This window comes from Benincasa hispida, chromosome 12 (assembly GCF_009727055.1).
Source record: "Benincasa hispida cultivar B227 chromosome 12, ASM972705v1, whole genome shotgun sequence".
In the NCBI taxonomy this organism is placed as follows: domain Eukaryota; kingdom Viridiplantae; phylum Streptophyta; class Magnoliopsida; order Cucurbitales; family Cucurbitaceae; genus Benincasa; species Benincasa hispida.
The window spans coordinates 47,752,586-47,824,674 of NC_052360.1; the positions used below are offsets into that span (position 1 = coordinate 47,752,586).

General features: G+C 33.2%; 2 protein-coding genes and 1 long non-coding RNA gene across 4 annotated transcripts; 2 read left to right on the plus strand and 1 right to left on the minus strand.

The window, feature by feature from the left end:
* The first annotated feature begins 17,256 nt into the window (after positions 1 to 17,256).
* On the plus strand, positions 17,257 to 19,191 carry LOC120092753. The gene is made up of 3 exons (XR_005486143.1): positions 17,257 to 17,607; positions 17,731 to 17,892; positions 19,002 to 19,191. It is a non-coding gene; the product is annotated as an uncharacterized LOC120092753 (long non-coding RNA).
* Positions 19,192 to 38,152: 18,961 nt separating this feature from the next.
* On the plus strand, positions 38,153 to 44,263 carry LOC120067837 (protein ECERIFERUM 26-like). The gene is given in 4 exon segments (XM_039019430.1): positions 38,153 to 38,656; positions 42,990 to 43,036; positions 43,038 to 43,104; positions 43,107 to 44,263. Coding segments are annotated over 4 exon segments (1,362 nt in total). The 5' UTR covers positions 38,153 to 38,218; the 3' UTR covers positions 43,917 to 44,263.
* Positions 44,264 to 45,150: 887 nt separating this feature from the next.
* On the minus strand, positions 45,151 to 54,638 carry LOC120067835 (myb-like protein X). Of its 2 annotated transcripts, none has more exons than XM_039019429.1 (4): positions 54,233 to 54,638; positions 53,002 to 53,953; positions 46,450 to 47,446; positions 45,151 to 46,325 (listed from the first exon to the last, which is right to left on the minus strand). In XM_039019429.1, exons 2-4 carry the CDS (start codon positions 53,077 to 53,079, stop codon positions 45,844 to 45,846), a joined length of 1,557 nt encoding a protein of 518 aa, XP_038875357.1. In that variant the 5' UTR covers positions 53,080 to 53,953; positions 54,233 to 54,638; the 3' UTR covers positions 45,151 to 45,843. The 2 variants fall into 2 exon arrangements, with proteins under 2 accessions (XP_038875357.1, XP_038875356.1); XM_039019428.1 differs by having other exon boundaries at positions 54,102 to 54,638.
* Between the last annotated feature and the right edge of the window lie 17,451 nt (positions 54,639 to 72,089).

Below are 72,089 nucleotides of genomic sequence, written 5' to 3' on the forward strand. Positions count from 1 at the left end.
TCCAGTGATAGTAGAAGTAGGAGCAGGATCTCAAATGTTAGAGTGAATTAAGTTAAAAGGCTGATCACACATAGAACTGAACTGGGAAAAGGATAATGCAGGCTGTTTAGCAAACTTGCAATTCACACAATCAAAAGGAATAAACTTGAAAACATTATTCAAATTTTTAATAGAAATCAAATGATGGAGTTTGTCAAAAGAAGCATGACCAAGATGAAAATATCAAGAGCAGAAAGAGAACAAGCAGGTAGCTAAAGTAATGTGAGCTCAAACAATCTTCCCACTTTGCGACCCGCACCAACTGTCTGTCCCATCTATGGATCCTAAACCTAACACCAGTAAAAGAGAGAGAAACAGTTGTGCCTAGATCACACATGTCCGACTGAGGCAAGATTAAGGGTCAGGTTTGGAACACAATAAGTATTGGAAAGTTGTAGCATGAGAGTGTCAATGGAGCCAACACGGGATATAGTCATACAATTACCATAAAAAACATAAATAAGAGGAAAAGATTTGGCAGGAGTGAGTGTAGTTAGAAGAGAAAAATAAGAAATCACATGGTTACAACAAGCGAAATCAAGGAGCCACCGATTATTTGAGGAAACTGTAAGAGCAAAAGAATTGGATGAAATCACTTGCTTAAGAAAATCTTGTAAGTCACTCATTTTAAAGGTAGACAGAAAAGGTATGGGCTCAATAGAGAAGGCAACAGCCATAAGGGAAGCAACGCCAAGTTTAACATATCTCGACTTTGAAAAATGTCCCAGAGGTCGAGGTGGTTGGATGGGACAATTTTTCAGGATATGGCCACACTTGTGACAGTATTTGCACTCAACTCTCGGGTAGTCAGCAAATTTATACCGTGAGCTTATAGATTTTGCAGAATAGACTCCAGAAATACAAGGTAAATAAGTGTTGGCGAGGAAAACCTCAGGTTGCTTGTAAGAAGCGATGCCAATGCGTTTTTCTTGAAACAAGATTTCTTGTATCATTGAGTCCAGTGACGAAAGGGGACTACAGTGTAGCAAAGTAGCATAGATAGACTCGTATTCTGGATGAAGCCCCATAAGTATCTTAATAAGATATAGATGATCAACATTGATTTTAGCTTGATCCAATTGTGCCCAAATTAACTAGAGTGTGGCCAAATAGTCATAACGGATTGACCAGTCTCCCAAGTAAGACTAACAAGAGTGTTGTGTAGTTGATAATAATGAACTAAACCAACAGACTGGAAATGTGTAGATGGGAAATCTCACAAACTATTGGCATCATCAAATGCATCAAATTGAACATGGATGACAGGTATAGAAGTATTCCCTAGGCAAGTAATGATATGATAATTTTTCTATCCTAATCCTCAAATATTTCAACAAATTTATTATCGTCCTCGGTGGATAACCTAATCGATTGAGAACTATCACCGGTGATAATACGCCATAGCTTACGCCCAATTAGAAAACTCTTCATTTGATGGGCCCAAGTAAGATAATTCATCTCATCAAGAATAATATTAATAATGTGCAATACATGATCTTTCTCCATGCGGCTTGGTGGCAAGGTGAGCTTGGCTCAATTGGGGAGAGAAAGAAAAAAAGGGGCCCGACTCGACTCGGCTCAATGGGATCATCTCGGCTCGATGTGGATGCTTGGCTCAGTCGGCATGGCTTGACATGGCATGAATCAACTCAGGGGTATCAACTCAAATCTGTACGTTTTTTTATCTTCATTGTTCGTCTGTGATCGTCGTTAAGATGGGCCCTCATGTAGTGGAAATCGTCAACAGAGACACGGTGGATCGTGCCGAAGCTAGGCGAGCGAGATGACGAACATGGAACAAGCGAGACAACGAAGCCGTGCTTGGCTCTTCGTGACAGCGGAGCTAGGCGACCTAGACGGACAATGGATGGCGAGGCTGGGAGCACACACGACGGATCAACTGGTCGATAGTGACAGAGAATAGATCGATGGTGGTAGATCAGGATTCGTTGGTCGATGGTAGATGAAAGAAAGAATTGACACTAGTGGCCGGTGGTAGATAGTGATAGAGTGACGATGGCAGATCGACGGAGCTGGGTGGGCTTTGCATGAACGAACTTCCCTATTGGACTCTGATACCATGTGAATATGTATTTCCACAAGATATATTTTATAGAAAAGTATCGGGGTATAAATACAGTATCAAGGGACTAAAAATAGACCCTAGAAAGACTCAACCAACCTAAAAACTCTCTAACTACTTAGACTAAGTATGCCAATCTAAAAACTCTCTAATTACATAGACTAAGTATGTGTATACATTGACATATATATTACGAGGAATACCGATAACAACAAGAGAGTTGAAAGTCACTCCAATCTGCAAAAACGAAATACAAAATAGATATTGAAAAAAAATATAAGGATATCCTCTTCTCTTTCAATTCCAACTAAAATAATTCGATTTCAATTTCCTAATCATAAAACCTTAATTAATACCTTTGTTTTCTTGAAAATCGCAGATTAAAATGAAAACTGAACCAAGGGATTAATGGCTGGTGACAAACGACGATTGGTCAAAACATCTAGAGAGCTGTGAGATCGTAGGAGAGAGAAACGAAGGAGAAAGAATACGAGTGATTTACTCACAGAGCAATCTGGACGACGATTGGTTGAGACGAATGACATTGTGGTTGAGTGAAGGGTTGGTGGCACGACGTTCAACAACAACTAGAGAAGAAGGGTGGTGGCGACTAGGTCATGCGTGAAATTGAAAATTTTGGAGGGGGGGGGTGCAATTGAAGATTGAAAAAGATATGAAATCTTTAAACCATATCTTATTTTTTTTTTTAAAAAAAAAAAAATTACAATGGTAATGATTTTGATTAAAAAAAAAAGTATAGAAGATAATATATTTATTTTTTAAAGTTTGTTTTTTTAAAAAAATTACAATGGTAATGGTTTTGATAAAAAAAAAAAAGTATAGAAGATAATATATTTATTTTTTTTTAAAAAAAAATGGTGTCCATTCATAGAATATATATTTGATAACTTCAATAAATATATATATATATATTTTTTCAAATACCTTTAATAAAGGATAACATATTTTTTTAAAAGGTTTTTAACATTTTTAATAAATATATTATATTTTTCAAAAAAATTTAATAATCTTTGATAAAAATAGATATGTTCCCAATGTTAATTAATTAACTTTGATAAAGGATAACATATATTTTAAAGGTTTTTAATTCCTCTAATAAATATAATCTTTTCCGAAGGTTTTCAATAAGTTTCGATAAAAGTATATATTTTCATAGGTATTTTAAACTCCTTCGATAAGATAATATATTTTTAAAAAATTTGTAATGTCCTTTGATAAATATAATATCTTTTCCAAAGGTTTTCAATAACCTTTAATAAAGAGTAATAGTTTTCATAGGTTTGAAAAAAAAAAGGTATTTTTCAAAGGTTTTTTTTAAAGACCTTCGATAAAGGATAATATATTTTTCATAGATTTTTAATGTATTGGATAAATATAACATATTTTTCAAAGGTTTTCAATAACCTTCGATAAATAATAGATAATTTTCGAAGGTTTTTTAATATCTTTTGATAAATATAATATCTTTTTCAAAGGTTTTCAATGACCTTTGTTAATGAGTAGATAATTTTCAAAGATTTTTTTAATGTCCTTTTATAAATATAATATTTTTTTCAAAGGGTTTTCAATAACATTCGATAAAGAGTAAATATTTTTTTCAATTAATTTAACATCTTTCAAAGGTTTTTATAACCTTTGATAAAAGATGGTTGAAATAGGCCAACTTTTTTTTTTCTTGTAGTTATGGTGCCTCGGTTGGAGTATTGTTCATGAGCTAGATTCATTCGCCCATACTTTCCAGAAATCTGTTAGATTCATTCCAGATGTGTTCTGTTCGTCCCTATCGCGGAGGACATTTCTCTTCGTCACCAATGTGTGCTTTATCAAGAGAGCTCATTAATAGTAAATTTGTTTGTAAGTTTATTATGTTTATTGCAACCAATTTCATCAACTCTGGGAATTCTGTTAAGTAGTTGTTTTACTGTTTATTCTCTTTTCATAATGAGTCTTCTATATAAACTCATTATGTTGATCACTTCATCATTCAATAATAGATGCATTTTGTGATCATTCCTTGTTATTGATATCTGAATTTTAAGTCCAAACTCTATTATGGTATCAGAGCCCTAAGTCTAAACGATTGGTTTTTTTTTCTTTCCCTCTCTTCTTCTTCGGCAAGTCTTCTCGGACATGGATACTCCGATTAGAGATAAAGTTTCTTCTGAAACAATCTTGTCTTCCCTGCCCCTCAAAGTAATCAACCCTGGCAGCAAATTTACTACCTTGATACTGAATGAAAGTAATTTTCTACCGTGGAAGCTTCAGATTACAACGACACTGTGAAAGTATGGGCTTGAACGATTTATTGATCCACGATCTCTTGCTCCACCAAGATTTCTATCGACTGATTCCCCATTTTTTTCTTCAAGGATTCTTAATCTAGAATATGATTATTGGGTACAGCAAGACAATTTTATTGTTTCTTGTCTTCTTGGCGCAATGTTAAAAGAAATTTTGTCCAAAATGCTGGATTGCTCTACATCTCAAGAGGTATGGAGTGTTCTTCTTACACGTTTCGCTTCACATAATATGGCTCGAGTACTTGATTTAAAAGGCAAATTGGAGACAATGAAGAAAGGCAATCTGAAGTTGGAGGAGTATTTTTAGAAGATTAAAAACTTGGTTGATTCATTAAAGGGCGTCGGTCGATCTATCTCTCGTGAAGATCATGTTATGCATATTCTAGCCGGTTTGGGACCTGAGTATGACTCTACTATTTCTGTCATCACAGACAAGGATGAATACCCTTCTTTATAGAGGGTTTATTCTCAGTTGCGTGCTCAAGAAAATCGTGTTGAGAGACAACCTAGTGAATACTATGGTTCTACCCCTTCAATCAATCTCACCACACAAACTCCATCCAAACAACCTTGTTCTTCTCCTTTTCAACCCACTAATAATAATATCGAGGGTAACAGAAGAAGTAAGAATTCGAATGGCAAGTAAAATAGAAGATTTTGGAATAATAATGGTAAACCCCAATGCTAAGTTTGTGGCAAGTTTGGACACACTACTCTTAAGTGTTATCTTCTTATTGAGAAATGGTTTCATGGACCAAACTCAAGTAATAATACACAACATACTTCTTCCAATCATCAAGGACAACATATAGGAAATTCTTGTGTGAATACTCTGTCCATACAAAATGATCTCAACAAGGAAAACCAGTGGTCTCCAGACTCCGAAGCCACTAATCACGTCACAAATGATGCATTTAATCACTTTTAGTACTAAATATCTTGGTGACAGCAAGGTTGTTGTAGGCAATGGTACAGGTTTGAATGTTTCTTGTATTGAGATTTCTTTTATACAATCTTCCTTTCCTAATGTCTTTTCAAACACTGTCTTTCAGCTCAAACATCTTCTTCATGTTCCCAAAATAACCAAAAATCTTATCAGTGTTAGTCAATTTGCTAAAGACAACCATGTTTACTTTGAATTTCACTCTAATGTTTGCTTTGTGAAGGATCTCAATGGACGAACTCTTCTCAGAGGCAATCTTGTTGATGGACTCTATTGTTTTGCAATGGAAAAGGCTAAGTCCCAAAAGTTTTTCTCCAAGCACAAGTTAGTACCTAAAGCTACTCATCAAGTTCTTCACACAACAGTCACCAAGTATAATAAACATCAATCCTTTGCTATTTCTTTACTAGAGATATGGCATAACAGATTATGACATCCAAGCTGACCTACTGTGAATCATGTTCTTCAATCTTGTAATATTTCATATTCCAATAAAAATACATTCTCTCTTTATCATGATTGTGCAATAGTTAAAACTCATAATCTTCCTTTTCACAACTTTCAAACCACTTATTCAAGACCTCTACAATTAGTTGTAACAAACATATGGGGACAATTCTATCAAACTTCTAAGAATGGATTCAAATATTATATTAGTTTTGTTGATGCCTTTTTAAGATTTACATGGATTTACTTTCTTAGAACTAAAAATGAGGCCTTTAATGCTTTTTTATCTTTCAAACAAACTATAGAAAAACTTTTAGGACACCCTATACTTAATCTTCAAACTGATGGAGGAGGTGAATTTCATTCCTTCACTCCTTATCTAAAATCTCAAGGTATTCAACATAGATTGACTTGTCCTCATACTTCCCAACAAAATGGTCTAGTAGAAAGAAAACATGGACACATTGTAGAAACTGGTTTGGCTTTGCTATCACATTCCTCTTTATCTCTTGAGTTTTAGGATGATGCCTTTTCTACTACAGTATATTTGATCAATAGACTTCCTACAATAGTCCATCAACAAGTATCTCCTTTAGAGAAGATTTTTGGCCTTAAACCTAACTATTCCTTTCTCAAAACATTTGGTTGCTTATGTTATCCATCCTTCAGACCTTATAACCAACATAAACTTGATCCTCGATCTACTCCATGTCTTTTCTTAGGGCACAACTCTCTTCACAAGGGTTATAAATGCTTGTCTCAATCAGAAAGGGTGTACATTTCAAGACATGTTCTTTTTTATGAGTCAAAGTTTCCTACTTCCTTTTTTGTTCACAATCGTACACAAAAGTCCTCTCCAATAGCCTTTGTTTCAAAACCTCCTATTATACATCAACATTAGCCATAAAATAACCAGCCGAATTCGTCAGTCCATTGTCCTATCATCATGCTTTACCCAACAGTCCTGCGGTAGCACCTGATTGCCCAAAGACTAATGTCCAGCCTCTTGTCTCATGTTCTGATCCTTTCTCTAATAGTCCTTCGACTGCACCTTCAGATTCTCTCATTTCTTCTCCTCCTCCAAATGACCCCTCTTTACCCGAGGTGTCTTCTATACCCTCTATTCTAAACTCATCTCCACAGTCTGAGCATCCTACCTTAAATGTTCCACATGAACAAGAACAATCATTCACTCCTGCACCTTTGTCGAATTCTTCCTTGGTTGTTAATCAACATACCATGGTTACTCGAAGCAAAAATGGTATTTTTAAACCCAAAGTACTTGTTGTAAAGTATGTAGAAGAGGAGCCTCCAAATGTTAAAGCAGCCTTACGATGTCCTCATTGGGTTCAAGCCATGACAGAAGAGTATAAGGTTCTGATTGCTAATGATACATGGTCCTTGGAGTCTCAACCTTCTGACAAAAAGGTCATTGGATGCAAATGGGTCTTCAAAATGAAAAGGAACTCAGATGGCTCTATTGCTCGATATAAAGCACGGTTAGTTGCTCAAGGATATAATCAAGTTGCTGATCTTGATTATACAGAAACTTTTAGTCCGGTTATAAAACCTATTACTATTTATGTGTTGTTTACTCTTGCATTATGTTATGGATGGAATCTGAGACAAGTTGATATTAACAATGCTTTTCTTCATGGTATATTAGAAGATGAAGTATACATCACTCAACCACTAGGAATGATTGATAAGTCAGCTCCTATGAAGGTTTGCAAATTAAAGAAAGCCCTTTATGGTTTAAAGCAAGTGCCTCATGCTTGGTTTGAGCGCTTAACATCTTTTCTTCATCAGCAAGGATTTAAAAAATCTAAGGCCGATTCTTCTCTGCTGATTTACAATAAAAATGGGGTATTTTTCTATATTTTCATATATGTTGATGATATTGTTATCACTGGAAGTTCTTCCTCTATGATTGATAAGCTGATTTCTGCATTGCACAATAAATTTTCTCTTAAAGATTTGGGTTTGTTGAATTATTTTTTGGGTGTTAAGGTCTCTTACCCTGAGTCTAGTGGCTTATTTCTATCCCAAAAGAAATATATAGTTGATTTGTTACATAAAGCACAAATGTAAGCTACCAATGCTATTGCTACTCCAATGGTTAGTAGGCCCGTTTTATCGGCTTTTCATGGTGAAAGGTTTGCTGATGTAAGGTTGTATAGGAGTATAGTTGGAGCATTATAGTATGTCACCTTAACAAGACCAGAAATCTCATATAGTGTGAATAAAGTTTGTCAATTCATGCATTCTCCAAATTGTTTTCATTAGCAAGTTGTCAAACGTATTCTAAGGTACTTAACAGGAACACCTAAGCAAGGATTATTGTTCTGAAAGCCAAAATATTTGACTATTCAAGGTTTTGCTGATGCCGGCTGGGCCTCGGATCCGGATGATCGAAAATCAACTTTTGGTGTTTGTGTATATTTTAGAGGTAACTTGATCCAATGGGCTTCAAAGAAACAAACGATCATCTCTCGGTCAAGCACTGAAGCTGAATACAGAAGTTTAGCCCTTGCTGCATTAGAATTGGTATGGCTACATTCCTTGTTTACTGACTTGCATATTACCCTTGCATAGCCTCTAACCTTATGGTGTGATAATTTGAGTATTGTCCACTTAAGTTCAAATCCAATTCTTCATTCTCGTACAAAACACATTGATATAGGCATTTATTTTGTTCGAGATCTTGTGCAACAAAGGAAGATCATAGTTCAACATCTTCTAACTAGTGCTCAGATTGCAGATGTTTTCACCAAGCCATTATCTCCTACGTCCTTTCTTCCATTAAGGGACAAGCTTAATGTGTGTTCTTCTCAACACATAGGCTTGAGGGGGTATCAAGAAAGCTCATTAATAGTAAATTTATTTGTTGTAACCAATTTCATCAACTCTAGAAATTCTGTTAAGTAGTTGTTGTACTGTTTATTCTGTTTTCATAATGAGTTTTCTATATAAACTCATTATGTTGATCACTTCATCATTAAAGAATAGATACATTTTGTGATCATTCCCTATTATTGGTAATTTGTAATTTAAATTTTAAGTTTAAACTCTATATGCTTTTCCTCTCCACTAATGTGTGAACACTACCGTCAAACGTTGTTGGTGGCCATTGATCGCTTGTCGTAGAGGATGTGTGGGAGAGGAGAAGATACCAATGTTGTGGTTTTGGCTATCAGCTTCAGTTCGGCTTGTCGAAGAAGATGAGTAATAGAGAGAAAGAAGGGATTGTCGAGAAACATGGAAAAAAGTGGGGTTGTGATAGAGAGAAGGAAAAAGATATATATATTTTTTTGTAGGGTTTTCTCTTTATGACGTCTGGATGAGAGAAGAAAAGGTGCTTTCCTTTCCTGATATTTCTTATGTTTAAAAAAAAACATGGAAGCATGCTTATTAGTAAATGAACCGTACTATTAATGTAAAATACAAACCAATTAGGTCCTTTTGAAGAAATTTTAAGGCATTTATGAAATTTAAATTTACCCTTGAAAAAGAAACAATAAATTATACAACTAAAAATTTTTTCTAATAATTTTTTAAAAAAATTATAACAAAAAAATGGAAATCGAGACTTGTAAAATAGTGTGAGTTTAGAATGATTTTGCTCAATACTTTTAAAAAATGTCTACACAAATCAAATCAAACATTAAATTAGTTTGAAAAGCATTCTCCACAAAATAAAAGAAAAAGAAACTATATCAAACATTTTTTTCTCCTTAATCATAAATTTTGACAAAGTTAAGTAATGGTTAATCTTTGGTTGTGAATTAATTAATTAAGTTTAATTTCAAGTAAAGGTTGATTTTCACTTGTTTTGTTACACTAAATAAATGGTAAAAGTAGTAAAATTTTATTTCATTTTTCCTACCACTAAAACTGAGAGAAAAAAAAGGTTCTAGAATTCAAAACGGTGTGCTCCAACTCACGGGTTTACGATAAAGTAAGCAAGCAAAAGAAAGGCGTTCATGTGGTTTAGAGTAACTACAAAAATGGGGCATTCTTTAAAATGCTAAATTATAGAAAACATAATTTTTGTTGAGGAATATCCTAAGGTGAGGCAGCCGAAGTTTTAATCTTGAGGTTGATAGTATAAATTTTATGCTAGTTGAGCTATAGTCATTTTGATTATGAAAAATATAATGATGTATGTATCTTGTTTGTATGTACTTTTAAAAATTGTATTAATATTTAATTTTGAAAAGTATCTTAGTATTTGGACGGGAAAGATTTTTGTTTTTCTTTCCTCTCTCTTTCAACAAATTATACCTCCAAGAAGAAGAAAAACATTTTTGATTCAACTAATAGTAAAGATGTTTTTGAAGTTGTCCTTGCTTGACTTAGGGAGTTCTTCAACGTCACCACTTGTTAACATTAATTCTAGATTAATAGTACTCTTTATATAATGTACCTTATGATTAAACAATTTCACACCTTACTCCAAACGTTAAATACCTTCTAAAAGGTCAAGAGAATTAGTGAAACCTCTCAAATTTTATTATTGAAACGAGCTGCAAAATTCAAAATTGCATAGTCAGATTATATTCAATTTTATTCATTATTGCATTAGTTCTAAAGTGCAGGAAACTCCTCGGCAAAGATTCCATGATGAAACTAACTTGACTTTTCTTGTCTATGACAACCCTGTTTGCCTCCACTATATTGAAGTGGACCATCATATCCAAGACATTTTCTCGAACAGAGGTTCCTTCCTTCATACAAGAGTTGTAAACATATTTTGAGAGCATCATGCCTAATTGATGTGGACGGTTGTCCGAACATTGCTTGCAGTGAGTCCATGATCGCCTTAGCAGTGACCATGCTCTCATGCTTTTTAGTCAAGACATCAGATATGCTTGATAAGACATAGGCTCAGACCTTTTCGTTTGCCCTTACCCACTTATCATATGCATCTCGAACATTTCGGTTTGCGGTCGAGCTAGGAACTGGAGGATATTCCTCAGTTAAAATGAACCTTAAATAATCAATCACAAGTATTGTATTTATATCTGATTTTCACGTTGAGTAGTTATCATCGCTAAATTTATCGGAAGCAAGTAGTTGTATAATAAAGTTCGACATGCTAAAAATACAAGAAAATTCTATTAGTGAAAAGCTACTAAATCCAATCATTTTAACAAAAGTAATAATGTACCCATATTCATTATTAATTGCAATGATATTTCAATGAGTCAGAATAACCGTTACCGAGGGGTAGTCAATTACTCATTAACTAATCCAAGAAATTTTTTACTAAATACTAATACCATAACAACTATTATTCCTATAGTATTTAGTTATCACTTTTTCGTCAAGAACTTACTAACACTTAGTAATTCTTATAATTGTAACCCTCCATTTTAAGATCTCAGAGAACAGTATAAACAAGCTACCAAGGGGCAGACAATGCTGAAGACGGAACTAAGAGACACTATCCATTACTGGAGTTTGCGGTGTTCCAATCCCCAAGTGACAACCCTCCGAATGGGTGGACGCCTAAAACTGACACGCAGGTGAAATATGAGAATCTCACTATGCAACTTAATGGAGGAGACTAATGGATGTGTTAACACGTTTTCTTCTCTCACTTACTATGAATAACTTTCCTTATTCACCTTGTTATTGACCCATGCAAATACTTTCCGAATGGAGTGGTTGCCTAAAAATGACATGAAGCCAAGCATGAATCTCATGGTGTGAACTCTTAGGGACGTGAGAGCTAAAAATAATATATCATACATATCATTAATATCTACTGAAGTGTTTTAGACGGCTTGGGTATACTTTTATTTAGGTATATTCCGATTAATTAAAACAACCTAAGTCTTGGTGTTTATCCGAGTATAACTTTTATACTGGATTTAACCTACAATGTCTAAGGGATAAACTATTTATTACCTCACATCACTCACGGATGCTTACAAAATGGGGTTAACAAGACTCAAAAACCGATTCGATCCCCAAGTAGCAAGTGTTCCATAAACCGTCAACTTAAATACCTCCAGCCTTAGACAGAATCTTGTCGAGTGAGTTTGTAATTGAAGTTTTACAAGATAACGATCCATTTTAACTATTAAAACAAGTTGTTATTTGTCAACCTAGGTGAGCATGCATTTATCTTTGTTATAGATTTTAAATGTCTAATTCATTTTATAACAAATAAAACTTGGACAAATCTATAACATACATAGAGTTCTATAATTTAATATAACATTTTATACTAAATCGCATGAAACCTAGACATGCAAAATATACAAACCTTTATAACATATTTCAATGCATGTAACATGCTTTCCTATGGTGAGATTTTAAATTTACATGACATACTACATTCACAATGCATAACTAATTAAACACATGGACTAACTTTGGCATCCTAACCAAGCACCTAAATTATTACAATAATAATTCATAAACTGCTCTGAACCATTCCTGAACCATTCGAACTGGCCCAAACCAACTGAAAAAAGCTTGAACTGGACCTTCAGGGCTGCAAATAGGACAAATCGGACCACCAAGGCTTAAAATCAGCTGAACTGGATCGAAAGTGGCTAAACCGGTTCAGCTGGACCAAATCCTTGTGCGCGGCGCTTCTAGGTTGGATGAAGAACAGTGCCGCGACACCTCTTGACAGAAGCAAAACCAGCTTCTCCTTTCTGTTGCGAAGTTCCAAATCTTCTCCAGTTACAACCTAATTTCAACTCTAATGACTCTAGCAAATTTACAGACCTTTCTTCATACATTAAGACTCATAAACAAAGAGCCAATTACAACAATTGCAACTCAATTGAAGGTAAATCTACAATCCAAAACTATAATATGCCCATTTTAGACCATTGCATTCATCTCATGAAAAACACCCACCATGCTAAAACTAATGAAAGTTGATGCTTAAAACATGCTCTAATATCAACTGTTGGTGTTAACATTTAACATGCAGAAGCAATTTGGATCTTAAACACTCTAACTACATCCATTTTAGATTACAAACATGCATGTTCATAAACATAGAAATTAGGGTTTTAGAGCACAACCTTTGGAGAACTATAAAATCTAGCAATCTTACCTTGAATTCTGATCACAAATGGTTCGTGAACCACCGCTAGAGTCTTTCCCACTATTCTCTAGCAAGAACGGATTGTGGGATCCAAATTATGTGGGAATTGAAGAAAATTTACGAGAATTTAAGGGTTTTGGTGTATATAGGTTGAAGAACGAAAACTTCTTCAAAATTAGCCAATTCTATGAAGTTTTTCTAAATCAATTTTTCTCTTATTTAAAGAGAATTGCATGCATTCTAAATGCACATAAATTTGATACCAAAACAAGAATTAAAAAGTGGAATTATTAGGAGTAAAATCAAAGTGGAAAATGTTGTACATCCATTTTTTTTAATATTGGTTTTAAAAAAAACTACAATTTAAAATGAATTAATTTAAAATTGAATTTCATAGATTAAATTTTAAATAAAATTAATTCAAATAACTAATTTAAAATAAAATTAATTTTAAATAATTAATTAAACAATTTAATTAATTTAATATAAAATATTAAATTAAACACACCTATTCCAAACATGAATCCCTATTCATATAATTAATATTTAAATCAATTTTAAATATTTACGACTCTCCAATTTGTTTAGTTCAATAATTAAACATCTTTAATTATATCGTATATAATTAAAACTTTTATTCCCTAATCCGAATTTGAACATTTCAAATTCTCTCAACATATTATTCCAAGTTTTAGTCTGATATGAGCTAGTAGGGAGCATAATGGACCTACAGATCATGAGCTCCAACGATCCGAAATTAATCTCATTAACCCAATTAACCAACATTTGTTAATTACCAAGACACTCCACTAAAGCCTAGTAACTGTACTCTCTCACTATATATATATTTCTGTCTAGTTGATTTAACCATGATCAGTATGTCGATCCTTCACAGATTGTTTGTAATCACAATTGGTTCAAAATTACTGTTTTACCCCTGTAATTACATCTTGCTCCTTAAGTCTCACCGATCATCTAATGAATAATTGATTTGTGGTTCAACCAACAAGCCGAGTCCCTCTCAAGCCTTAGAGAAGGCGAGACCTCTAGCTCAAGACCTGGATTCAGTACTTAAGAGAACAACCAATCTACTAACCTAGAAGCGGGTAGAAGTGAATTTCGTCTTGTAGGACTATGTCCTCAGCTACCTACCTGGTCTTACCCCTCGGAGGCTTATTGAGTCACTCTTACCTATGCAGATTAAAGGATAATCCCGAATAAACAGGAGTTCATAGTTACCTAAGGATTAAGATCGAGTTACCTAGGTCATCGAATTGCAGTCTTAACAGTAAACGACGTTATAAAGTAAAAGTGACTATTTTGTGATTTGGTCTTATGCAAACTTAGTGCATAGAATACCCTCACTCACATATCTCCACATGTACGATTCAGGATCATATCGATTGTAACACTTTACAACTATTATAACAATTACAAAGTGGGCCGCATCCATAGTGTCTCCAAGATAAGGTACCCAACTTTATCCTTATACTATAGCCCGTTTTAGCTACTACTCAAACTTGATCCATTTTTATGTCTCTACATAAAGTCCAAGTATTCATGCTATAACCATGGGTTCTTAGTTTATTGGATTTTAGGTTTAAAAGGGTGTGATTCACATATTCAACAACAACTTTACTTAATAAATCTCAATAACATTTTTATTGTAAAATAAAATATGTTTAATGTTTACAAACCACAAGTTTCAGGACATACAACCCAACACATCCTTCATCTACAATCCATATCCACTACAGAATAATCAACTGATATCTTCATTGAAGTTCTATCCTCTACTCGTGTCACTCAACTACTTCAAAAAATCAAGGTTGTTTTTACTCTACCATCTTGAGTTTGAGGGAGAGTGTTACCGTAATTTATGTAATTTAGGTGATTTTTAGGCTAATTAGATTCTTGGATGAATTAGGGTATAATTTCCTTTTTAGTTATTTATCTGTATATTTATCCCACGTATTAGCACTACAAAATATACAATATACAAAAATACAATAAAGATTAATATAACACTCTCTCCATTCATCTAGTGAGTTCTCACTCTCAATTCTAATCTCACCATTCACCTCCAGTTCGACAATGATTCCAATAATCAGACGCAACTTGTCCCTCTAATTAACAACTTATAAGTTCCTAAAGCTATGTCGTTATTTATGTAATTGAAAACCTTTTTACAATAATTATTGTTATACTTTTAATATTCAAGTTTAAGACTTAATTTCTTACTTTTAAACCTTGAATGTTGTACTATTTAAGTTAGAAAAACTATAATTTTGTAATATTTAAAATTTAACTTTTAGAAATTATGAAAATTTAGCAGTTTAATTATATATCTTTGCAAATTACACTTAGAATATTGTTGATTTTATTTGGAATTTTTAATAATGTTTTATTTAAAAAATAATTATATTGGAAATGTTTCATTTAAAAATTAAAAAATAATGAATTGTTTAAAAAATTATTTGATTGAAATTAGATGAAAATTTAGTAATAAAAAAAATAGAGATGGAGAATTTTCAATCCCATGGAAAATTTCACATGGATGGAGAATGGAATAAGGGATAGAGTATGCTTCCTTGTCTTCACCCATCATGTTGATATCTCTAATTATAGAGCAACAGTAAGGTTCATCATGAATTCTCTGCACTCATCTTTATACAATCCAATCTAAAGTCCAAACACAGAAAAATATTTTTTTCAAACAAAAAATTTCACGTAACAAACTATAGTCGTTATAGAATGAGCTGCATAAATATAGTTGGTTTTCTTGTTATAATGTATGTCTTTGCCATCCTAGTGTCCTATGAGTCTATCACATCTCTTCTATTACAAGCATCATAACAATATGAAATTTTAGCTCATAACTTGTATGTAATAATGTAATAAAATTTACTTGTTTATGTCCATTTGGAAATTTTTTCGTTTATAGAGAGATTTGAACCATATATCTTTTGATCGTTAATATATAATGTAAATCAATTATATTCGTTTATTCTATAAATTTAGAGACGTATATTATTCAAACATAAAATAGTACAAAATGATAATAAAATTTGCATTAAATTGTCTTTCTACATTCTCTCTTCTTAATTGTGTCCAATTGATTATTTTATTTCCATATCTCACATGTCAACATAAGCATTCTATAAGTCAAAATGAGTATTACAACTCAACAAGCAAAGTACTGGTAATATGTCACATTTGAATCTACCATTTTTTTTTTTGCAAGGTATATCTATCATAAATTAATTGAACCCTATTGATGATACATTTGTTAAATTTTGAAAGGGATTTAAGGTGAAAAAACTATTTATTGAGATTGTTTAATAAATTTAAGTAATTATAACCATCATGTTAATTAGTTATTTAATGAATTTCTTATGTTGTGGAAAGTGTCTTTAACCATGTGCAATATTAAACTAATTCAAATTAAGCATTAAGGTTTACCAATCAATTTAAATTAGGCATAGAATTAAATTGAAAATGTTATTAGCTGTGACAATATTTGTTTCCCCTTCTTGTCCCTTATTGTTCATAAGAGGTTGATAAGTTTGGAACTCATTCCGAAGAGTAGTTAGATTATATTCAATTTTAATCATCGTTGCATTAGTTCTAAATGGTAGGAAACTCTTCGAAAAAGATTCCATAATGAAACTAACTTTTCTCGTCTATGACGACCCCATTTATCTCTGTCGGGATTAGTGTTCTAATTCTCTTGGAGTCTTGTTGTTTGTAATGATACACATTGTTTGATGAATAAAATAAATGTTATTTCATTATAGCATTTACTCATATCTAATAAACAAAGCTCTGAACTTAAGCATGTATATATAATATACAAGTGGATCATGCCTTAAGTGATAATCTAAATAGGTCGGATTAAGGTTGGATACTGATCCTTGCAACACTACGGATATGACCCGCTTTGTAGAGGTTTGCAAGTGTTGTAATGTAACACCCCAAAGTTTTTTTTTTTCAAATTTTGTATTTTCGTAAAATTTGAGGGCAATTTTGCTCACTTCGACATTCAAATTTTCTTAGAGGAAAAGTTTGGATTTATGTCGCATCAATTTAATTTAAAGTTAATCTTTAGTTAATGCCGAGATTTTTTTTTTTTATTTTAAAATTTTAGAAGATTGATTTGATTTTGGTTTTGGAATTTAAAGAGAAAAGAAAAGGGTTTTGAAAATATATATTTATTTGTGTATGGAAGGAAAGGATAAAATGAAATGTTAATTTATTTTATTTCTTTCATTAAAATAATCATTTTCTTTATTTATTATTATTATTATTTAAAAAGTTTCTTCTTCCCCTTCTTCACCCACGTGACCGCCCCCCAGTCGAACCGCCTCATCGCCCAGCTCCCTCGCGCCGACCAATCGTTCGCCTCCAGCCGAGCCTTCACACCGCGCGCCGCCGTCTCCTTTAGCCAAGTCCTCGACAGCAGATCGCGTCGTCCCTCTCCTGCGCGTCTGCGAGTCGCCGCCAATAGACTGGGCATTTTGTTCGTGGGTCGCCGCGCTGTTCGCGAGTTTTCAGCCGCTCGTCCGCCCAGATCTGAAGCCCGACCGTTTGCGAGCCCGTCCGACGCCGTCCAAAGCCACCACGTCAGTTTCTTCTTCACGTCCTCTGTTCAGTCACCGCATAAGCGCCGTCCACTTTTGCCATCATTGGATTATCGATTTGGGTAAGATTTCTGCAGTTTGGGGATTTTTGACTGCACATTTACTTTTGACATCAATCGGTTGATGACCATTATGTTTCAGCTTTGGATTAAAGTTTTTTTTTTTTTTTTTTTTTATGCATTGAGATGTTGATCACCAAAGTTGGAGTTTGTTTCATCGAATTTTGTGAATTTCGTGTCTGAAGCTCAAGTGTAGTTCGACTTGAGCAAACACTTCAGGATTTGATTCAAGATTCGTATTAGGCAAGGAAGAGGATAAATTTGTTTAGATTGAGCCCAAATTTTGAGGTAAGTAATCTTGCGATAAATTTATGATCTATTTTGAGAATTTTAAGACTAGTTACAAGAATAATTCTAACTGTTCTGAGATTTAATGGTAGAAAAGATATATGAATGTGATAATATGTCTGAAGCATGTTAATGTATGGACATGATTTAGAATTTTATAAGACATATTAAAAGTACGATTGAGCATGACCCTAAATTATGAGTTAAGTGACACTACTACTGGAATGTCTTAAAGTTAGGTGAAAGTTGAGGCATTTGTTGATGTACATATTTATGTGATTTATTATGAAAGTGGGTAAGCTATATGATGTATTATGAAATTTCAAATGTTTGAATGTTTACATGAGTTAGTGCATGAAAGTGATGTACTAGAGTGGATCCATTAATACTAGATTAATTACGTATGTTGAGGTTAATTAACATGATCAAGACCTTGATCAGGAGATTTTAGAGAATTCATGATTATGTGAATGTTATATGCAATATGAAGTTAGATGCAATATCTTTTCCTTTCTAGACTATGTGACTGCATGAAAGTGATGCACGTCCAAGGGCGTTAGTACATGAAAGAGATGTACTAAAGCTGGTGTGTATGAAAGTGATACATACCTAGGAGAGGATCTGGAGTGTACGAAAGATGTACATACTCAGTGGGTTATGTGTATACGAAAGAGGTGTATACTTAATCAGGTGTACGAAAGAGGTGTATACTTAACCAGGTGTACGAAAGAGGTACATATTCAGTGGGTTATGTGTATACGAAAGAGGTGTATACTTAACCATGTGTACGAAAGAGGTACACATTCAGTGGGTTATGTGTATACGAAAGAGGTGTATGCATAACCATGCGTATGTAAGAGATTGTGTTTTCTTCGGGATTTCCCAAAGGTTGTGGGTCTTACAGGACTTACTAGAGGTAGTGGACATACTTAACTACAGTAGGATAGAAATAAGTTTTCATGGATGTATGTGTCCCATGAGGACTAGAGCAGTTTATATGTTCCACTAGAGGTAGGCATCTAGAGGACATAGATGCCTAGCCTGATCCTAGTAGTGGGGTTACTTATTAAGTATTTTATACTCACCATTTTCTCATGTTTATGTTTCAGATAAGAGTAGGGATGCGTCGACGAATGACAAGCGGAGTTCGTGATCAAGCCACTAGGACTAGATTTATGCTTCCACTTATGAGATTTAAACTTCTTTTCATGTTTTTCTTAGCTTTCAGTGTTGATGTTTAAAACTTACTATTAAGAATCGCTTACAGATTTATTTATTATCATTTATGATTTATGGGTATCCTATCGTTATTTTTAATATTTGAAATTAAATGCAAAGTCTTTTAAATTTACCTTATTTAATTAGCATTTATTTCATCATAACAGAGTGTTGTTTTAAGTCCCATGCATGCATGTGTTTAATAACGACCTAACTTAAGTCCTAGGGGGTCCGGTCATTACATTTAAGCTACTACAAATGGTAGATCCTGACCATTCATGTGGAGACGTGCGAGCGGGGATGTCCTATACAAAGAGTTTGTATAAGACCGGATTACGAGATGATTAGACTCTATATATAACATCGATGATACTAGAGATTTACATCTCACTTGAACGATCATAGGTGACACGATCTCAATCTTGAGTGTTTTGGGAACTCTTATCTTTGAGGGCGGTCCTTTGATTAGTATGGTGAGAGTGGCCAGATTGCGAACTTAACATGCCTACCTTCTTGGGGACTTGTCTGATCTGGGAGCTGGGAACTCAATTCACAAAATGGAATTCACTCCTTTCTCGAAGTAGGGATAAGTAGAGATATTGCTCCCTTAAGGGCTGATTTTGGGGCTTGAACATAGTGGCCATAGCTTCTCTTTGGAAGAGAAGACTCAGTCATAATCGGATTATGACTTATGTTCATTAGAGGGATTAGTGGTACTTAAAGGGTTAGATGTAACTATAGGGACATAACGGTTATTGGTCAAGTTATACTTACAAGCGATCTGTAAAGGGTTGTCGCACTGCTGATTGGTTAAGATGGACACATAATATATCTGTGGTAAGGAGACTTCAATTGTCGGTTTTTAGTGGAGTGTCTGACAGTTAACGGATGGTGGATCCCGTGACTAAAGAGTTTAGTTAGTTATTCACGTATCGTTGAAGCTTCGAGCTACAGGTCCATAAGGTCCTCTTGGTAGCTTAATGGATTCAGCTGAGGATTAGTTCTTGGTGTTGATTTGAAATGTTCAAATTGACAAGAGGTAAGCCGATTATATATGATATGATCGGTATGATGTATGAGATACATTTAGTGGATGATTATTAAGTACCATGGAATAGAAAAAGAGTTGTGATTTATATGTTTCATGAGATGAAATATTAAAACTACAGGTTATAAGTATAGTAGGATAAGTTGGTTATCATTTATATTTATAATAATATTAATTATTGGATAATTAATTCTATTTCTCTAATAACTAATTGAGTGTGACGTTATTGGTGGTTTCATTGTAGCCGTGAGATAAAACAAAAATTGTTTTCCTAATTTTAGTAATGTTAATGTTAAGTTTTGTAAGCTTGAGATTTTCTCTCTCGAAAAATAATCTCACGGAAGTTGTCAAGTAAATATGATTTACTAAGTGACAACTTAGAACGAGCTAAACGATCGTGTAGTGTTTGTAGGCGACAGACACGCAGCTAAGCGATGAGCTAAACGATCGCTTAGCTTTTGTTAAATGATTGGACATCGACTTATACGATAAGTTTAGCCTTCTCCTACTTGTTCAATCGTTTACACGATTGTTGTTTCCTCCGTCTTCTGCCTCAAACCAAGTCCACACAAAGTCCACCCTCTAGATTCTCACACCAAGAATACCAAGGTAGCCTTCTTGGTGGTGTCATACTCAACTCGACACCGTCGAGGTTGTGTGGAAGACGTTCGTGTTGTTAGGGTGTTCGTGACCAAGGAAATCGCTGAGTTCGAGTGTGTGGTGTTCGTGCAGTGTAGCAGTCGTGTTGGACGAACGTTCGAGGTTGCTGTGTTTGAGCGTTGATCAAGGACCTTGGCGATGAGTACAAATGTATGTAGCATTTCTCTTTGATTATTTGTAATATCATGCTGCAATTTCTGCAATGATTGCATAACTGTATGTTTCTGTTTATGACTGTAATTGTAAAGTTCATATATGATTGTAGTTTGGAATGATCTTTCTGCTACTCATGGAAATCCTCGTGCACGATTTCCTTCAGTCTCTACTATATTGAAGTAGACTATCATATCCAAGATATGTTCTCTAACATAGGTCCCTTTCTTTGTACGGGAGTTGTAAGTATTTGAGAGCATCATGCCTAATTGATGTGGACGGTTGTCCAAACATTACTTGTAGTGAATCTATGGCACCTTGGCTGTGATCATGCTCTCATGCTTCTTAGTCAAGACATCATATATGCTTGCTAAGATATAGGCTCAGGCCTTTTTATTTGCTCTTACCCACTTGTCATATGCATCCTAAACATTTCAGTTTGTGGTCAAACTAGGAACTGGAGGACATTCCTCCATTAAAACGAACCTTAAATCATCACTCACTAGTATTGTGTTTATATTCGATTTCCACGTTGAGTATTTATCACAGTTAAATTTATCGGAAGCAAGTAGTTGTATAATAGAGTTCGACATGCTGAAAATATAAGAAAATTCTATTAGTGAAAAGCTACTAAATCCAATCATTTTAGAAAAAGTAATAATATACCCATATTCATTATTAAGTGAAACAATATTTTAATGAGTCAGAATAACCACTACCAAGGGGCAATTAGTTACTTATTCACTGAACCAAGATATTTCTTACTAAATACTAATACCAGAATAACTCTTATTCCTATAGCATTTAGTTATCGCTTTTTTGTCAAGAACTTACTAACACTTAGTAATTCTTATAATTGTACCCTCCATTTTCAGATCTCAGAGCATGATATCAACAAGCTACCAAGGGGCAAACAATGCTGAAAACGGAACTAAGAGACACTATCCATGACAGGAGTTTGCGGTGTTTCGATCCCCAAGTCACAACCCTTTGAATGGGTGGTCGCCTAAAAATAACTCTCAGGTGAAACGTGAGAATCTCACAGTGCAACCTAATGGAAGAGACCGCAGGATGTGTTAATACACTTCCTTCTCTCACTTATTATGAACAACTTCTCTAATTTATCTTGCTATTGACCCATATAAACACTTTTCGAATGGAGTTGTCACAGAAAAATGACACGAAGCCGAGCATGAATCTCACGGTGTAAACTCTTGTGGACGTGAGGGCTAAAAATAATATATCATACATATCATTAATCTCCCACTGAAGTGTTCTAGACGTTTTAGGTATACTTTTACTTAGGTATATTCCAGCTAATTAAAACAACCTAAGTCTAGGTGTTTACCCGAGTATAACTTTTATACTGAATTTAACTTACAATGTCTAACTGATAAACCATTTATTACCTCACATCACTCACGCATGCTTATAAAACTGGGTTAACAAGACTCAAGAATCGGTTTGATCCTCAGGTAGCAGGTGTTTCATAAACCGTCAAATTAAGTAACTCTAGCCTTAGACAAAATCTTGCCAGATGAGTTTGTAATTGAAGTTTTACAAGATAACGATCTATTTTAACTATTAAAACAAATTATTTGTCAACCCTAGGTGAGCATGCTTTTATCTTTGTAATAGATTTTAAATATCTAATTCATTTTATAACAAATAAAACTTGGACAAATCTATAACATATATTGTTGGGATTGGTGTCCTAATTCTCTTAGAGTCTCGTTGTTTTGTAAAGATACACATTGTTTAATGAATAAAATAAGTGTTATTTAATTATGACATTTACTCATATCCAATAAACAAAGCTCTTTGGTTATCTTATGTGAACTTAAGCATGTATATTAAATATACAAGTGGATCTTGCCTTAAGTGATAACCTAAATAGGTCTGTGATATAAGGATTAAGGTGGGATACTTGATTCTGGTGACACTACGGATACGACCTGCTTTGTAGAGGTTTGCAAGTATTGTAAACTACTACAGATGATAGATCCTGACCATTCATGTGGAGACGTGCGAACAGGGGTTTGTATAAGACTTGGACCACGAGATGATTAGACTCTATATATAACTTCGTTGATACTAGAGACTTACATCTCATCTAAACGACCATAGGTGACACGACCTCAATCCTGAGTGTTTTGGGAACTCCTGCCTTTGAGGGCGGTCTTTGATTAAAATGGATGAGAGTGACCAGATTGCCAACTCAACGTGCCTACCTTTTGGGGACTTGTCTGATCTCGGAGCGTGGAACTCAATCACACAAGATGGAATTTACTCCTTTCTCAAAGCAAGGATAAATAGAAAGATTGCTCCCTTAAGGGCTGATTTTGGGGCTTGAACATAGTGGTCATAGCTTCTTTTTGGAAGAGAAGACTCAGTCATACTAGGACTATGACTTATGTTCATTAGAGGGATCAGTGGTACTTAAGGAGTTAGATGTAACTACTGGGGTATAACGGTTATGGGCCAAGCTATACTTACAAGCGATCTGTGAAGGGTTGTCGCACTGCTGATTGGTTAAGATGGACACATAATATATCTGTGGTAAGGAGACTTCAACTATCGGTCTTTAGTGGAGTGTCTGACAGTTAACGGATGATGGATCCCGTGACTAAAGAGTTTAGTCAGTTATTCACGTATCGTTGGAGTTTCGAGCTATAGGTCCATTTCAGTTGAGGATTAGTTCTTGGTGTTGATTTGAAATGTTCAAATTGACAAGAGGTAAGTCGATTATATATGATATGATCGGTATGATGTATGAGATACATCTAGTGGAGGATTAATGTAAATGAGATTTACATTAAGTACCATGGAATAGAAAAAGAGCTATAGTTTATATGTTTCATGAGATGAAATATTAAAAGTATAGGTTATAAATATAGTATGATAAGTTGGTTATCATTTATATTTATAATAATATTAATTATTGGATAATTAATTATTTTTCTCTAATAACCAATTGAGTGAGAGGTTATTGGTGATTCATGGTAATCGTGAGATAAAAGGAAAATTGTTTTCATAATTTTAGTAAGTTTTTACAAAAGGTTGAAAAATTATATATTTTTTTAGTTCTCTCTCTCGCAAAAAGAAACTCATGGAGCTAATACCGATTTACTAAGCGACAACTTGAGCGAAGTAAACGATCGTGTAATGTTTTGTAGGCGACAGACACTGAGCTAAACGATAGCTTAGCTTTTGCTAGACGATCACTTAGCTTTAGCTAAATAATTGGGCATCGACCTATGCGATAGGTTTTATCTTCTCCCACTTGGCCAATCGTGTACACGAGTGTTCGTTCCTCCTTCGTCTGGATTCTCACACCGAGAATACCAAGGTAACCTTCTTGGTGGTATCATACTCAACTCGACACCATCGAGGTTCTGTGGAGGCCGTTCGTGTTGCTGGGAAGTTCGTGATCGAGGTGATCGCTGAGGACGAGTGCGAAATGTTCTTGTAGTGTTGCGGTCGTGTAGTTCAAGCGTTTGAGGTTGTTTTGTTCGAGCGTTCATGAGCAAAGAGCGTGTAGACAAGTCGACAAACGTTCGTAGCATTCTCCTTGTTTATTTGATTGTTCATGTTGTAATTTTTGTATTGATTGCATAACTATTTGTTTTGTTTACTACTGTAATTGTAATGTTCATTCATGATTGTAATTTGGAATGATCTATTTTTCGCTGCCCATGGAAATCTCTGATTAGATTTCCTTCATTATCATTCCATAATTTAATATAATATTTTATACTAAATCTCAAACCCTAAACATGCATACTATACATTATAACCTTTATACCATATTTCAACGCATGTAACATGCTTTCCTATGGTAGGATTTTAGATCTACATGGCATACTACATTCACAATGCATAATTAATTAAACACATACTGAAACATACCAGTTTTGGCATCCTAACCAAGCACTTAAATTATTACAATAATAATTCACAAACTTCTTTGAATCGTTCTCGAACCATTTAAACTAGCCCAAACCAGTTGAAAAAAGCTTAAATCGGACCTTCAGGGTGCAAATAGGACGAATCAGACCACCAGGACTTAAAACCGATTGAAGTGGATTGAAAAAGCCTAAATCGGTTCAGCTGGACCAGATCCTCATTCTCGGCTCTTCTGGGTTGGACGAAGAACAGCGCCGACGCCTCTTGGCAGAAGCAAAACCAGCTTCTCCTTTTTGTTGCGAAGTTTCAAATCTTCTCCAGTTATAGCCTAATTTCAACTCTAATGAATCTAAATATTTACAGACCATTCTTCACACATTAAGATCCATAAACAATGAGCCAATTATAAAAATTGCAACTCAATTGAAGGAAATCTACATGCCAAAACCGTAATATATCCATTTTAGCAACAATTGCATTCATCTCATGAAAAACATCCACCAAGCTAAAATTAACAAAAGTTGGGTGCTTAAAACATGCTCTGATACCAACTGTTGTTAACATTTAACATGCAGAAGCAATTTGGATCTTAAATACCCTAACTACATCAATTTTAGATTACATGCATGCATGTTCATAAACATAGAAATTAGGGTTTTAAAGCACAACCTTTGGAGAACTCTAAAATCCAGCAATCTCTCCTTGAATTCTGATCACGAACGGTTCATGGACTACCGCTAGAGTCTTTCCCACTATTCTCTAGCCTTAGAACAGATTGTGGATCCAAATTATGTGAGAATTTAAGAAAATTTAAGAGAATTTGAGGGTTTTGGTGTATATAGGTTAAATAACGAAAACATCTTCAAAATTGACCAAATTGCATGAAGTTTTTCCAAATCAATTTTTCTCTTATTTAAAGAGAATTGCATGCATTCTAAGTGCACATAAATTTGACACCAAAACAAGGATAAAAAAGGGGAATTATTAGGTGTAAAATCAAAGTGGAGAATGTGGGATTTCCCACTAATTCTCCATAAATCCAATTTTCTTTTTAATATTGATTTTAAAAAAATAGAATTTAAAAATGAATTTAGATTTTAAAATTGAATTTCATAAAATTCATTTTTAAATTTTAAATAAATTTAATTCAAATAATTACTCAAACAATTAAATTAATTTAATATCAAATATTAAATTAAAAACACTTATTCCAAACACGAATCCCTATTCATATAATTAATATTTAAACCAAATTAAAATATTATGACTCTCCAATTTTTTTTAATTCAATAATTAAACATTTTTAATTATATTGTATATAATTAAAACTTTTATTCCCTAATCCGAATTTAAACATTTCAAATTCTCTCATTAGTCTGATATGAGTTAGTAGGGACCTAATGGACCTATAAATCAGGAGCTCCAACAATCCAAGATTAATCGACTAATCTCATTAACTAAATTAACCAATATTCGTTAAATATCGAGACACTCCACTAAAGCCTAGTAGTTGCACTCTCTCATTGTAGATATATTTTTGTCCACTTGATTTGACCATGATCAGTATGTCGATCATTCACATGTTGTTCGTAATCACAACTGGGTCAAAATTACCGTTTTACCCCTGTAATTACATCTTGCTCCTTAAGTCCTAATGATCCTCTAATGAACAATTGATTTGTGGTCAAACCAACCATCTGAGTCCCTCTCAAGCCTTAGAGAATGCGAGACCCCTTGTTCAAGACCTGAGTACTTAAGAGAACAACATATCTACTAATCCTAGCAGTGGGTAGGAGTGAATTCCGTCTTGTAGGACCATATCCCCAGCTACCTATCTGGTCTTACCCCTAAAATGGGAGGCTTAGAGTCGGCGATGTTGATCCACTCTCACCTATGTAGATTAAATGATAATCTCGAATACATAGGAGTTCATAGTTACCTCAGGGTTAAGATCGAGTTACCTAGGTCATCAAATTGAAATAGTTAGTCTTAATAGTAAACGACGTTATAAAGTAAAAGTGACTATTTCGTGGTCTGATCTTATGCAAACTCATTGCATATGATGCCCCCACTCACATGTCTCCACATGAACGATTCAGGATCACATCGTTTATAACACTTAACAACTATTGTAATAATCACAAAGTGGGTCCCATCCATAATGTCCCCAAGATAAGGTACCCAACCTTATCCTTATACTATAGCCCACTACTCGAACTTGATACATTTTTATGTCTCTACATAAAGTTCAAGAATTCATGCTATAGCCATGGGTTCTTAGTTTATTGGATTTTAGGTTTAAAAGGGTGTGATTCACATATTCAACAACAACTTTACTTAATAAACCTCAATAACATTTTGATTGTAAAATAAAATATGTTTAATGTTTACAAACCACAAGTTTTAGGACGTACAACCCAACGCATCCTTCATCTACAATCCATATCTAATACAGAACAATCAACCAATATCTTCATCAAAGCTCTATCCTCTACTCGTGTCACTCAGCTACTTCGCAAAATCAAGGTTGTTTTTACTCTACCATCTTGAGTTTGAGGGGGGGTGTTACAGTAATTTATATAATTTAGGTGATTTCTGGCTAATTAGAATCTTGGATTAATTAGGGTATAATTTCCTTTTTAGTTATTTATCTGCGTATGTATCCCATGTATTAGCACTGCAAAATATACAATATACAAAATACAATAAAGATTAATATAACACTCTCTCCCATCTTCTAGTGAGTTCTCACTCTCAATTCTAATCTCACCATTCATCTTCAGTTCGACAACGATTCCAGTAATCACACGCAACTCGTCCCTCTAGTTAACAACTTCTAAGTTCCTAAAACTATGTCGCAACTCGTCCCTCTAATTTCTTGCTTTTAAACCTTGAATGTTGTACTATTTAAGTTAGAAGAACTATAATGTTGTAATATTTAAATTTTAACTTTTAGAAATTATGAAAATTTAGTATTTTAATTATATATCTTTGCAAATTGCACCTAGAATATTGTTGACTTTATTGGGAATTTTTTATAATGTTTTATTTAAAGAATAATTATATCGGAAATGTTTCATTTGAAGAACTAAAAAATAATGAATTGTTTAAAAAAATTATTTCATTGAAATTAAATGAAAATTTGGTAATAAAAAAGTAGAGATAGAGAATTTTCACTATAGAGGACCCAATCCCATGAAAATTTCACAGGGATGGGAAATGGAACCGGGGATGAGGTATGCTTTCATGTCTTCACCCATCATGTTGATATCTCTAACTATAGAGCAATAGTAAGATTCATCATGAACTCTCTGCACTCATCTTTATACAATCCAATCTAAAGTCTAAACACAGAAAAATATTTTTTTTTAAACAAAAAATTCCACGTAACAAACTATAGTTGTAACGACCCGACCCCCTAGGACTTAGGTAAGGTCGTTACTAAAATAAATGCATGCACAAAATTTACAACGACGCTCAGTTATTTGAAATAAATGCTAATTAAACAAGAGAAGTTCAAAAGACATTTATTAAATGCAATTGTTAAAACAAATAATAGGGTACCCAAAATTCTTAAAGACTAACAAAAGTATATAAAATAAATAATCCTTAGTAATAAATTTTTAAATAGTAAAACTAAATATTAAGAGGAAAATAAGGACTCAAATTTCAAGGTGCGGAAGCGAAAAATCTAGTCCCAGTGACACGATCACGAATTTCGCTGTGCCATCGGCGGTGCATCTTTACCTTTTCCTGAAACATCAACATAAGAAAGGATGAATATCAAATACTCAGTAAGTAACCCCACCACTGGGTCAGGCGAGGCATCTATGTCCTCTAGATACCCATCTATGACACATAAACACATGAAACAGACAAGAGACTGAGTCTTATCCTATTGTAGTTAAGTATGCCCACAAAATTGGTGAATCCCGAAGGAAACACAAAACTGGTGAATCCCGAAGGAAACACAAAACTGGTGAATCCCGGAGGAAACACAAAACTGGTGAATCCCGAAGGAAACACAAAACTGGTGAATCCCGAAGGAAACACAAAACTGGTGAATCCCGAAGGAAACACAAACTGGTGAGCATCTAACTAATCAATGAGGATATTCACACAGTTTCAACGTTCAAAGAATCAACGCTGTACAATTCTAAAACATACATGAAATCCTTGCTATGGCTCCATCACATACACATAATCCTCAACAACATATTATACAACATTCATGTAAACCTTACATCATAATTCTACAACATACAAGTATGCCTCAACACCAGCAGATTAGACGTCATATGAAAACATAAAACCTGTCTCTTATACACATCTAGATGTGTATAAGAGACAGTGGAGGGTTGGTGGGGGTTTAAAAAATAATAATAATAAATGTAATAATTAAAAAGGAAGGTATAATTATAATAAATTATTTTCGTTTTGAAAGAAAAATTAATTTCTGCCATAACTTTCACATTGAAATTCAAAATTGAATAATTTTCCGTCAAACTTAAATTCCCGCATTTATACTTGAGATCCAAAATTCCAAAAATGCCCTCCAACTAAGCAATTATTGAATTACCAAATAATAACGTTATTGAAATTACATTATTATATAAAAAAATATGCGGGGTGCTACAATAGTCCTTACAGAATGAGCTACATAAATATAGTCTTCTCCATCTTAGAACAACTTCACCAGAGTTAGTTATGATCATTAATTAAATGTCTAAAAGTTACTCTACCATATGATATATTGATTGAATGTACTAGTGTTCTATGAGTCTATCACATCTCTTCTATTACAAGCATCATAATAATATGAAATTTTAATTCATAAATTTTATGTAATAATGTAATAAAATTAAGTTACTTGCTTGGTCCATTTTGAAATTTTTTCGTTTTGTGGAGAGATTTGAACCATGTATCTTTTGATCATATATAATATATATAAGTTGTCACTTATTCTATAAATTTAGAGACATATATTATTCAACCATAAAATGGTAATAAAATTTGCATTAAATTATCTTTCTACCTCTCTCTTGTTAATTGTGCCTAATTGGTTATTTTATTTCCACACCTCACATGTCAACATGAGCCCTCTATAAGTCAAAATGAGTATTACAACTCAACAAGTGTAGTATTAGTACTATATCACATTTGAATTTACCATTCTTTTTGCAAGATATATCTCTCATAAATTAATTGAAACCTATTGATGATACATTTGTTAAATTATGAAAGTGATTTAAGGTGAAAAACCTATTTATTGAGATTGTTTAATAAATTTAAGTAATTATAACCATAATGTTAGTTAGTTATTTAATGATAGAAACTAATCAAAATCACATCTTCAACGATTTATACGTTTTTTCAATTACAGATATACATCAATTCATATTAAATATGAGTAGAGTAACTAGAAAGGTATGTAAATAACTTTATCGTTGAAATAATGTCTTCCTACATCCCTCGTACATTTTTACCTATAACTAATTATGATCATAACTATCCATATCTAAAATTTACTATATCTTATTATGATATATTGATTGGAATTCAAGACAATGGGGCTAACTTATGCAGGGTAAGTAGGGTACCCCATTTTGTGTGTTTATCATATCATCTCTTCTATTGCAAGTGTTCTTTGATTATACATGCTCATCTTTCCCACTGTCCTTTTCATACTTATGTGTTCTTTTGATCAATATAATAATGCTGACTTAGGTCAGTAATAAAGTTAAAATATCATTTTGATCTCATATATTAATTTAGATTACTTCTATTTTAAATTATTTAATTTTAGTGACTATATTTTCTATAAATTTTAAATTTAATCTTGAAATAGAGTAAATAATGATAATATCTTTTATACAAGAAAAAACACAATGTAAATATATTTTTATAATTTATAAAAGAAATAGGTTTAAATCCTATTTTGATCCATGAATTTTGAAACTTGTTTTATTTTGGTTCTTAAACTTTTAAAAGAGTATATTCTAGTCCCTAACTTTTAGAAAGTACTTACTTTGGTCTTTGCTATTAAAATTTTGCTAACTCTTGAATGATGAGATGACTAAGATGCCAAAAATCTAGGTTTTGATTTTGAATTAGGTGGTAAAACGATTTTCTATAGGAGAAATGAAAGGTCATTTTACGTTCAAGATTTTGATTATTCAGTATGTTTGGTGTGTTGTTGTTGGCATTTTACTTCACTTTCATTTTGCTCAACACATGTTAGATGCAATTTCATCAAAGAGCTAATAAGATCTTAATAGTAGGGACCAAAATAAACATTTTTCAAAAGTTCAAAGATTAAAACAGTCGTTTTAAAAAGTTTTGAAACCAAAATAAAACAAGATTCAAAATTCATGGACCAAAATAGGGTTTAAACCAAAGAAGTATTACTAGAGATTATTTCTTTTTGAAAAAATAAATAACAATCTAACTACAAGCAGAGGCTGAGCTATTAAAGGGTCAGAAAAGCATGTGCCACTGAAATGACGAAGTTATATATATTTTTACATATGGTTAGCACACGTGGGGATTCCTTTCATTCCCGAACCAGGGTTTTAATCCCTGGTCATGCATTTTTTATATATTTTTTTAATTCGGATTGTTTTTCCATATATATATGGAAAAATTGTAAAAACCACCCGTGAACTATGGGGTTGGTTACGATCGCACCTATAAACTATCGATTTGATCAATTATACCCTCGGGGTTTCTTAGTAGTTGCAATAAGCTCCTAATTTTATTAAACTAAATTTTATTCGTAGATATTTGTGTTTCTCCCTCTCTCACGTTCTCTCTAATCTCATCCCTTGTCCAGGTAAATTAGTAGAAGGATACATAAAATTAGATAATAAGAGAGAAAAACTTCCCTAAAAATTAAAATTTAATTAACCTAAGACACGGAAACTCCAGAAACCATGTAATAAAAAACCTCATGAAGAAAGCAAAATAAAGAAGAAATAGGTAATGGGAGATTATCTAGAGAGATGAGAGATGAGGAACAGAGATGAAGAAGGGAGGAGACATGAGAAACCATCAATATATAAAACTAAAATTTAATTTAATAAAAAAAATCGATAAATGAACAAATTGAAATTACAACCAACTCCATAGTATTGGTGGTTTTTGCAATTTTCCCTATATATATTTATTTATTATTTTAATTTTCAATTTAAAAAAAAAACAATAATTTCTTATAATCCATATATTATAATCTCCAAATTTTGAAAATTATGATTAATAAATCTCCTTCAATCCCTGATCATGCAGTTTATATATTTTTTAATGTACTAATAAAAACACACGTGTAATGCACGTGAAATCTTACCGCTTTAATAAAAAAAATTGAATATATTAGTTTTTTAGCATGTAATAAATAAATAATTTATTTATTTATTTTTTAAAAAAATTAATTACTACCACACTTAAAACTTAGATAATGTAACAATTTTTAATTATTTTTGAATAGATAATCACATTATGGTAATTAGATTTAGCATTTTGTAGACTCTTTGTATGGTTTACATCATAGAGGGGCAACCCGAGGTTTTTCCTTTGTTAATCACAATTGCAATTCCATTACTCACAAACTTGCTACACATGCCCACATACTTTGAATAATATCAATTTGCTTTAAGGATCATCTACCATGGTTGAATTTCCTTTTAAAAATTGATTATTATTTTTTATAAATTTGTTGTTTATTATATGTTTTTTTGTAATAATAATAATAATAATAATAATAATAATAATGTACGAATTTTGATTTCAATGTTGTCATATTATCATTACTTTTATAAAAATTCTTCTGTACTCATAATTAAGTTATCAAATAAATATGTTTGCAATTTGATATTTTAATATACATAATGCAACAATTTTTATTTCAATGTTGTTACATATATATCGTTATAGTCACTCTCATACACAAAAAGAATATGTATCATCATATATATATGTGTGAAATCTTCTAGTTCTAATTCAAAGTAATTAAAGAGTATTAGTTTTTTTCAAGATTACTTATATGATAGATATAAATAATTTAAACCTTATTTTTATAAAAGATATTATGGGTTACATTTAAATTGTTAAAAAAATCGTTCATAACTTTTTTTTTTATAGATTATGAAATCCTAATTTTATAATTTATATTTTTATTTAAAATTCCTTTAAACATTTTCAATAGGTTGGATTAAAAACTCTTTTTTTTTTTTCTTTTTAGAAAAAGATAGTCTTATTTATCTATTGAATGTAATAATTAAAAATTGGGGTAGTTAATCTTTTGGTTTCGAAGATTTTATTGGTTTTATAAATTATGGAAAAAAATCATTTTTAAAAAGGAACATAATCTTGTTATTATTAAAAAAGTTTACAACAATTTTGTATATATATTTAAAATATTAAAATAGATACATCATTGATCATTTTTTAAGTAAAATATTAAACCTTTTTTTTCCACAAATCTCAACATTCTAATTTTAATATTTATGTCAATATTTTATGATTTTAAAAAATTAGTTTTTAAAATTATTGGAGTAGTTAATTTTTTTATTTCAAATATTTTGTTTGTTCTATAAAATTATACACACAAAAAAAAAAAAAAAAAAAACTTATTTTTTTTTAAAGGAACAAAGCTAAAAAATACAATTTCAATATTTATGTCAATATTTTATGGTCACGAAAAACCTATATTTTATCACTAATATTTTTAAATGAATCTTCTTATTTTCAAGACAATAGTTTATTCTATTTCATTCATTAATTCAATGAAGGTTAGAGTTAATTTACCTACTATTAGTTGTAGTGATAAATTTATGATGTCATGAAAAAATACAAGAAAAATTAAAACTAAGAGAAAAATAAATATAAAATATCAATTACAATGCCATTTGAAGATATAGATTTTAAAATTGAGATGAAATTAAAATTATGTAGTCAAATTTTACATAATATATCACTAATATGCTCTCCATATCTTCTTTCACTAATTTTTTCAAGTTGATCCTCCTCTCCCCAATTTTCTCAACATTCATAAAATAAAATCCTCTCGTAGATTTAGAAAAAATAAAGTAGGCTAAAGAAATACTTACATTTTTTAAAAATATACCAAACGTTCTCTTCAATATCTTCTTATTCCTTAATTTTCTCAAATGGGTTTTCCTTTCGACTTTGACGCATTCTTCTCTATCAAAATAAAAATAGGAAAAAGTATTCATAAGATTCTCAAGTATTCCTATTTCATATTTTCCTCTTCCTTAAATTTCTCACGTTAATCTCGTCATTCAAATTTCTTTATCTTCTCCATCAAAATAAAACTCTTAATTTAAATTAAATTCTAAAAACAAACCTTTATTGTGAATTAAAAGAAAAAATTAAATTATATAAAGAATGACTTGCATTTTTTGTTTGATAATCATTTTTTTGGGATGGTGAGAAAAAAATATAGTGAAGAAAACACATACAATAACACACAAAAAAAAAAAAAAAAAAAAAAAAAAAAAAAAAAAAAAAAAAAAAAAAAAAAAAAAAAAAAAAAAAAAAAAAAAAAAAAACAAACAAACAAACAAAAGAAACAAGAGAAAGGAAGTGTTTAGAAAAAAATATAAATCAAAATAAAAGAAAAACGGATTTTTTTAAAAAAATGTAGGAAAAAAAAATGTAAGATGGTGGTTACCTTTTTTGTTGGAATGGTAAAGTGAGTAAAGAAAAAATTAATGGTATGTTTATATAAAGAAGTGTTTGATAAGTCGTCTCCTTTGCAAGGAAGTGTCTTAAGAGAAGCTAAGAAGCATAAACACAGATACGGATATGATATGATACGGCGATACGTTAATTTCTAAAAAAAACTAAGATACAGATACGTTAAAAAAGAGAGTGAAAACTTGAAAAAAAAAATCCAGTAACGTCGAGTGATTGTTGAGCGACTAGAGTAGATGGTAGGAAAGAAGTAGAAGATGAAGATTAAAGAATGAAGTTGAGGATGAAGGAGTGTGAATCATGATTTAAATAGTGAGAGAATGGAAAAATGGAGATTTAATTATGTTTTGGATTTTTTTAAAAATTTTTATGTTTTATCATTTTAAATTTATTTTGTTTCAGTTTGCTCAATTTAAGTAGATTTTATGTTTGGAAGTGATTTAAAAATGGTTGAAATCACTTTTGTCATTTTTCAAAATCACCATGAACCATGTCTAATTCTTCAAAACTAATTTTGATGATAAGAAAATTGCATTTGAAAGTATAAAATTGAAAACTAAATTAATTTTGAGTAATTAAAAGTGTGTTTTCAAGTGATTTTAAAAATGAAAAAAAGTGATTTTTTTGATGATTTTAAAATCACTCCTAAACATGTACTAAAATAAATTAGGTTGTGGGTTTGGCTTTTTAAATAGTTGGGTTTAAATTTGAAAAACAAAATTGACTCATGTATCACCTTCACATATCTATGCGTATCTGAAAATTAAAAATAAAAATAAAAAAATCGATACTTCAAATCACGTATCAGACACGTATCTACCATACATATATCTGATACCGATTCTTTACACAATTAGAAGTATTTGTACTTCGTAGAGGGAAAGTGTGTCATTCGTGAAAAAGAAAATAAGTTAAATAAAGGTATAATGAGAATATGATTAAAAGTAAAGTGCGAAATAGGAATGTGAAAATTCTTCTATTTATACCCTTCTTTAATATAGTATATATAATGAATCTGCTAACCTATATTGTATAGTCTCTATGCTTTGAAAAATTATGACTAATAAATCATTAAACTTTCAATTTTTTACTCTAATAAGTGTCTAAAAAAATATCTAATAGTTCTTCAAATTTCTATTTTATATACAATATATCTAAAAAAAATTATTGTAAATGTATAAAATTAATTATTCTATTAAACAAAAAAAAATTGTTTTTATCTCTAATTAAACATTAAATTTTCAAAAACCTTTTGTTATTATATGTTATTATTTATTTTTTATAATTTTTTTTAATATACAAAAAACCTGCAAACTTTGTGTTTTAGGAATCTTAATAGACACAAAATCGAGAATTCATGAAACTATTAGACATTTTTCGAACTTGAGTAACTATGTATAGACACAAAGTTAACACAAATGTAAAAGTTTGTGGGCTAAACTTGTAACTTTGTATCAATGCGTGTGCCTCTCATGAAGTTATGGATCCACAACTAGTTACATATAAATGAACTTGTGTCCTTTCTCACATAAAATCCTAGATCCACTATTGACTTAGCGTATAGGTTAAGATATTTATTGAGAAGCATAGTAACTTGAGAAAGTACAACAACTAAAATTGAAAAAAATTCAAAATATAAATACCAAAATAATATCTTAACCTAACCTAGTATAATCTAATTTCTTCTTAATTAGAATTTTGGACCAATAAATAAGTGTAAGTAAATAAAATGAATATAGCAAGTTCATTTAGTCGATCATAAATTTTATGTAATAAAAATTAGTCAGATATTGATCAAATTAAATTGAAAAAGATTAAAATATATAAACAATATAGATTTTCATCACTATTCAACACCTAAAATAGTGCAAACCTAGCATTAAATATTTCCAACTTTTCTCTGCCTATAAATGGTTTTATTTAATACACCACCCCTCATTACAGCCAAGGGAAGCTAAGGAAGAAAGAAGAAAATAAACAAACAATAATAAATTGGTTAAATATAAAGGAAAAACATTGAAGTTTATAATATAAATAAAGTCAGAATTCTATTAAATGACTTTTTTTAGTAGGGATTTAAAAAAAAATCATATAAATCTCAATGTAAATTGGCTAAATATAGAAATGACATAAGCTTAAGTTAGCTAGGCATATTCAAATGTTTTTTTAGGTTTAAGAAAAAAATTTATTCCCAAACTTTTGGAATCAACAACCAACCATTTAAATTTAATTGTTGAATTTAGTTTGTAACGGTTTAATTTATGTACATTCAAATTTGTACCACTTAATTTCGGTACTTTTAAATTTGTTACAACATAGTCTCTAAACTTTAATGAGTATTAATCTAGTCTGAAAAATATAAGTTTAATAAATTTGTAGGGATTTAAAAAAACTCTCTATTAAAGTTAACAACAAAATTTTCTTTGTATGTATCTCTATTAAAATAACAAATTTATATTTAAGTTTAGATGCATACATTAGTAATTTTTTTTTTTTGAAAAAAAACCACATAAAACAACAATAAAAGGTGGCATTAAATCTTCTCACACCATCGGTTCCATGTACCATATAATTATTTCATTTGAATCACTCTTTGTCACATGAAAGTTAAGTAAATTTTGTACCAAGAACAACCTTGAGCATGGGGCGAGAGTAATGTACTAATCAAACCAAAGTCAATTCCCCCTTTTTCTTTTCCTAGGTTGAATTTATATTATTTTAGTCCACATATATACTTTTCGTTTTCTAGGTTGAATTTTACATGCTTTTGTTTATTTTAGTTCATGTATTCCTAGTATTTATATTTTAATCTCTTTACTTTGATCAACTTTAGTATATAGATCAACTTTAGTATATATATTTATGCATTTTAGTTGATGTACTCTCAAAATATTCCTTTTAGTCTATTCATACCATGTCAACATGATACTATATTCAATACATTTCTTAAAGTATAGTCGTAACTTTATATTAAAAAAAAATTGTTGGGTTAAAAATTTTTAGAGGCTTATTCAATAAAGGTTCAAACCCATCAAACTAATATTTAGTATCTTGTCTATTAAGTTATGGTTAGATTGTGACAAAGTAAAATAAAGTTGAGAGTACATAGAAAGAAAGAAATATTTGAAAATAGTACGAGACTTATGAAATAATATAATATATCATTATGCGAATTATCACGTTAAAATATCATTATGGTCCTTATATTTTGAAATTTGTTCAATTTTAACTAGTCCACATATTTTTAAATGATCAATTTTTATTCTCTATTTTTAATAAATCTTAAATTTAGTCCTTTGAAGTTAATTTTTTTAAAATACATGGACTAAAAATAACGGGTTGAAAATACGGAGAAAATTTGGGAAAACTTCAAAATACAGGAAGTATAATGATATTTTAATGAGGTAAAATTGAAAGAAGGTATGGACGTATAAATGCTAATCTGACTCAAAACCACCAACGAATTGAAAATAACAGCCTATAATCAGCCCACACGTAATTAAATGCTTATTGAATCCCTCACCGGTTGTGACCAAAGAAAAGAACCCCCGCCCCTATAAAACCCCATAAAATCCCCCTCTTCCTCCTCTGTCAAAACAACCCCTCCGATCAAATCCTCCTCCTTCCGCCATGGTTTCCGGCGACGATCAACAGAGCCTCGTTCACAGCTTCAGAATCTCCTCCGTCGGTCCCGGCCATTCTATCGGATCCGACAGCGCCTATCACCTGACCGGCCTCGATTTGGCGATGAAGCTCCATTACATCAACGGAATCTACTTCTTCGATTCCGAGGCCAGCCAGACGGTGACGGTGTCGCAGATTAAGGCCGCGACGTTTACTCTCTTCAATGAATACTACGTCACCTGCGGTCGACTCAGGCGAGCGGATTCCGGCCGGCCGTTCATAAAGTGTAATGACTGTGGCGCTAGGTTTATTGAGGCGGAGTGTGATAGTACGGTGGCGGAATGGCTGAAGATGATCGGAGATGATTGGTCGGCGATGAAATTGCTGGTTTCGCAGAAGGTTATCGGACCTGAATTGCACTTTTCTCCTCCCATTTATATGCAGGTTCGTCCATTCACAACTTTTATTCCCTTCAATTATTATTATTTTTCTAAAAAAATTATAACTTGGTTGATTTGAAAAAATTATTATTATTATTGTTAGCGTCGTTTTAAATATAAAAAATATATTTAAAAATATTTATCGCAAAAGTTTCAAAAGTATAAATACTTTTGAAATTTTTTACCGTGAATATTTTTTAGATTATTCTATTTATAAGAATTTCTCTTATTATTATTTTTAATTTAGGACAACTTAAACATTAAACAAAGATTAAAATATGGATGTCCATGTATTAATTTTATTAGATATATTCAGTACACCATAGTATATTTTTTAATTTAAATTATAGTATTATCAAGATTATTGGGTGAGGAATTGAAACTTCTAATATCTTGATCGAGGAATAATACTTTATGTTAGTTAAGTTTATGTTAATATTAGAATCTTTTTTCGTTAGAATTATATAATATAAAAGAATTTATTACGATTGTTGTCGTAGCCTTTTCTTTTGTAGGTCAATTCAAGCATAAGTATAATGCATCAATATCATTATTATCTTACCACACTCTAATGTTTGACTTAAAAAAAATAATATAAGAAGCTTGAAATTTAAGTGTTAGAATAAACTAGTCAACTTGTTTATTTTTTATGTTTTATTAATTAAATGTCACAATAAAAATTTTATTATTAATTTTTAGTATATTTGGTTTAACTTTTTAAATTTTTAATTTTAAAAATAAGTCATTTTAAAAAAGTTGAAATGTTTCGTAAGTACTCGAAATGGCTTTTGACGTACTTTCAAAATGTATTTTAAACACTTTTAATAAATAAAATATAAATAATAATGATTTTTTTTTTTAAAAAAAAAATCTCTAATCAATTTTAACGGGCTCTTAATAATTGAATTTAAGTGTGTTTTTTTTTTTTTTTGTTAGTTAGCTACCATATTGATTAGCTTAGGGAGCTAACGAAGTTAGGATATGCTAGTCCTCCATGGCTCTATCAAATTTCCAAATGTTTAAAAATAAAATGAATGAACATAAAAAATTAATTAAAAAAAAACTTTAGAATTTTCATTTTCTTTTTTTATCTTTTTGAGTTCAAAGTGAGTGGAGGAATTTAAATTTAAGAGGAGTAATCATTTGCTAATTAAGCTAATTTTATTTTAGCTTCATGATTTAAAAATCAATAGAAATATCGATAAAATGTCAATGTTGATGAATAGTCTTGAAAATTATAGAAAAAATATCTAAATTAATAAATAAAAGTGTCCACTTTTTAAACAAATTAATATGTTTATGGCTTATTTTATATTTATATTACTAATATATTTTTTTTTTATGTTTTATAAATTTTTTACGATACAATAAATGTGAAAATATTAATAAAAATATGACATGGAGGAAAATTTAATCTCATGATTAACGTACTTAAATGATTTTCTTCTTTTATCATTATTCAAACAGTAAAACTTTAGTTGTTAGTATCACGCATTAAGTGTTATGTTTATTTTCACTTATATATATATATATATATATAAACGTTATTTTCTCAGATATTGAAAGCCATATTCCAACGGTGTGAAGTAAACATTTCATATTTTTCCCAGAAAAAAAATAATTATTAATTAAAAAAAGCCCTTTCATATGTTCCTCTACCATTAATATTTTCTTTTAAAAAAAAATGATTTCCTCCATCATTGATTCATTATCATATATTTATTTAAATTAGATTTTTTACATGTCCACGTTGGACAAATTGGTGGGAAGTTCAATTTTCACTCTCACATGTTATTAAATTCTAAAAAAAATAACAAACAAAAAAAAGTTTATTTTCCTAAATATTTATAGGTACATTCTTATTGTTATTGGTCTGTTTAAAATTCCTTTAAATCATTAAAACTAAATCAGAATTTTGGGAGTAACAATTTGTTTTACTAAAAAGTAAAGTCTTAGTTATGGTGTTGTATAGTTTAAACATCTCTTGAGTTTCTTTTTAAGTTTAACTTTTTAGAAATTTTAATCCTATATTTTAACAAAGAAATAATAATAAATTAAATACTATTGTTAATTCAATTTTAGATATAATTGTAGTACGGCTTCCCATTTTCAATGATTTAGTACATTAAATTTTCTAAGGACAGACTAAATATAAATCTTAAGAAAGTTAATATTGAAATAAAGTATTTGAAAATTATTGCATAAAATCATGGTCATTGGAGCTAGGAAAAAAAGGTAAAAGAATAATTCTAAATAAATGAATTCTGACCTTAGGTTTTGCTAATATATAGGGACTTATATCAACAAACGGAATTAGGTCACATCATATGTGCAAAAGAGATCGTTTCTCTATATACATAAAAATTTTAGATCATTCTAACGAGTGTAAAAAATATCTATCTGAGTTCAATAATGGGGAGAATAAAGCCAACTAGAAAATAGGGATATATATGGGTTGGGTTAGGGGATTTTTTTGGACCAACCAAAAAATTCGGATTGGTGGTATTGACTACCAGAATTACTCGAATAGGATCTCCAACTCATCCCAATCCAACCTTTATAATTTAGGTTGGATAGTTCGAATTGTCGAGACATTTGAACATTCTATACTAAAAAAAAATTTCAGCAAATTAAAATTTGTATCTCGAATTTTCTGAGTTTTGTTCTCTTACTTTCATCAATTATTGAAAGGTTGGTAGGTGAGAGACATGGCTCCATCACGAAGAGAGAGTAGAGTTTAATTTGCTTTTAATGATGGCAGTAAATAATGAGTGGGTTTCTAGTTGAAGGTGGGACAGCTTTTTCTCATATTTCTTGGACATGTTTTTTGAGTCTAAATCTTATTTTCATCTATGATATTTGAGTCTTATTTTATTTTGATTCTTTAAATTTTTAAAAATTATTATTTTATCTCTAAACTTTTAAAAAGTAAAAGTGTTTATTTTGGCTCTTATCATTAAAAATTTATCAACTCTTTGATAAAATTGCATTTAGCATGTGTTGAACAAAATAAAAATGAAATACAATGTCAACAATCAATGCGCCAAAATATTGAACGGCCAAAATCTTGAATGCAAAATGAGAAAATCTTTTTGCCGCATAATTCAAAATTGAAACCCTACATTTTTTGGCACAACTAACTTATTTGATTTTAAAATATAAGTTTTCTCCTCATTTTGTTTAAGAATTAATAAAATTTTAATAGCAGAGACCAAAGTAAGCATCTTTTAAAAGTTTAGGGACTAGTTTGACGTATTTAGAAATTTATGGACTAAAATAGAACAAGTTTTAAAGTTCAACGACAAAATTTTATTTTCCTATATTCAAATATATATATATATATATATATATTTCTTGAAGTTTTGTCTAATTTTAGTCTATATATTTCAATAAATTTTAAATTTAAGTCTCTCAAAATTAATTTTTATCGAAATTGATTAATTCATCAAAAGAAAAATACAATATGAGAATATGTTTTCAAAAAGCTATAGTAAAAATGATTATATATAACAAAATTTAAGATTTATTAAAAATATAGGGATTAAAATTAGACAATTGAAAATACATTGATTAAAATAGAATAAACTTCAAAATATAGGGACTAAAAATAATATTTTAACCTTTTATCATTATTATTATTATTTATTTTATTTTTGGCAGGGGAGGCAGCATGGTTCTCTTTTTCGGCCCATAAAAATTTTCACTGTTATCAGTTTTTAATAAAATTAATACATAAAAAACGGACTGAATGAAACTGGTACACTGTCACACTGTCACTCGTGATTTTATTAGTCGATGTAAATATTGCCCCTATCTATTCTATTTAAGTTTAAAAAAATAACATTAATTTAATATTATAAGAGCGTGACACGTGCATGTCATATTGTCCATACTTTTTCTAAACAATGCATAGCAAAAAAAATTCAAACCATTAATCTTAAAACAGTGAACTTCAACAAAATTTTAGGTTTGATAATCATTTGATTTTTCTTTTTAATGATGATTTTCATCTTGGTTAAATTCTAAAAATACAAAATATAAATAATTTTTAGTTTATAAGCTTAATTATCAAACGATTATTATACATATTGCCAAAACATTTCTCTAAATAGTTTCAAATCTTAAGTAATTTATAAGAGAGTCATAAACTTCATTTGATAGGTATCATTAGAATTTTTTCGTTAATTTTTCATATTTTACTTCATAATTTTTTTTTTTTTTTAAGTTCAGAAATGAAATAATTAACCAAAATTAAACAACAAATACCAAAAAAAAAAAAAAAAAAAAAAAAAAAAAAAAAAAACTAATATTTGAATATTATATTATTATGTTTACAGGTAACGAGATTCAAATGCAAAGGAATGTCAATTGGGCTGAGCTGGCCCACTTCCTCGCGACGCCTTCTCCGCCGCCGCGTTCATGAACTCTCTCACCAATATCATCTTCGGCGCTGGCGCTGCGCTACCGCCGTCACACCCCCGCCACAACCCGTCCTTGGCACCATCACAACCACTCCACCGCCCAAACCTCCAGTCAACACCACCGCCAAACCCCCACTTTCCCTTCGGCGAGTTGACCCAGTCGGGGACCACTGGATCCCCACCAACAAGTACAAAATGGAATCATTTTCCTTCAAATTAAACGCGACCCAATTGGCCAAATTACAAACCCAAATGCCCCACCAAACCCCACCTTTCGAATCCATCTGCGCCGCTCTATGGCAGTCAATAGCCAAGCTCAGGCGAGGCTCCGAACCCACGACGGTGACTCTCTGCAAACTTGACCCAATTAAACAACAGGGGAAAATAATTGGGAACACCCAAAAGATCAGCACAGTCAAATCCGCCGCCGCCGCCATCTCCAACGTCGACCGGAGGGATACTGCAGCGCTGCTGGTAGCTAGCGGGGTGGAGGAAGAAGGGGAGCTCATAGAAGAGGCTGTGGATAGGGACGATGGAGTGAGTGATTTCATTGTTTATGGGGCGAATCTGACATTTGTGAAATGGGATGAAGCTGATTTGTATGGAAATGGGATTATGGAATTGGATTTTGGGAGACCCAAATTTGTGCATTACACCTTGCACGGCATCGGAGACGGTGGAGTGGTGGTGGTCGTTCCCGGACCAGCAGATGATGGGGTCGGTGGCCATGACGACGACGACCGCGGGAGGTATGTGACTGTGATTCTGCCGGAGAATGAAGTGGTGGGGCTGAAGGCTGAGTTGATGGCCAATGGAATGTTCCTGGAGAAACATAAGGAATGAGCCAATGAGATGTTTGTGGATAAAGTTAAAAGATTTTTTTTTTTTTTTGGTCAAAGCTAAGAACATCAAAATAGTTGTGTTTTTCGCTCTGTTGTGTGTACTAAGAGCCAAATGAGAATAGTGAAAATACCTAGAAAGAATAATACTCATCGATGTAGCGATGAGTAGGAATTCGAGCTTGGTAGCTTTATGATATGGTGTTTTTTTTAGCAAGTAAGGTAATTTCAATAGTACGTCTAATTGATACAAATCGATAAAAATGTACCTTATTGAAAAGTGCTTAGAAACTTGGTGAAGAAATGAGTTAGAAATTTATTTAAGATTGCATGGGAAATTTCATACTTAAACCATTGACGAAAATATTGTTTTGGTACATGCAGAAATTTCGAAGTTGCCGGTAAAATATTTTAGTTTAAAATAGAGTTGGAGTTGAAAATGCCAGTATAATTTGGAAATGGAGATTGAGTACCAACCAAACTTGTTTAGATTACTATGCATGTCTTTGACTCTCTCTTAAATTATCAATTAATTTTTTAAAAAAATTAATTACTTAAACTAGTAGGAAATAATAGAAGTACATCTTTTATCACAAACTTATATTAACTTATACTTACAATGTTTGGATTGAATTATTATTTTTATTAATAAAAGATATGAAATGAAAAAGTTTCAAATAAACAAAGAAATCTTCAACTCCAATTCCCCCAAATCAAGAACAAGAAGTGCACCTCCAACACTCCCCCCACCCTTCTGTGATAAAAAAAAAAGTTCTAAAAGAATAATTTGAAAAATAAAATTTTAAAACTATTTATCCAAATATATAATATAACTAAAAGAACCCCTAAATCTGCCTATACAATTGATTTCAAGTTATCAAAGTATCCAATAATCTCAACTTCTACAACTCAACTGATTGCCAACTCTACCAAACAAATTTCATAACTAGTTCTCAGACCAGAGTATCAGAAAACTAAAAGAAGATTGAGGCAAAAAGAATCAAAATGCAGGATTTACAAAGGATTCTTCAACTTACCATCAGGTTTCAATGATTGTGAGAGAGACACCAACACCTGCCAACCAATTAACTTCAACAGCGTCCATTCTTGTTCTAATGCTATTCCCCATCTTGCAGCCTAATTGACAGGAAACTAATTTATGGAGAGAGATCTTAGAAGCTAACAAATCACTGCAATGGCTACCACAAAGTCCGACACCAGAATAGAAAGCTAGCAAAGAGGAGAAATTTTCTTGAGCTCAATAAGGGTAGTTAAGCTTTCTGTATCTTCAAAAGCAAACCAGCAGTCTTTATCATCATCTAGGAATGAAAAATGAAGATGTGAAAACTAATCCACAGGGCTCATAAATGAATTGCACTACTTTCCTTTTCCCTCTATCTTACATTTTCTGTAAATAAAAGTTCTATGATACAAATCAAAATTGTGGTGGAGTTGTAAAGACCACATCTAATTCCTTTCACATTCTCAATTAGAAAGTGCTTTTTTCAGCTCCAAGCAAATTAAATAAAATACCACAAGATCACACCTCCTCTCTCACTCACTCACTCACTCTCTCTCTCTCTCTCTGCAGGCAAACCTCCCAGAGCTGCCTTTATGAATTTTCTCATTTCAATGAATTAGTTATTTAATGTCCTAAGCCAAAAACCACCTTCCATACCTAGCCCACCCCTCAATGATCGAGAGCAATCCAGATGATGCTGTTTCAATGAACAATTTGATAGCAAGATTATCAAAATCACATGTCCAGCTACAGCTGCAAGAATGGATCTCTTCTCCCAATGTGTTTTGAGGGAGTTGGTGCAATGTGGTTGTCGGTGAATCACCACTCCAACACAATTTCAAGGCGGGTCTACCTACCCCCAAGTCAGATAGAGTCAAGTTGGTAAATCATGCCCAATCATGTGAGACCGTCAGTATGGAATAACATAAGGCAGAGCATAAACATCAGCTGATTCTATCTGCATTGCCTCAGCCCATACTTGCGGCATTTCCTCGGCCTCCGAAGCTTCCAACTTGGGCTTCATCACTAGGGAAGTATTGCTGCTAAATAACCAATCTTGGTTGTCAGAATCTGACAATTCCTCCATTTTGGGTACCGAATATACCTGACTCAAGTGCTTGGAATCTGGATGGGGTGATTTTTTATGAATTGGAGTAGGTTGAAGATGATCATCTTGTCCACCCGACTTGTGTTTCGAAGAGGCAGGTGGGTGGTGAGCTTCAATAATGCCATTAATCTTGCGTTCTTTACTAACCAAAATAAGGTCATTTGACACAGCCTGTCTGTCTGAAGGAGGCAAGGGGGAAGTCGAGCACGGTTCCAGTATCCTACCATTTTCCTTCAATGGATGAGAATTAGGCTTCAACAACTTACCGGATCTGTTGTCAATTGCTGAAAGAAAATTAAGAAAACTATTTTGAGAGCTAAAAGAGTTACCAGTATAAACTACAACCAAGTTCAATTAATAGATCCATAGCCAAACAATTACGTGGTTCATTTATACAAATTAACTCACCATGCAAGACTCCATTAGGCTCAAAATCCTTCCGTTTCTTAATTAAGTTTTCCTCAACTGCAGCACCTATATTGCTGTCAGGAAGTTGTGATGTATTCGTATTTGTAGAATGTCTACCTAATAGGTTATCCTTATTGATCTCTTTTGTTTTATCTACCATGGCATTCTTCTCTTCCACCATCTCCTTCTCCTTCACTTTCTTTTCTTTCTTCTCTTTTTTCTTCTCTTTATCACTCTCTTTATCATTCGACCGTCCTTTCTTCTCTTTATCTTTATCCTTGTGTTTGCTCCGTTTTTCTTCACCTTCTTTCTGTCTGGTTTTATCATTTGCTTCTTTCCTTCTCTCGGCACTTTTCTCCATTTGTTTAAACATTCCTGGAACTCCAGATTCAACAGTCGCAGTTGCAGTCGTGGCGGAACTTGGGACTGCAGAATTGCCACTAAATCTTTCCTCATGTCTAATTCCCTGACCATTGTATTTTCTTTCATCAATTTTCTTGTTCTTGCTTTGTTCCTTAGCTTCAAACAAGGTCTCAGAACTCCTACCCATCTGTGTGACCATTCCATCATCCCTTCTTGGTTGTGCAACAGCAAACTTCTCAACTTTTGCAGTTCCACCGTCCTCAATTCTCCTCCCCACCTCCAGCACCATTTTTGAGTTCTTGGCTTCCTTAGAAAGAAAGGCATTCTGGCTAATCTTATTTCCAACGTAAGAATCAAATTGCCCAGCATGCTTCTCCTCTTGAACACTGTTATGTTTGACTCTAACAGCTTCCTCTCCATTTTGACTCCCAATTTTCCCCGAATTTCTACTCTCCTCCGCGGCACGTGCTTTCTCCTTCTCCTTATTCCTATCCTTCTTTTTGTCTCTGTCTTTCTTTTTGTCTTTCTTTTCCCGACGTTTCTCATCACTTTTATCCTTATCTCTTTTTTCTTTGCCCTCTCTCTTCTCCTTCTCTTTCTTCTCCTTTTTATGCTTTTTCTCTTTGCTCTTTTCCTGCCAATCAGAAAGAGTGTGGATATTAGAGAAAAATCATTTCAAAATGAGGGGAAACCGTCTTTTCTCAATTTCTATATGCTATGTCCATAACCTATGAAATGATGAAACTCAGCTTATTATAAACTGGAATTGAAACAAGATCAAATCGAAACTTTTATGTATGTCTCTTTTAAATGAAACGGTGCTACAAGAAATATTTAAAAAGCGAAAAAAGTTAAGATTAAAATAAAATCGTTAGAAGTCAATGCACCACATCATCAGAGTAACGATAAACTACTGCATAAGAGAGAACTAGACGTTTGCAATATTCAATCATCTCATACAATTTCACAGAACATCAAGCATTTGTGTTGCTTTAAATAAATCTTTTGAATCTCGCAAAGGACCAAAAAAAATTTTCAATACCAACTCCAGTTCAAGCATTCACAAAACAGCATGGAACACATTGTACTGAATGTTTCAGATTGCCGCTTATAACACAAGAGCAAAACAAAAACATGTAAGCCTGTGAAGGCTCCAAATATAAGACTATGGGAAGGTATTGACGTGTATTGATAAAAAGCTCTTTCTAGTTCTAGATTCTCTCTTTTTCTGCGTGCAGAGATTTGAGTCTATTAAGTTAGGGGTTTCCTCTCTGGTTCTACTATGTTTCCTTCTTTGTTTCTCTCTGGGTGTATCTCTGTCAGTGAGTTCTTCTAACTATTCTAAAGAAAAATAGAGAAAACAATTTAAGAATGCCTCAAACTCCCTTTAGTGATCACTAGTTTTTATTTCACTCTCTTTTTTTATTTGTATATTTTTGGGTGATTGGAGGACACACACAAGTGAGACGGGTAAAATAAGGCTAATACCACTTATTTTCTTTACGAATGTGTTTGAATAAGACTTTGGTTTCTTGGTCCAATGAACGTTTAGCAAGGCCAAGAGCATAGATTAGTTGATAAAGACATCACTATAATAATAGTAGTAATAATAATTTTTTTAAAAAAAATTAAGAAAATAAAGAAAGAAAAGAGGAAAAAATCAACCTTGACCCTAAACTCGGGGAGTTGTATCAATATTAACCCTAAACTTTCACTACAAATGTAGTCTCAGTCTTGGGAAGCTTGTAAAAAAGGATCAAAATGAGGATAGTGATTTTTCAATGAAATGGAAGAATTCTGGCATAGAATTATCCATTAGCAAATATGGTTTGAGCAAATAAGATGGAACTCTCTGTCAGCTTACTGGAGAAGTGCTAGAAGCCCTTCAAATTATATGTCCAAATGCACCAAGCATACTGAATACTTTTTCTTGGAAAGACGTTACAACAAATAAACCAGCCTTTTTTAAGTACACAAACACTATCAGTTGGCTAAGCTTACAAATGTCTACATCATAGTTGCTGACCCGGAAAGCATAAGGGATGTGATTTTATTTTAAAATGAGACCCACCTTTCAGTCTTAAGATCTAAGAATAGGCTGCTCCATCCAATAATAGTCATAAAATTTGGCTTCGTCAGTAGCCTGATATGAGAAGATGGCCTCTGAAGGAATCTTATTGTTTTACTAGTAAGCCTCCGTTTAGGCATCATTACAATTTAGATGACACAAAAAAAACCAAACAACATTAAGCTCTTTATTTCGACTTTCCAAGCAATCTAATTACAGTGGATCTATGTACTGAACTACCTAACATAGCCTTGTTCTAGATACTTATTAGCAACGCTTGTGTACAAAAGTTGCCATAGTCAAAGCGAAAGCCATATCTATATCTATTCTTTCACAGAATTCTTGCTCTGGATACACTATGGGTCATTGAGCAAAAGTTTTCAGGTAAGATCATCAAACTATGGAGTTGAAAACTAAGGGGCAAAAGGTCTTGATTGTCTGCTCACTCTAAGGAAGTCTGTACCATTAAGGGAAAAGAAGATGGAACGTAACTTCTTTGGACCTAAGAAAACTGTCAACCCCTTCAGGATCCAATTTTTCCGAATAGTACAAGAAATAGGAGAGAGAATTGCAGTCAACCGATATATTAAAGGAAAAAAGCTTAATTTGAAGGTGAAGTCTCCCAAGATCTCAAGTTTATACAGTCTGCCATCCACAGAGGTGCCTACTCCAAAATTTTCTACGAATAAGAGTTTGATGGAGATCTCATAAACCAACCCACAAAATCCTTAAAACATTTTCAGTTCTAAAATATGTGTATTATAAAAGGAGCAAATTAAATATGAACTCTGAATTAGAAAGTATCTTTTCTTTCTTAAAAAAAATTTGAAAGACCAAGCCTTAAATTGGGGGGGTACTTTAAAAAAAATGTACCAGAAGGCCAACACTAGCAAGAGAAAAACAAAAGACGGGCCCTACAGACAACACCACAAGGAGACAAACACAAGTACAAGTCTAGCAACCTAAGAAGAGGCATCCATCCAAAAAGAATTAATGAATAATTTCAAAATCCTTAAACACAAACACCCAGAGAGAAGCATTAAATCTAGACAAGGATCAAGCCTCCTCCTCTCTCATCTCTCCATAGCCCTAAAGATTCAATTGTTTTTCTCGATCCAGATACCCAAATAATAATAAATCAATCATTATAACATGATGTAATACAAAAAGAGATCATTGCAAACAGTTTGTTGGAATAAACTCTAATTATTCAAATATGGCTAATTTTAGCAATGGCACCAGGACGGAATTCTTTGAAACTTCGCAGTCGACAATATAAGAGAACAGAATTCATACAAGAACATGTATTATTCCTACTAAGATCCATGCTTCTCAAATACCATTTTGTAGATTAATTAATTAGTACCACTCCTTCCCTCATTTCTCAAACAACACAATACAAGAACACCAAAAACAGACAACAAATTAAGAATCTGACACTAATGTAATATAAAAGGACTAGATAAGAAATTAAGAATCTGATGCTATTGTAAAATAAAGCTGCAACAAAAGGACTGCAAGTTCAAGAAAGATTTGTAAGAGGGAAGATCAAACAAAAGGACTGGATGAGAAATTCAAACAAAAGCAGCAAGCAAAGTGAAGACAATCACACATATCTAACAAACAACTCTATCATCGCATATTCATATAACTGATTTAAATCAAAACAAGAAGTATAGACAAGTTCCACACAAGTAGTAATCTAGAGTCTCTTGATGTTCATCATCAGAGACATGTCCATTACCAAAAACATGCAAACCAATCACAATTCCAATAATCGAAAAAGATTTTTTTTCAAGCACTGATCATAAAAGCCAGATTGTAGGTGTTGGTATCATGTCACATGTCCTATACATCAACAGAGGCCTAACATGAGTTTGACACCTCAAGATGAGGTTTCCAATTTATTTAGAAACACAAGAACCCCAACATGAGAAGATATGCAGTAACAATTAGAAGAAAAAGGGAAACAACCCAGATGATTTTAGCCTGGATGTATAAATAAAAATTTGGGTCTATGAATCAAGTCAAATTCAACCTTTGTTTGAGCAGGCCAGAAAATTTATAAACCATTGGCAGCAACCTCCGCCCCCCCCCCCCCCCCCCCCCAAAAAAAAAAAGAAAAAAAATCACTTGTAGGGTGGATAAAAAATATAGAAAACCCAGCCATCACCTTACCATCCTAAACTCGACAGCTTCTCCAAGAGCAAGGCCCAACTTTATCACTCACCCCCCATGGCCATGCTTTCACATCTTTTACTTCTCCTTTCATGCTCGTATCTCTCTCAGGTTCTCAATTCATCTCACAGTTATTTATCCTTCTCTCTATACACAACAAGCTATCTAGCTCGATTCAAATAGTTAGATTTGCAATTATGGAGTAGTACATGAGATTCTATATATGAGCTTCATTTTTAACTTCCAATAGTGAGAACCTTAGGATTCTCATTTGAAACGTGTGCTTTGGTGGTTTTTTTTTTTTTTTTTTTTTTTATATCCATGAGTGTCGAGGTCAGCTTACACACACCTCAACTAATCTCACGTGACAATCTGTCTAATCCTACGACATTTGAGTGTCAACAAAACTCCTAAGATATTAAATCCTAGGTAGGTAGCCACCATGGATTAAACCCATAACAAAACTCCTAAGATATTACATCCTAGGTAGGTAGCCACCATGGATTAAACCCATAACCTCTTAGCTCTTTATCAAACGGATGTTCCCTTATTTACCACTAGGTCAACCATGAAGGTTTAAACTTGTGCTTTGGTTATACAATATTTCTTTTCCCATGTTAGCTTCGCATGAGAGCCTTAGGATTCTCATTTGAATGTGAATTTCGGAAGTAGTCTTCTCCCAAGCCACCAACCAAAGAAGCCTACTGGAATTGTACCCTTACAATGTAGTTAAAAAAATGGAAGTCCTTGAGATGAGATGGGAAACATAGGCTATAGATCTGGAAGGGGAGATTAAGAAGTGGAAATCCTCAAAGAATTCAAGTGATCAACATATCAAAATTATTAGAAACCTGATAAAATTGGGCTGGAGAAATCAAATCCAAAGATTTGATATCATCAAGATTTCTTCTGTAGAAGTTAAAAGAGTTAGCACTTAGCCGATTCATAGGAGAAGCTTCCCCATAGAAGACACAGAAGAATTCATGTCCCAAGGTTAGGCTGAAGGAGATTGAAAAGAAAACTCTCCCGTTTGAACAGCTCCCCGACAAGAATTGCTAAGTAAAACTCTTGGGAAATTTTTTGAATCACTGATATAATGGGCCATCCAGTGCGATGATACAAAGCTGAAAGATCTGGTCTCACCCCACACTTAAGATACTTGAAATGCCAAACGACAAATAATATGTATCAATGTATATATATGTCAAAGGTGAAGAGCATTTTTTCAAAAATATCTTTGAGAAAAGAATCAAAAACTTCCACGACGCCAACTAAAGGCTATATCAAACATTGTCAAATACATGGTCAACTGTTAAACAATATCTACAAACAATTTCATCATTGTAATACCAAAAAAGTGAGGCTATATTGCCATCTACAGCTACCATTTATCCAAAGAAACACGTGAATGTGGCAGAAATATTTTTCAGATTCTCAAGACGCACAAGAACACCCAAAAAAAGGCAGATACAAACAAACAAAACAAAATACAAGGAGGAAAGTAGCTGGCAGAGAGCTAGTCTATAAATCATCTAATAAGCTAGGATCTATGAAATGAGGCAATGGCATACATGATTATCTTGAGATCCACTACCATCCATTGCTTTTAATCTAACTAACATATGAATTGTTCATTTTACTTGGGACACTTGGAATGGTTATGCAGAATAATATTCAATTTTTAAGAAACGGCAGTGAATCTAACAGTTTATGATACCAGTAATGCTTAAAGAAAATAGAAGGACCAGTTGATTCATCTAAATGCCAAACAAGTCTAGTCATTTGAGCCTTTGTGATGATTGTGAAATCATGCCTAATAAACCTCCCAGAATGGAGTTATAGTAGGTTGCTTCATGTTGAATCATAAGGGCCAGTAAATGATTCTTCTCCATCAAATATCTCACAAGTATTATATGTATCATAAGACAAGGAAAGTTATAAACCTTTTTTAGTAGGTCTGCATCCTCTGCCCTAGACTTCTTTTCATATCCTGGTGGCGGAAATGGAAAGCAGCGCGACATTGCACAGAGTAATACAAAAAACAAGAGCTCTTTCCACAAGCGAAAATGCTATAACTACTTTCCAGAAGCACTGTTCCGAAAAAGGAACGAACAAGAAACTAAGCTGCTGTCCATGCACCATGTCCTCGCATTCATTTCCAGTTTCAATATTCCTCCATGAGCTTCTTAGTCAATCCCACAGATGCAATTCGCAAACCTTGGAGAACTCTTACCACTTAAAAAAACGAGAAGAGGAATAATAAGCACAGGCCAAGAGATAATATTTCCAAAATTCTCAACAAAAAGAGATACTAAGAGCCAACTCTGCCACTGGACTAAATGAATTCTAATCCAGTTCCCGAATATCAGAGAAAACCTAAATACGAAAGGACAAAATCAATTGAAACGCAGACAAAAAGAACTCCTTAGCAACAAATTAAGCACAAATTAGCTCTCGCGATCAGTTCGTGGAAAATGTCAATGACTCAACGCAATGGCCTCTTGATTATCCTTTTGGGCAAATTATTAAACCAACAGAACTCCAAAATTAGAGCTGAAACACCAGAAACAGTATCGAAAATCCCTTGTAATCCAAAAAATTGATTGGGTTGAAACTGATCACTATCAAAAACAAGTCTATAATGTGCAATCCTCTTCCATGATCAGACCAGCAAAGTTCAGTTCATTCAAGTGGTACGTTACAGTTTCAGAATCGCAGCCTCGGCAAAGTACAGACTAAAACCAGAATCCCACAAAAGATCGGAGCTCCAGCCCATTCTAGAGAAAGCGCGATGTCCCAGTCACAATCATACTTTCAATCCATAGCCGGTTCCAAACCCTAATTAGTGCAAACCCGATAAATTGGAGAGCCACCCAGTTACGATCCGTCAAAACCCTAGAAAATCCACCGAATAGATGAGCACATAGCCAGTACCAAAACCCTAAATTTTCAATCCTCAAAAACAAAAAACCGAGAATCCGAAGAAATCTTTTTGAAAACAAAGAAATAGATAGATAGAATCAAAACCCTGAAAAAAGACTACCTATTCAATTATAGGGTATCGATGAAAAGGGTAAAAGCAGCTCGATTTAGCCCGATAACGAAGAAATTCCAAGGGAAAAATCAAGTGGGCCGATGAGAGAAAGTGATTCGGCAATTGGGTAATGAGATTACCTTGTCCGCTACAGAGTAGGCAATGTAGAAGGACAAGATCTCTCTCCTATCTCGCTCAAACAGAGATTAACGAGAAACAGAAGGCATATGAAATGGAAACAAGGAAGAAGACCCAAAAAGACAAAAAAAAAAAAAAAAAAAAAAAAAACTAATCAAAATTAGAGGAGGAAGAGAAAGAGCTGTTTGTAGCTCAAGATTCTCTCTTCTTTCTCTTCTCTTCTTCTGTATGTAGAGATTTGAGTCTATTAAGTGTGTAAAAATTGGGGGTTTCTTCTCTTGGTTCTACTGAGTTTCCTTCTTTGTTTCTCTTTGGTTGTATCTCTGTCTCTGAGTTCTCCCAACTATTCTCAAGAAAAAATAGAGAAAACGATTTGAGAATGCCTCTAACTTCCTCTTCCTTCCTAGTGATTACTAGTTTTTTATTTCTCTCTCTCTATTTTTTTTTCTTTTTTTTAATATATTTTTGGGTCATTGGTGGTCACACGCAAGTGGGAGAGGGGTAAAATAGGGTTAATTCTATTTGTATTCCTTTACAATTGTGTTTGAATATAACTCCAAAAGTTGTAAGAAATAGAATTTTTTTTTAAAATAATGTTATTTTAATCATTATTAACAAAAATATTGTTGGGCTAAAAGTATTGATAAAAATGGAGTAGTGGAATCGTGGACTCGGTACATGATTATCCCTAAATCGTGGACGAGATCCACGACTTCCTTCGTAATATGTGAATCTGCCACACCTGGTAGTGACATGACACATGCAGACTGCCACATGTACAGGCATGCAGCATAAGGTCCACGACTATCCTAAATCATGTACGGGGTACACGACTTAGTGGTCTCAAAAGCAGCCCCACAACCTTCTCCCTTCACTTTCTTCCACATCTCAAACTTCCTCCCTTTCTGCCTTTCTCTCACAGTCATCGTTTGCCACCTCCACTGCCACCGTCTGTATTCCGCCATCGACGATCATCCACTATCCATGATCGTCCGTCATCCACCATCGTCACCGTTCTTTCTGTCACTGCCGATTGTAGGCAATGTTTTGTCTTTTTCCCCCCAATATATGATATTGTACTCCATAGATATACTATTTTATTTAAATGTATGCATAAAAAAACTAGAGTTTTGACCTATTTTGGTTGAAATTTGGGATTGCGCTCCATAAATCTAGTATTGTGTAAGATTTGAATGTTTTATTTTTATTTTTATTTTTTGTAGTTTAATATTATAAGTTGGACTAAACATTTGGGTTGTAGTTGATTTTTTTTTATTATTATTTTAATATTATAAGATTGGACTGTTTGGATTGGTCATAAAATAAAATTCGGACTGTTTGGAGTTTTGATCTATTTGGTCTGTTTGGACTGTTTAAAAAAACAAACTTTTTGGACTGTTCATAAAATTGAGCTTAAATTATCTTTTGAACTTGTGTTGGATTGGATTGTTAGTATTAACATATTTTTTTTGTCAACTATAACAGTTGAAAAGAAACATAATAAATATGTCGATGCGTCTTGAAGATTTAGTAATTCTTGAACTTGGAAATGATGGGGATAGTGATATTGACGTAGAACTTGATGAATTATTTGGAAATGAAAGAAGTGGAGAACATGTCTTGAGTTGATACCATAAGAGATGTTCACCCAAATAGATTGAGACATTACTAATTCAACCTGTGAACAAGGGTCAACATTGGAGGAAAGGAGTAGATGTGTAGAAATTCTAGTTTAATACAAAAAGAAACGTTATTTGACACTAAAGTAGATCTATAACTGGCTGTTAAAAAATACTGCATGATAGAACACTATGAGATTGTCGTAGCAGAATCGAACCAAGATATTTGGTATGTGAGATGCAAACAGTGGCATGATGGTTGTGATTGGAGGTTACGGACATGTCGGCGTAAAACACATGAGATGTTTGAAATTACTAGACTTGAAGGAGAGCACTCATATTTGTACTCATAATTGATACAGGATGATTCACAGCTTGATTCAAATTTTATGAGTATTGAAATCTAAAATATGGTTAGAGCTAATCCTGGGTTCCTATGGCCTTACTCCAAGAAGCAATTAAAAAACAATATGGGTATAATATTAATTATAGACGGGTGTGGCAAACTAAGAGAAAAACATTGATTGTTGTATTTAGGTGACTGGGAGAAATCATATTCAAAGCTTCCATATTGGTTGAGTGATGTTATGCATTATAATCCTAGAACACGATCGGATTGGTATTTTCTTCTGTCTAATGTTCCAGGTATGACTATTTTTTGTCAAATTTTATGGTCCTTCATGTTGGGTGTTATGTCCTAAAACTCGTAGGTTTGTAAAAAATTAAACTTATTCTGAAAATTCAATAAGTTGTTATTTAATATATGAATTGCTTATTTCGCTTTAGAAATAAATCCAATAAACTAAAAGATCCATGACTATTACATGAATACTTGAATTTTATGTGGAGACTTAAGTGGATCAGGTTCGAGTAAATAGTAAAAAAGATCTATAGTATATGAATAAGGTTTGGTGCCTTATTCTGGTAACACTATTGGATGTGACCCACTCTGTAGTTGTTACAAGGAATTATAAAATGCTATTGACGAAGTGATCCTAATTCGTACATATTATGACATAAGGAGTGGGGGCGTCCTGTGCAATGAGTTTGCACAAGATTGGACTACGAAATAAGTCACTCTTACTTTATAATGTTGTTTATTGTTTAAAATTGACTATTTCAAAGCGATGACCTAAGTAACTTGACCTTAATCTTGAGCTAACTATGAACTCCTGTTTATTCTAGATTATCCTTAAATTTGCATAGGTGAGGGTTGGCTCAACAGCGCCGGCTCAATAAACCTCCATTCAGGGGTAAGTCTGGGTAGCTAGCTGGGGGCATAAGGTGCAAGATGGAAGTCACTCCTACCCATTTTTAAGGATAGTAGAGAGGTTGTTCCCTTAAGTGCTAACTCCAAGTCTTGAACAAGAGGCCCCACTCTCTCATTGGTTGGAGAGGGACTCGGTTTGATCAGATCACAAACCAATTGTTCATTAGAGGATCAGCGGGACTTAAAGAACAAGAGGTAATCTCAGGGGTAAAACAGACATTTGACCCAACAGTTGGAACAACCTGTGAAGGGTTAACTTACTAATCATGGTTATATCGAGTGGACATAATATATCTACAGTGAGGGGAGTGCAACTCTGGACATAATATGATTTCAATATTAAATTCATGAATTCGATTCATGATGGTGGAATTAGTGTTAAATTAGTTTAATATTTGATATTGAATTAATTAGAATTAATTTCATTGTTTAATTACTTATTTATTATTTTTTATTAGAAAATTATTGAATGATTTTTTAAAATTAATAAAGATTTCATTTTTGAAAATAAAAATTGATTAGAAATCAATTAGAAAATCAAAATTGAAAAAGATGGAAAATGGAAAATCTCAAAAATGAGTTTTTCCATTTTCCATTTCAAATAGCTCACACACATTCCACCATAAACTTGAGTCAATCTTTCAAGCATGAGCTGCAATACATGCAACAATAGAATTTGCATGATAGTCATGCAATAAATAAAGAAGATTGGGCTGAGAATTAAGCATGCATTTGATAGTTTTTGCTGAAAAACCTTGAGGTTGAAGAAGGTCTTCAACCATAGTGATGCAGTAACCTCATCTCCAAATTCCCTTAATCTAAGCTTATTTTGAGTCTCACAACTCAATCTAAGGTTTCAAGGAGATAGTAGGGAAGGCCTTGAGGTGGTTCACAAGCAGATTTGGAGGAGATTTGAAGCTGGAATTCCAGTTTCAAGTGGTTCTTCAAAGGTATGTCATGAAACCCTCTTATTAGTTTATGAGCATGCTTAATTTAAAGAAAAAAATGAATGAATTAGAATGCTTAATGATCCGTTTTTCTTCCGTTGTGGTTTTCTAACTCTAACACTTCGGTCTTGCAAGAGAAGCGTTCAAATATTGTGGACTTATTAGTTCAGATTGATGGAACTTGTCTGTATGGAAAGTATTAGAGAAAATTATTGACCGTCTTATCTATTGATGCAAATAGGCATATATTTCCCCTTGCTTTTGCTATTGTTGAAGGAGAGAACTCATCTAGCTAGTCATGGTTTCTGTGGGCATTACATGGATATATTACCCAACGAGATGGTATTTGCTTGATTTTTGATAGACATAAGGACATTCTCTCTACAATTAACAATAAGGAAATAGGTTGAAGTGAACTTAGGAGGCGTTTGATAAATGGGTATGAGTTATTGAGTTGGGTGGGTATTTATTACCCATGTTTGTTAAGCTCATAAAGAAAACCTATGGGTTATTAAAACCCCCTTTTTTACCCACTTAAAACTCTCCTTTTTTATCCCCTCAAAACTAGGACATTTTATATTATTATGGTTGTTTTCAAAACTTATTAGGGAAATAAGGTTGTTTTGAAACTTATTAGAGAAATATTGTTGTTTTGGGAGATCGAGGCTAGAAGTCGAGGGTTGAGGATTCGATTAATGTAGAGGTCGAATGTTGAGAACTCGACAAACAAAGAAAAACTTGAAAACAATATGTATATTAGGGTTGTCGAAGGTTGAAGTTTCAACATACATAGGTCGAACATTAATCGAACGTTGAGAACTCGACAAACAAAGAAAAACTTGGAAACAATATGTATAAAGGGTTGTCGAAGGTTGAAGTTTCGACGTATAGTGATGAGGATCTCGCTCTAGAAGGGAATCTCACTAGAAATGTGGGCTGAATCTCGCTGGTAAGGTGAGCATCGCTAGGAAAGAAATGCTTGATTTCGCTCATGAGTGAGATTCTCATGAGCGAGATCAAGCATTGCATAGGACGCCCCCACTCCTCATGTCATAACATGTACGAATTAGGATCACGTCGTATGTAGCACTTTACAACTCTTTGTAACAACTACAGAGTAGGCCGCATCCAATGGTGTTACCAGAATAAGGTACCCAACCCCATTCATGTACCATAGATCTTTTTGACTATTTACTCGAACCTGATCTACTCTTATGTCTCTACATAAAGTTCAAGTACTCGTACAATAGTCATGGGTCTTAGTTTATTGGATTTAGACTTTTATATAATTTATGAAATCAATAACAAGCATATTGATAATAGAAAATGTTTATTATTTAACAAACTGCGAGTTTTAGGACATAAAACCCAACAATACTCCCACTTGGACTAAAACTCCAGTGGATCAATATATACAATGTTGAGTTTACATGGAGAGAATAAAAAGTACAAATACAATAAACTAGGGTATTACAATACCCATAAATTCTCCTACTTGCCCTAATGATACAAAACTCATAGACCCAGTCCTACCAGGTGACCCTCGAACACTTTAACCGAGAGGGCCTTTGTAAATGGATCAGCTAAGTTGTCTTGGGAAGCAATCTGAGTGACAATGATGTCTCCTCTGTGTACAATCTCCCTGATGAGATGGTACTTCCGTTCAATATGCTTTCCCTTTTTATGGCTTCGTGGTTCCTTTGAATTTGCAACTGCTCCACTGTTGTCACAATAAATAGTGACAGGTAGGTGCATATTAGGAACTACTTCCAGATCTATCAAGAACTTTCTGAGCCATACTGCTTCTTTTGCTGCTTCGCTTGCAGCTATATACTCAGCTTCCATTGTGGAGTCTGCAATACAACTCTACTTGATGCTCCTCCGTTAAGAGTGAATACTGACCCCGAAGTTGATTTTCTTGAATCAATATCGGTCTGAAAGTCAAAATCAGTGTATCCAGTAAGGATCAGATCCTTAGGACCATACACGAGCATATAATCTTTCGTTCTCTGAAGATACTTGAGAATGTTTTTAACAGCAGTCCAATGGTCATGACCAGAATTGGACTGAAATCTGCTGACAATTCCTACGACATAGCATATATCGAGGCAAGTACACAACATTGCATACATTAAACTCCCAACTGCAGATGCAGATGCATATGGAATTCGATTAATCTCCTCAACTTCTTGAGATGTCTTAGGACTCTGTCCTTTAGATAGGTGAATTCCATGCCTGAAAGGTAAAAACCCTTTCTTGGAATTTTGCATTTTATACCTAGACAACACATTGTCTATATAAGATGCTTGAGATAATGTCAATGTTCTGTTCTTACGATTCCGATTTATTTGGATTCCAAGAACATATTGTGCTTCTCCCAAATCTTTCATTTGAAATTGTGAAGCCAACCATCTCTTAATGTCAACAAGATATTCTACCTCATTCCCAACGAGTAGAATATCATCAACATACAACACCAGAAAAACGACAGTTTTGTTGACGATTTTCTTGTAGACACAGGGTTCGTCAATATTTTGTTCAAAGCCATAAGATTTGATCACACGTCAAATCTCATATTCCGGGATCTAGAAGCTTGTTTTAATCTATAAATGGATCGATTAAGCTTGCAAACTTTTTGCTCTTGACCCTGTTGTATAAACCCTTCTGGTTGAGTCATATAGATACTCTCTTCAAGATAACCATTTAGAAAAGCTGTCTTGACATCCATTTACCATATTTCATAATCATAAAATGTGGCTATAAACAAGAGTATTCTAATAGACTTTATCATTGCAACTAGAAAGAAGGTTTCTTCAAAATCTAACCCCTCTCTTTGGGTAAACCCTTTTTCCACAAGTCTAGCTTTATAGGTTTGTACCTTACCAGCTTGGTCTCGTTTTCTCTTGTAGATCCATTTACAACCGATGGGTTTTACCCCTTCAGGTTGATCTATAAGATCCCAGACATAATTGAAATACATAGATTCCATTTCAAGGTCCATGGCTTTAATCCATTGGCCTTTGTCCACATCGTTTATTGCTTGATTAAAAGATAATGGATCCTTTAAATCATCATGTGATATGATGACTTGAGTTTCAGTTAAACCCATGTACCGGTCGGGCTATTGTACAACCCTCCCACTACGACGAGGCATTCCAAACTCTTGAGAAGGATGTGGAGTATCAGTTTCATCAACAACTCTTGTTGATGGACCTGCTCTATCAACAAATCTTGTTGAAGGACTTGCTCGATCAACAACTCTTATTGATACGTTTGTCGTTTCTCTGGACATTTCTTCTATTATTAGCTTATTGCGAAGTTGATGGTTCTTTATGTAATCTTCCTCTAAGAAGGTTACATTTGTCGATATAAATATCTTATCTTCCTGAGGATCATAAAAGATACCACATTTAGTTTCTTTTGGGTAGCCTACAAATAGGCATACTTTTTAACGGTGTTCCAACTTTTTAGGATTTTGCACCAACACATGTGCTAGACAACCCCAAATTTTGAAGTGATATAAATTTCCTTTACGTCCTCTCCAGAGCTCGTAAGGTGTTTTAGAAACAATTTTTTAGGGAACCGTGTTCAAAATATACAGTAGAGTCCCAATTGCATGTCCCCAAAAAGAATTTGGTAACTGAGCGTAACTCAGCATAGAACGAACCATGTCCAACAAGGTTTTATTTCTCCTCTCTGCCACACCATTTTGCTGGGGTGTGCCAGGGGCTGTGAGTTGAGACTGAATTCCATGTTTTATCAAATAGTTATGGAATTCTGTGTCTACATACTCACCACCTCGATCCAATCGAAATGTTTTAATCTTTTTACCTAATTGGTTATGAACCTTAGCCTTATACTCTTTGAACTTTTCAAAAGTTTCAGACTTTTGGTGCATTAGGTAAATATGCCCATACCTAGAATAATCATCTATAAAACTGATGAAATATTCATACCCTCCTCTTGTTCTAACATTTAGAGGCCCACAAAGGTATGAATGAATCAGCTCTAGGGTTTCTTTGGCTCTAAGACCTTTTCTAGAAAAAGATCTTTTTGTCATTTTACCCTCAAGACAGGACTCACATGGTGGTAATGAACTGTCTTCCAACTTGTTTAAAAGACCGTTCTTATCTCTCAATCCTGTTGAGATTTATGTGACCTAGATAGGCATTTGGAGAAATCTTCTCTTTCTTATGAGTCCCAGCAGTTTTAAACATCTCTATGTTCAAAACAGCTTTGACTTCAGTTGGTTTTAACTTATACAAGTTATTTCCTAACTTTGCAGAGTAAATTTGTTTATTTCCCATTTTGATGAACACTTAACCATTTTCGAAATAAACTTTATAATTTTATTCTAGCAAACAGGAGATAGAAATTAGATTTCTTTTCATAGAAGGAATATAATATACATTTTTTTAAATAAATGTACTAATCTTCTATAAATAACTTCATATCTCCCACTTCTTTGGTTGAAACAATCTCCCCGGCCCCTACCTTAAAAATTGTTTCACCTTCTGTCAACTGTCTTCAAGAACTTATTTCCTGTGAGAAAGTACATACATGATTAGCGGCACCTGAATCAATTATCCAGATTTTATCGTTTTCCAATAAACATGCTTCGATAACAAGTAAATCATATTTCTCTTGTTGTTCGAATTGTGCATTCTCATCTACATAATTCATAATTTCATATGAGTTGAGAGATACTAATCATATTTGTTTGTCGATTTGATTTTACTATTATGTACATCGAAAGTGAGTATACTAGAATTCGACATGTTGATAAAATTCAAACAAATTCTAATTAGCAAATTGTAACTAAATCCAAAATCAAGTTTTAGCAAAAAGTAATAATGTACCCATAATCATTATTTATTTGCAATGATATTTTAGTGAGTCAGAATATGTGCTACCGAGGGGCAGTCAGATATTCCTTCACTAAAACAAACAATTTTGACCAAACACTATCTCTAAAATAACTCTTATTCCTATAGTTGTTTAGTTATTGTTTTCGGTCAAGATCTTTACTAACAACTTAGTAATTCTTGTAAGTGTGACCCACCATTTTCAGATCTTATAAAACGGTATGAACTTGCCTCTGAAATAGAAGACAACATCCAAGATGGAACTATAAGACCTTATTCATTTTACTGAAGCCTGTGTTGTTCCGAATCCTATGTTACAACCCTCCGAGGGGATAGCCGTTGCTAAACGACTAGCAAAGGGCCGCCTAAAGCAAACCAGCAGGCGCAACATAGGAATCTCATGGTTCAGACTAATGGAGGAGACCATAGGATATATTGACACATATTCTTCACCCACTTACTATAAACTACTTCCTCCGTTTACCTTGATATTGACTCATATAAAACACTTTCTGAATGGAGGCCACTTCCAACTTACGAAGCGTCATATTAATCTCACGGCGTAAACTATGTGGAGACGTGGTGATTGAAATCTATATATCGAATAATAGACTTATGTTTGAACAACTTCCCCTTATTCACCGAAATCTAGATTTAAGCTAAAAAATACTTTCCGAATGGAGGTCACTTCCAGGGTGACACGAAGTACCGCTTAAATCTGGGTTGTGAACTCTTAGAGACGTGAGAGCTAAAAATAACATATCATATATGTTATTAATCTCCCACTGAAGTTTTCTAATAACTCTATCATATAGAAGTTATTAAACTGCCATTGAAGTGTTCTATTTGGGTAGATTTATACTTAAGTTCTTTTTGGCTAATAAAACAACCCTAAGTCTATGTGGTTTATCCAAGTATAACTCTTATAATTAGATTTTAACCTATGATGTCTAGGTGATAAACCATTTTATTACCTCACATCACCACGTATGCTCATAAAACTGGTTACTAACGCTCAATTATTCGGCCATAATCTTTAGGTAGGAGGTGTTCCGTAACCCGTCAACTTAAGTACCCTCAGCATTAGACATGATTATATACCGGTCGAGTTTGTAATCTACGTTTTATAAGTTTTAACAATTAAAACAAGTGGTCAACCTACGTGAGCATGCAACCGTTGTTTATGGATTTTAAATGTCAAACCCAATTTTATAACAACTTATAAAACTTTAGACATGCTATTCATCCATAACATACATGAGGCATTCAACATTTAATATAACATTTATATTAAATAAAAGAAACCCTAACATATATACTATATATTATAACAATTATAATATACTTTCAATGCATGTAACATGCTTCCTATGGTGGGATTTTAAATCTAAATGACATACTATATACACATACAAGATTTATTTAATTATAACATGCATCAAATGCATAAATAATTAAATACAGACCGATATGGTTTTAGTTTTGGCAAAAACAAGCAAACAAAACCTAATTATTACAAAACAGCTTTCGAACCGCTCTTGGACTGCTCGAATCGCTCCAAAATGAACTCGTAGCTTGAATCAGACCCGAGCCGTCTAAACCGAACCAGTTAAGTCTGAACCCGACTAGACCACAAGAGAACTGGTCGAACCGGCAGCCCTTGCACATGTTCAACATCTCGCTAAGTCTCATCGTTTAACAATGACGACCATCGTCTTGCATTTTTCCTGATCGTTTAGTAAATGCTTGATCGTTTAGCAAAGCTACATGATCGTGTAGTATTTGCCTTCTATCGCATAGTTTTATGGAAAGACTACACGATCACTTAGTGTTTGCCTTAACTAAACGATTGTTTAGCTTTATCGCATAAAGCTACACAATCGCTTAGTGTCTTCCGAAGTTAAAAGATCGCTTAGCTCTATCGTATAGAACTACACGACCGCTCAATTCCATCGCTTAGCTATTGTATAACTATTGCTTAGCTATCGCTTAATTCTATCACATAGAACTAAACGATCGCTTAACATCATCGCCTAGTGCTTTCATGTCATCGTTTAGTATTCATTGTAGCTAAATGATCGCTTAACTCCATAATATAGAACTTCATCGCGTCGCTTTTCATTTTGTAGGTAAGCGATCGTTTACTTCCATTGCATAGAAACTTCAACGCATCACTTAGCACTTCATCTACACGATCGATTAGCTTCGCATCTAAACGACCGCTCAACGCTATCGTATAGCACTTCATCAAATCGCTTAGAGCGCATCCTTACTAAACGATCGCATAGTACCATCGTATAGTAAATTCAACGTATCGTTTAGTTCCCACGCTAAAGCTAAACGATCGCTTAGTGTTATCTATAGCAAATTGAACGCATCGTTTAGCTCCTGTAGGTACACGATCATCTAGCGTTTAACATCACAATGACCAGCACCCATTGCTATACGATCATCTAGCTTTTCTTCACACCGTCTAACGTATGAAGCTAAACGATCCTTTAGCTACTGAAGCTCAATGACGATAAGAACAAAGTCTGATTTTCTGGAACTGTAACTCGGCCTCTTTGCTTATTTCTTCAATTTACAGCTTAATTTCAACTTTAATGACTCCAAATAAATTACAGACTCTTGAGAACACATTAAAGCTCATCAAGCAAGAGCCAATTACAATTTAAATGAGAAATTAAAGAGAATTAAACAGCCAAAACTCAGAAAACCATATCAGTGCACCAGTTTCATATTTCTCATATAAAACACCCACCGCACCAAAATTAAACCGAATTGAATACTTATTTGATGCTCTGATACCAATTGTAGGATTGTATCAACAATAGCGGAAGCACAAGGATCATCTAAGCACTCAAATCTACTACTTTTGGCAAAATATAAAGCATGCTGTTGCAGAAACAAGTGAGTTTCAAGACATACCTCTTGTAGAACTTCTTCAAAGCTCCTTCATTAGCTGCTATCTTCTCCAAATCTTGTTGTAGACCATCTCAAGATCTTCCCCGCTATTCTCTTGGTGCTTTAGATTGAGTTGTTGGACTCAAAACAAGCTTGAATCAAGGGTAGAAGAAGAAATGCTCACTGCAGAAATCAGCTGAAGAACTCTTTCTTCAAACCAAATTTTCTCTCAAAATCTCTATAGATTGGATGCCCGATTTTCACTCCAATCTCTTCATTATATTGCAGATCAACATGCAAAGAGAAGAGTTGCATGAGTTGCAACTCATGCTTGGAGAAGACAAGATAATGATGATGCCATTTGAGTGAGCTACTTGGTGATGGATAATAGAAAAGCCTCTTTTTCCATTTTATGTGTTTTGTTTGTTTTATTTTTTTCAATTTTATCATAAAATAAAAAAAAAAATTGATTTAAAAAATCTATTTGATTTTAAAAATGAAAAAAATTAATTAATTTCATAAAGTAATTATTAAATAAAACTTAATTGATTTAATATCGAATATTAAATTAATTTTAACACATATACATCTTTATATATTTAAACCATATTTAAATATATACATAAATTCTCCTATTCCATTTAATTCTTAAATTTAAAATGTAATTATATCTCATATAATTACTAATTCCCTTAATTCTAATTTGAACGTTTCAAATTAACTTATCACACTATTCTAGAGCTAGTCTGTTACGAGCTAGTAGGGGACCTCGCGAACCTATAGATCATGGGCTCCAACGATCCGAGATTAATTGGCTAAACTCATTAGACCAAATTAATCTCCATTCGTTAACTAATGGGTCACTCCACTAAAGCCCATAGTTGCACTCCCCTCGCTGTAGATATATTATATCCACATAATTTAACCATAATCAGCAAGTCGACCCTTCATAGGTTGTTCGTAATAACGGTTGGGTCAAATATCTATTTTACCTCTGAGATTACATCTTATTCCTCAAGTCCCTACTGATCCTCTAATGAACAACTGGTTTGTGATCCAATCACTAAACCAAACTCTCTCAGCCCAGTGAGAGGGTTGGGGCCCCTTGTTCAAGACCTGGATTCAATACTAGAGAGAACAACTTTTCTCCTATCCCTAAATCGGGTAGGCGTGAACTCCGTCTTGCACCCTATGTCCCCAGCTATCTATCTGGTCTTACCCCTGAAATGGGAGTCTTATTGAGCCGACGCTATTGAGCCCACCCTTAACTATGCAAATCTAAGGGCAATCCCGAATAAACCGGAGTTCATAGTTAGCTCAGGATTAAGATTGAGTTATTTAGGTTATCTAGGTGAAATAGTCAGTCTTAAACAGTAAACAACATTATAAAGTAAGAGTGACTTATTTCTTGGTCCTGATCTTATGCAAACTCATTGCATAGGACGCCCTCACTCCTCATGTCATAACATGTACGAATTAGGATCACATCGTATGTAGCACTTTACAACTGTTTGTAACCATTACAGAGTAGGCCGCATCCAATGGTGTTACCAAAATAAGGTACCTAACCTCATTCATGTACCATAGATCATTTTGACTATTTACTCGAACCTGATCCACTCTTATGTCTCCACATAAAGTTCAAGTTCTCATACAATAGTCATGGGTCTTAGTTTATTGGATTTAGACTTTCATATAATTTATGAGATCAATAAAAAGTATATTAATAATAGAAAATGTTTATTATTTTACAAACTGCGAGTTTTTAGGATATAAAACCCAACAGTTCATGTGATGAATGTTTGTGAATGTGAATGGCTTACAATTATTGGATGTTTTCGGGATTGGATTTTTTAGATTTATCGCTTTCAATTTACAATTTGGTTTGTAAGGGCCCCTGTTTTGGACATTATTGTTTGTGATTGAGTCTGTAATTTAAAGTTTTGAGTCGCTCGTGTTGTTCTCAGTGTGTTTCGGAGGAAAAACAAAGCAACACTACGATGAGGAAGAGATCGCTCAGTGTTTTCTAAGAGATCGCGTAGCATTTGTTAAAAGATCGTGTAGCATTTGATAAGAGACCATGTATCATTTGTTATGAAATCTTTCAACATTTGCTAAGAGATGGCTGTTGAGAGATTGTTGATGGGAAGTTCGGTTCGAGCGGTTCAAGGCCTGGTTCACTTGTTTCAAACCGGTTGACTATTATTTTGTAATAGTTATTTTTTTATTTAATTAAATTGGTAAGCGGAAGCGGATCTTTCCAAAAGCATTGTGATAGAATTACCACATTTTCATTCAAACAAACAAATATGCATCATACTATAAAATTACCGACATGTTAAGAAATAAACAACCAAGAGAATAAGGAAACTTACCAGTTTAAGACTATTTCTTCTCGGCAAATCTCGCTCTCTGCACGAACGGATGCTCTCGCTCTCGCTGGAACGGTAAGCTATCGTTCACCAAAACTCCGATCGTCTACCACGAATGACCACCATCCAAATAGACAAAGAATGGGGATGACACCACCATTTGGAACTTTTAGTATTCTCGGTGTGAGAATCCAAAGAGTGGGCTCTATTCGGATTTGGTAGAGGGGAGGAGGAAAAAAGATCGTATACAACAATCAAGAAAGTGGAAGAAAGACGAGTCTATCGTATAGACAAAGTGCTTGATCGTTTAGGTGAAGTACACGATCGTGGAAGAAAAGGCCAGTGATCGTTTATATGATTGTTTAGTAAAAGCTTAACGCTAAGCGATCATTTAGGAAAAGGTAGGCGATCATTTAGAAAGAAACATGTGTGTGTGATTTACTAAGCGATAGGTAACAAACACCTTTGTGAGCAATTAACCATGTTCTTTGCAAAATGAAAACAATTTTCATTTTATTCTTTAGTTATGAAACTCGAATGGAACTTCCCACTAATGCACAGTTACAAAGAAAACGGCGGCCAATTATCCTATAATTGTCTAATTAATAAAATAATCAATATAATCATATTATATTTATTAACCTATAGTTTAATATCATATATCAACCATAGTGTTTTCTCCTCCACTAGATTAAATCATATTTATATCCAATTTCCTCCAATTAATGTATCTCATACATAAAAATCATATAATATATAATTAACCAGTTCAATCATATCATATATAATTGAACTTCCTCTTGTTAATTTGAACATTTCAAACTGACCTAAAAACTAATTCTCAACTTGAATCTATTGAACTACCAAGGGGACTTTATGGACCTATGGCTCAAAGCTCCCATGGTACGTGAATAGTTGGCTAAACTTTTTAGCCACGAGATCCACCATCCGTTAACTGCCAGGCATTCTACTAAAGACCGACAGCTGAATTCTTCTTACCACAGATATATTTCTATGTCCATCAAATATAACCAATCAACAGTACGATAACCCTTCACAGATGCTCGTAAGTACAACTGGCCCAATTTACCGTTTTGCTCCTATAGTTACATCTAACTTCTTAAGTACCACTGATCCCTCTAATGAACAATACAACATAGTCCTACTATGTGTGGACACTTCTCGGACCAGGAGAAGGTGTGTGGCACCACATCGTTCAAGCCTCGGGATCAGCCCTTAAGGGAGCAATCTATCTACTTACCCATGCTTTGGGGAAGAAGTGAATTCCATTNGGGGAAGAAGTGAATTCCATTTTATGTAGCTGAGTTCCCAACTTCCAAATCAGACGAATCCCCAAAGTGGTAGGTTTGAGTCAACGACTTGGCCACTCGCGCCCATGCAAATAAAAGGACCTCTCTCAATTGCAGGAGTTCCAAACTCACTAAGGATTGCGGTCATGTTACCTATGGTCATTCTAGTGAAGTGAAGTCTTTGTCATGAACGACGTTATATAACGAGACATTAACACTTCGTGGTCAGATCTTATACAAACTCTTTGTATAGGACGCCCCCGCTCATATGTCCTCACACGAATGATCAGGATTAGACCATTTGTAGCAAGTCATAACACTCGTAACTATTCCATAAAGCGGGCCGCATCTGTAGCGTTACCAGGATAAGGTTTCCCTCCTATATCCATATACTATATACCATTTTAGTTGTCTCTTAAGACAGGATCCACTTGTATGTCACCACATACATGCTTAAATTATATAATGACAACCATGGATTTCGTTTATTGGTTTGTGATAAAGCAAATAAAACATCCAATGTGCAAAGTCAAGTAGTGAAGAAAATATCATATATTATACATCACAAGCGTTCGTACAAATTGTGTTTACTAACTATAGGACACGAGACTTTAGGGCATCATTCCCAATAACTAGGGCATCACATACCCATGGTTTATTATATGGTAACTCATAACCGATTTTCTCCTACTTGCCCTAGGTTATTCACCTGGTATTCCTAGTTTTAGTAGGTGATTCTCAAATACTTTAGCCGAAAGAATTGTTGTAAACATGTTAATGTACAATAGACTTTTATTAAACTATATGGGGAATGCATCTTATTCTCACAATACATGTTTCTCAATAATGGCTAGGAAGTCATACATTCCTCCCATTACATCGAGGTACTCTCAATTCTTTGAGTAAGATGCATCTGACCTGTCTAAACAACTCTTATTTACAGTGTAAATTCAATAACTCTTTATTAATTTATGCAAGTTTTATTAAAACGAATAATACATGGTAATTTTGAACGATATTCCAATAAATGGAATGATGTTGAGAAAACGATCTAAGACAACTAGAAAGTTTGTCACTGGATTTCATGTTCTATCAAATAAACCTAGAATCTTAAACTTTCCATACTCTAAACTTTTCAAGTGTTCAAAACTTATCACTTAGGCTAAATAACTACTTGCCTGAATTGATTTCTAGTCATTGTAAATATCTGAATATTTGCAAATGGCTTTTAACTAGGTTGATTCTTAACAAAAGTTGCTATGCAATACAACAAACATAACTTTCGCAAGTGAAAATTTCATTTACAACAAAAATATGTACAATTTTTTCTTTTACATGATAACAAAAGCAGATAAGATTATCTTCAAACGGCACCATCTCCTACTGGTCAATTTGAGGACAGTTAGCAATCTTTAGGAACTAGTTTGTCTATTTTGCTTTCTCTTCTCTCTTCTCAGCAAGGTACTGAAGGCAGTTCATTTTCTATTGCCCTTCCTTGTTGCAGTGGAAATACTTTCCTTTGCCTGCAGCGTTAGCCTTGCCTTTTCTCCCAGTGGTTTTCTTATTCTCTTTCCCCTTGTTCTTCTTAATAGGAATACTCTTACTCTGTGAAGAGAAAGTAACATAAGGCTTTTTAAAGGACGTTTCTCTCTTCTCAGCGGTAGTAACGTGTACTTCCGATTCCAGACCTTTAGCTCTCATCATTGTCTGGTAAGCCTATAGCTCATTCAGAAGAGTAGTTAAGTTGTATTCAATTTTATTCATGTGCGCGTTTGTGCAGAACCGCAAAAAACTCTTCGAAAGAGATTCTAGAATAAAACCAACTTGACTTCTCTCGTCAATGAAAACTTCATTTACTTCCACCACATTGAAATGGACCATCATTTCTAGGACATGTTCTTTAATAGAGGCCCCCTCTTTTATACGATAGTTGTAACTGTATTTAATAGCATCATGCCTAAGGGAGAAGAACAGTTGTCCGAACATCCTGCGTAGAGATTTCATAATCTCTTTGGCAGTACCTATAACCTTATGTTTCTTTGCCAAGACATCAGATATGTTGGTGAGGATATAGGCATGGGCTTTATCATTTTCCCCGATCCATCTATCATACGCATCCCAAACAGTTCGGTTTGCGTCAGAGCTTGGAATGGGAGGACAATCCTATGTTAAGACGAACCGTAAATCATCTATCACCAGTATAGTATTCAGGTTTGATTTCCATGTCGCATAATTATCCTCTATCAGTTTATAAGATGCTAACAATTGTACTAGTGAACTTGTCATTCTACAAAATATAAACAAATTTGATAAATGAATTGCTTTTAAACCCAATCAAGTTTTAGCAAAGTAATAATATATCCAAGATAATTTTTGCAATGATACTACAACAAGACATTCTTGACTAAATACTATCTCCAGAATAACTCATATTTCGATAGTCATTTAGCTATTATTTTTTGTAAGAAATTACTAACTTTTTAGTAATCCTGTAAGTGTAACCTTCTGTTTGTAGACCTCAGAAGTCCGATCCCAACGATGCTCCCAAAGTTGGAAAGTCAAAGTTGAAACT

Coding starts and splice junctions, on each gene's coding strand:
- LOC120067835 (XM_039019429.1), bottom strand. CDS start 53,079: ATGTCGCGCTGCTTTCCATTTCCGCCACCAGGATATGAAAAGAAGTCT. Junction 47,447..53,001: donor ATGCAGACCTACTAAAAAAG/GTTTATAACTTT, acceptor TCTGATTGGCAG/GAAAAGAGCAAAGAGAAAAA. Junction 46,326..46,449: donor GCCTAATGGAGTCTTGCATG/GTGAGTTAATTT, acceptor ATTTTCTTTCAG/CAATTGACAACAGATCCGGT.